This window comes from Leptosomus discolor, chromosome 8, assembly GCF_034619465.1.
Source record: "Leptosomus discolor isolate bLepDis1 chromosome 8, bLepDis1.hap2, whole genome shotgun sequence".
Taxonomy (NCBI): domain Eukaryota; kingdom Metazoa; phylum Chordata; class Aves; order Leptosomiformes; family Leptosomidae; genus Leptosomus; species Leptosomus discolor.
Genome location: NC_141398.1, coordinates 50,129,031 through 50,201,119, shown reverse-complemented (window position 1 = coordinate 50,201,119; position 72,089 = coordinate 50,129,031). Strand labels below are relative to the sequence as shown.

Here is a 72,089-nt window from a genome sequence, read left to right as displayed (position 1 = left end):
GAGTGCATGTGGTTTTGACCTTCTATTTTTCCTCATAGCATTTTGTGTACAGCTTAGATACTATATTTGGTCTAATGCAAACAACTACACTACCACAGAGTATCTGTTACTAATTAATTCTGTATCATTTTTCATTTACCTATTGTGTAAAGCACTGTAAAAAGTTATTTAGTGTATTTCTCACAGTGATCCCAACCTTACTTCAATAAGGTCTCAAATACTCTTGTAATATCAAACACTGCGTTGTTGCCCAGCCCTCTACACAGCTACACATCACGCTTCATAGTTGAGTGTGCTCTGTTTCTGCTGGAGGGCACAGTGGAGCAGGTGGGCAGAGTGGGATAGTTACTGGAAGAGCCTAATGAGATTTTTTCCAAGCTGCCAGCGTGTTCAAAAATAACTGCTTTGAGGATATCAAGTAAGAGGAGGTACAGAAGGAGGCAAAGAAAGGGCTCCACTAACGAAATGCTCAGGATTTGAAAAAAAAGTCACGCTGTCCAGGCTGCTTGCATAGAAGCTCTCTCTTTCTTTACAGGCCTAGACTCTTACTGTTAATTTTTTAATTCAGCGATAATGGAAAGACACTTTTTGTTGAGGTTTGGGTCAGGGGGGCAGGGTGGATTTGTTTCGGGTTTTTTGAACATGAGGACAAATTGCTGCCCATAAAGATATCCAACGGCTAACATATCAATCTTTCTTTTTCACCTTTTTCTTAAAACCAGATTTTACAACGTAATAGGATATCTCAGAATAATAAAAGGGGCCCCTAGTGGAGGGCTAGAGTACTCAGACAGTACAGCAACAAAGTAGCTCACCATTGAAAAGTCTCCATTAGACTCCAAGAATTGGCTCTCTGATAACCATCTTGTTTTCAAATGGTTGGTCTCACAGATCTGCACTCCATATTCCATGCTTCCCAAGATAGCAATAGTTTTCTTCCAAAAATTTCTGCCAATTTATTTCTTCCCTTACCACAAGTCTGTCCATTTCTCCAGTCTCCTCACCATTTCAGCTGGAAATTGCACCATCCTGTTACCACACTAGAACTACTTCAACTCTCGAGTTCAGAACAAATCAGAATTGTGGTCCACAGGGGTCTTTTTAGACTACAATTTTTGTTCACATCCTCTCCACTAGAACAAAAAAAGCGATAGCTGATTTCCATACAAGATCTTAGGTGCTTGCCTAACACATCAGATGATTGGCCCAAAATTTATTAGCACTTATTTGTTATTAGTACTTTGCTCCTTGCCACTGCTACTGAGTCACGAATATTATCAGGTGGTGAAAACACATCTCATTTGCTAGGCTAGCATTAGGCTTAGTCTCACATCTAAAATATACCTGGGATCACAAACTCAGCATCCCCTTCATGTCATTCAGAAAGCTCCCTGTCAGATCCTAGAGCACACCTATCAGATTGGAGCTTGAAGAAGGCCCATTTGAAGGCAGATGAGTATGGTACTGCTCGTGACCCTTCTATCCCAACAGTCCAGTGCACTGACAACTTATCTGCAGTGTAAGACATCTGGCATATGTACCATACCCTGTGTGAGGGCCTGAACTACATATGCCTTTTTAGGCATAAGCTCTATTACGTTTCACTGGGCATTCACAATATGATGCTCAAAGTGCAAGAAACAGAGAATGAACCCTTAGCCAATGGTTGCAGCACTCAGCTGTGTGAAGAACAGCAAATGGAACAACTCCAGCAAAAGAAACTGGCAGTGGCAGCCTATCCTTGACAAGCTAGCTGGGAGGGCACTGCTGAGCACGTCACCCTTGCCAAATCATCCACCCCTTTGATCCGGTGAAGGCCTCATTGTCTAATGCAGGGTTACAGGGTTTGTAGCACAGGAAGTGTAGAATGAGGCTGTCTTAGTCTGTGGTTGTGCAGAGGACCTCTCAGCTGCTGCACATAGAGGTCACAGTGCTGTACAGCACACATCCCTGCACCATGCATTGTAGCAGCCCTTCAGGAATGCCCTAAATCAGAGCTGCTACGCAGAACATATGGACCATAACTGCAGCATATCATGTGCAACAGTCCCCAATTACAGCTAAAAGGACAGAGTAATTTATTCCAAGATTGTGAATATAGTGAATTAGGCTCAATTCACATGAGATAAACTGATTCCTGGATCTGAACTTTTATCCAGAAGTATTCAAACTCTTCCTGTTCTGCCTATGTACAAGTTCACTAGTCATGCCATGCCACGCAAAATCACCTGATAGTTAAATATCTAGGATATAGATTACCAGACTGGGTCCTGTCCTCCCAAAATGTTGTCATTTGTCCTCTTCGTCTCTGTTCCGCTAGCTGCTTTTTGGCCCAGAATAGAAGTGAACAGAAATTGAAAACACAGATAGTTCAAGAATTTTCAGTGAGAAACCAGTCCTATGTGCAGTATACACATGTTTATGGGCACCAGAGTGACCTTTATTATCCTTGGAGGCATAGGAGAAACTGAGTTTTTATTCTCTTCAAGTGCCTGCCTCCCTGATTCATGTTACCTTTTCACCCCAGTTCACGTTCTTGCAAGGAGCACGCAAAAAGCAAAGAAACAACCATGTACAACTAGGGGCAGTGCCCTGTTTTACAAGACAAAGCAGAGGGCTGTAGGCATTCTTCAGAAATTGAAAAGCTAGCAAAAAAAGGGTGTGTTGGGGTATATGAATTTTACCTTCATAATTACCCTATTATTTAAAGCTAATGAATAATTACTACAGCAACCTTGCTGTCATACAGTATACACCTACTCACTCACAGCTCAAGATGAAACCAGAGAATCACATTTGGAGCCAAATCCTCCAAATGCATCTTACTGAGTTTAATGCTTAGTTTGCCAGCATCTCATGGCATTAAGCACCATTTATTGAATCAGATCCTTCACTGGCATTCATTGGTCTCAAAATAGCTTCAAGTTAATCACATCTAGGGCTTTTTATACTTCAAAATTCTTAGCAATAACTCTTCCATTCATGTTTACCTTCACCTACCAATTCTTTATTAGAATTTCTTCTAGCATTTAAAACTTTTCACATGCTGAACTTTCCTTCAGAAATGCTATTGACAAGGGAAACATTAAACCAAAAAACTTTGATTAGTACATGTGACCCACAATAACTGAGAAATCCAAAAGTGAAAGTAAATTCAAGCAAAAAATGAGCTGAAAATTTTTGCAACTTTTACAACACTAAACCTTTGAAAAATTAAGACACTGAAGGTCTATATTCTCCTCCGCAAATCTTGCAATAGGGCCAGTACTAGAAGAGCTAAAATTGCTCTCCTATAAGCAAACTTTATGGGCATTTGCCTTTTAAGCAAAGCAGATTTTCTGACTACTGTGCGCTCCTGTATGAGAATCATATTTAAAACAATGCTTGAAACAAACAAAAAAAAAGATAGAAAATAGTAAATGTGCTTTCTCCATACCATCCCCGCTTCAAGGGAAATACAGGAGAGAGGTTGATTCTGGTGAAGAGTGGTGCAAAAGCAGGTGAAATCCCACTAGGTTACCAGGAAGGAATAAATACTTTTCTACGCTAATGGAAAGCAGGTAGACTTTATTCAGCTACATTATCGACAATGAAACCACAGTTTCATACACAAAGGAAACAGAAACAGGCCTGCTTTAGGCAACTGTGGAGGTTTTTTTGGGGAGAGGACAGTTGGTGTTTTGTTTGGGATTTTTTTGTTTTAAAGACATCCTTGGAAGAGGGCAGGAAAAGAATGTAAGCTGTCTCAGAGCAAAGCACTGACATTAGCTCACTTCTGAGCAGAGGGAAAAGAATGTATGCAATGTCTCTTTTCCCTCTCCTCCTAATTTTCTCACCAGTCCATGGTACATGCAGCCAGAAGAGAGGAATAGGCCAGCCCTTCTCTCGCCATCCCAGGAGGAGATGCACAGAAGCATCATAAGTATCAGAACCCAGTGCATAGACTCAAATTCACTTCCCCTACAAAGAGACTTCTATGGTTCCTGTCATCACAGTTGCAGAGTTCTTGCAAAATATGCCTATTTGTGCATTATCACTCAAGATAATCAGGGTGATCTATTTGTTATTACCACTAAAATTGAAACACAGTTATTAATTAGGGCTACCTATACTGTAAAAGAATTTAAGACTAATTTCTAATGCCCATCACTTAAAAACTCTGTTCAGAACTCACCTCTCTTCTCCATATCAACACTGTTTTGACGATACTTCTCAGACAGAGTTGCAGTCTGCTGGTACAGTGTAAAAGCAAAATTATCAGCTATATATACACTGTACCAACATAAAGCAGAGATAGTTAAAAGGTATGAGATTATATAGTCTTCTCTGTCAATCTCAGAAGTATTATGTTTGGTATTTTCTAATGTAACAAGCTCTTACAGTGCAGGTGCACAAAACAGCCATTACTGACATCACATCAGCCTGCATCACCTACAGGTGGTAATTTCCAAGGTGATTTGCTCATTTTCAGCAATCTTTCCAGAATCACCTCGGCACAGATGTCATACTCCCCACAGGAAAAGAATGGCATAATATGATCCCCATTTTAACACTGAGAAAGAGAGCTGAGCAGATTTCCAGTGACCAGATAGAGAACGAACAGAAATCAGGCAAAGTTCCTGGACTCCATTACTACCATCACAGCAATTCCCCTCAACAGACAGCTACACGCAGGTCCAAACCTCCTCAGTTTTATTCTCTAACAAGGTAAAGTACAGGCTAAATGCACATAAACATTTGCCATCTTTGGAACTAAATCACTGAGCATGATTTGCTTTGGATATTGAATTTATTGGTTCTCATACAACCTCAGTCATACAAAAACTGTACCTCAGAAAGCATTTCCTACCTGAAAGGTAAACTTAATATTATTTTAAGCACCAGAAATACGTTTGACAATACATATGCTGAGGATGGCAGACAGATGCTAGCATGGAGATAGGCAAGAAGTCAGCCTAAGCTGAACAACTTCACATGAAATTAGCACAAAACCAAGAAAGCTGCAAGGTAGTCACGGGATGCTGGTATAGTCAGGCTTTCTGGGTCACAGAACAGAACTTCATTCTTTTGACCACAGCAGAACACACACACCACCAGAAAACACACAGGAGGTCAGGTCAGGATGCTTTCTCAGGGGAACACCATGGGGCAAATTTGTCACTCAAAGCTGTTCCACTCTTCAGACAGCAAACATAGTAAATAAGTCACTATTAGGGTGGGCGCTGTTCTGCTCTTGGCCCCCTTTTTGGGCTGCTACTCCCTCTAGTCCAGGCATTATACAGATGGGAAACAGGTTCATGTAAGAGCCTGTCACACCACAGGGCTTCTCTGCTGGGTTCTGAGCTACCTCTTCCCTGGGAACTGTTGAAAAAAAATCCTTGTTGCTCTACAAGAGCATAGCAGAGTAACACAAGAAAGTTCCCAACAGTTGTCCTACTGTGGCCATTAAGAGAAGAAAAGAAGAAAAGAGAAAAAAAAGAAAAAAACACTGAACATGAGTTTATCATGGCTTTCGTCCCTTCAGGGCTTTTCACCTTCTCCTCCTCTCCTCATCAGGAAGAGGATGGAAAGCACAAATAAGAGAATAATGAATGTAACACAAACTCAACAGGAGAGTCCTTTCCACTTAAAGGGATGGAAGAGGAGGAAGGAAAAGACAGCCTGGAGGTGGAAAGAGCAGTCTGAGAACTTGTTTGCAGGGGAACAAAGGCTAACTACACAGGGAGAGTCAGAGCACAGACATCACTGACTGTCAAACGCCTCTTGGGGTGCTGTCTCAGGAGTAAAGCAGCACGGGTGTTTGTCACCTTAGAACATGCACCTGGCCACCTTGCTCCCATTTGCTTTTGGGATTGACATACTTCTGCATGTGTGCTTCTCAGTGTTAGTTGACTTATACTAGCTCTCCTGAGAGACCCTGTGGAGACATGGGGAAAGAGGGGCAAAGAAAGGCCAATCAACTGAAGCTAGTGACTGTGCATCTCCAGCACTGGTTCTCAATTCATTTACAAGGAGGAAAAAAAAAAAAAATAGACAGTTGAATAGGACAAACATTGCTGATTCTTTCCTATTAAATGAATCCAACTCTCATTACTTCTACACCTGATTTATAACAGTGACAAGCAGGGTAAATGCAAGTGCACTCTAGTTAATTTTAGTTTTCTGAAACCACATAAAAATAAAGCAAAATTTGGAATTGGAATATTATCCATGTTGAAACAAAGCTTTATAACACCTTCTGAGACAGCCATAAAACTGTTGCTGCATATCGAAACAATGAAAAGACAGCCCAGTGTGTGTTAATGTGGCAGCTTTACAGTACATTACACCTCTTAGATTTATAAGAACTGAATTTCCCAGTTGTTCTACCTACCCGCAGGCACCATTGCCATGGATATAAGTCATTCACCCACTCACTGTATGCAAAATGTTAGATACTGAGTGCCCAGGAGCAGACCGATTACTCACAAAACCAAAAGGACCATGAACAGCTACCCTGTGGGGAAACACCCAGGTTCAAAGTTATCATTTTCTTCCCTTAGAAATACACTTCTTTTCAGAAATGCAGAAGCTCTGACAAACCACAGAAACAGAAAGGGTGAAGCAGCCAGTATTTCAGTTGATAATATATCCTAGCACAATAACTGAACACCAAAAAGGATGGATATTAGAGCCTCTATGAAGAGTTTCAGAATGCCACACTTAGTGAAAGGTGCCTGTAACAAGCTTTATATTTGTACAGTAAGCAAACTCATTATTCAATATCCTCAATTGTATACACTAGATCTCGTGGATTAGGATCTTTCGTGAAGCCTTTGTGACATGCTTCTTCCCAGCTCTATTTCTCCCTATCATTAGTTCTCGTTTCCATGGGAGCTCTCCAGGCATTAGCCTTACAAAAGTCACCTGAATTACTGAGGAAAAGGGAATAAAATACCTGCAGGAATTTAACAGCTGTGCCCAGAGGTTTCAACCATTGTATACATTATTTTCATATGATGCCCAGTTTCCACTCATTTGGTCCACATAGGGCTATCCTGTTGATCTATTGTGTCTCTCGGGAGCCACTTTCTTGGTCTGCTGAGTTTTTGATTTCCTGACAGGAACTTCTATTTACTTCCTAGCAGTGAAGCAGAAAATGTCTCATGATTTAATGAGTCTATAGGTAAAAATAATTTTAAAACACATGCCATCCTCAGAGATCAAGTGGACTTGCCACAATTTCAGATCCTGTATGGTTTACTAAGCAGAGAATAATATATGTAACAAAAGACATTCAATAAACCAGAAGAATGCTATTTAAATGATTTGTGGATGGTCAGTCAGGGAACATTTAATGCACATCTGATGATGAAGAATTACTTAATACATGTCTAGAAACGGATAGAAGTAGATATATAAAAAGACTACTGGGAAGTCATTCACCACCGCAAGTCCTCAACACCAGATAGTTGTTGGATGCTCTATGAATCATAAGCTTGGTGGCAGCAGAATTTTAGATGATCGGAAGGCCACATTACAAAAAAAAAATCTTTTTGAGTAGTGCCTCTATGAGAAGCTTCAGAAAAAAGCTACAGCAAATCTGTAATGAAGATTTTAGCACCCTCTCCCCATAGAGTAACTAGGAAGCCAACTTCTGACTCACCTGCTCCATCAGAGCTTCAGGCTGTAGTCTCAGAAGCACCTGCGCTTCTAAAAGCCAAAAGGAATTCAGATGACCTAGGTAAGTATGTGACAGGGATGGCAGAAAGTAGCATGCCCTGCAATAAAGGAAGATCTTGAATATCAGACTATTCCTAGAGCACAGGCTAATTCTTGTGCTACTATCTGAGAAAGTAGAGAGACATGAAAAGAAAAAAAAAAAAAGGGGGGGGGGGGGGGGGGGCAGGGGGAAACTGTAGCCAGAGATGCAGAGAGGAATTATTTTACTTGGGTATGATGGCAGGCTCCAGTGGAGCATTGGTCCAGGACTCAGTTCAGCTACTTTTTAGCTTTTTAGGGTGAGAGAAAATGGCATGGGTGATGTGCTGTTTTTTGATCAAGTAGTCCTGGTACTGGTATGGTCAACAAGTACGATCTAAAATTGATGAAAAGGAATTTCCAAAGCTTCAGTCAAGATACAAACACTTTCATTTACAAAGCCCTAGAAAGAAAAGGGCTCCACCAATTCCCCAATCTACAGAGCCTAAATACTTAACAAAAACATAGTCTTGCAGATTATTCCTTTTTAAATGGGAACAATCTACTTTTCTAATTAGCAAATATAGACAACCCTTCCATCTCCTACTTTCTTTTTTTTTTTCTCCCTCCTCCAATCTCATCTTCTACCTCTCTGAAACTGAGAAAGACTTCTCGCTCTGCTGGGGATAAAGCAGACACGACATCAGTGAAACTGAAAACTATTTCATACTTGCTTGACAAGAACAGTAGCTCATATCAGGAGTACCTGGAACAATAGAGGCCATGAGCTAGAGTGCTAGGTATGAGACTTAAAGAGAACTCAATCTGACCCTCTGTTCTATGAGTCGTCTTCTACAAACTTGCCTGGTCAACCTCCCCTGTAACACCACCTACCCCACAGGGCTCTTGTAAAGCAGCTGTGGTAAAGACTGTGAGGCATGCTGAGGACAACGGAATAGATGCCAGCAAGGAACTGCTCTTCTCCCTGTGCACTGTGTTTCTTTCCCTGCAAGTTAACAGGGATTGGAGCAAAGCCTTTTGTAATGAACATAACAAAAGATGATGAGTTGGCCTCAAAGCAGTAATAAAAAAAATTTAAGAACTCTTATAATAAAAAACAGATTCATATAACTGGGTTTTATTATTTCCCACAGTTTTATTTTAATATATGACTCAGGGTGTGGAGACAAAGGTGTGACTCAGAGCAGTAATGGGACTTTAAAAGCTTGTGCCACAGGGGTGGGCTAGGCCCTCTGGTTGCCATTTACAGGAAGCCCCTAGTCAAACAAAACTACTACCCAGGTCTACGTACACTTTGTCCACATAAAGCAAAATGTGCATGAGGCATGGTGGGTACATTGGGAGGAACAGACAGGAGATGTGTATGAAGATCGAAAATGCTATGACTGGAGAATAGCAGAAGTAAAAGCGCTAGCCTTTAGATGCTGTCAAACATTGGTAGTACTTAAAAACAGGTACCAGAAAGAACACCTAGATATGTGTTTGGTCTTAGTCCTTGCTGAGTATTTAACCATGCCCTTTAGACTTCAGGAGGTTGAGCACCCTGAAATCCATGCACCACATGGTGCCATCAGCAATCAGTGCTGTGTAAGCAAAGAGAAATAGGTAAAGCAGATGTATTTAGCCATGGCAGCATGCAGGTGTTCATCCAACACACTTGGCTTTGGCCTTCTGCACACACCTGCAATTGCTCCATTGAGAATCACTAGCATTTCAGAAAACTATGCTTGCTCCCTTTACTTCAAGAGGTCATCTTAGGAGTTGTCAGTGAAGAGAAGCAGATGTTGTTTGTGAATCAGAGGAGTATACCAAGCCTCACAAGGAAGTGCAGCATTCAGCCATAGCCAAGTTCAACAAGATTCTTTGATTTGTCACTGGCTTCCCCAAAGCCCCAAAGATTTGCTTTGAGCTCAGCTTGAATGGCCAACAACTCAGGTAGAAAAACACCAATTTGTCTGAGCTGTCAGCAGCTCCCTGAGCTATTCCTGAAACGCTACAGGACTTGACTCAATAATTTGAGACTTTCCAGCTGAAAATATTCCATGTGCCACAGGCTGACTGTTTTTCCAGTTCAACAAAGCACTTAAGAACATTTCATTAAGAGCACTTGCTGAACAGTCTGCTGTCCTGCAGTTCCACAGGTGATACAAGGTCTAGACTATCACTATTTTCGATACTACACGCCATGTAGTGCTGGACTTCTGCACCTTAGTGCTTTAGAACTGGCTGCAGTTAGGCACTTAGCTCTTTTAAGAAAGATTTCCCAAGAAAACAAGGGTTTGCAGTCACACTATAGATATGTCTGCCTGCCCACATCTTCCAAGTTTGAAAGGAGGATCAAGATGGTCAAGAGGCATCTAAGCCTCAGTGGCTTCTTTCTGCCTCCTTTCAGTAATCTGCCCAATGTCCTTTCTCAACCCTCTGCATAGTACTGAAAGTCGGCAGAGAGAAGACACTGAAGTTAGGGTGAGCTACAGGACATGATGGCATCCTGCAGCAACAGTTGTGGCGTGAACACACAGAACACTACTGGAAGAGAGATCAGTGAGATTACAGGTAAAGAATAAGATCTAGATTCTGGTCCTCCTCTCTGTTAGAGACATAGCCTTTCACTGGCTTACAAACTCCCTTTGCATTTCCTTACTGTGATGTGCAGACAGCAAGTGAATACCAACACCTGGCTTAAACTGCATCTTTCCAAGAGGTTGATGTGTTTACATGAAGGATGATTCGCCAAATGCACAGAGAACAGCCCAGCTGCTTTCCAACATAATCTCCTTACTCTACTGGCAAGTAGTTCCAGAAAGAAGAAACATGCTGCCTTGGAGAATCTTCTGCTTCTACTTGCATTTGTGCAGGCTGCTCCCTGTTTGGACTGAGGGCCCTGTGCACTCTCGATAACCCTACAGAGAGGTGCAGCCAGAAAATCTCACCACACCCACCCACCTCCTGAATTTTGTCAGGCAACACCTGAAGAGCCTAATCCCTTTGTAGGGAAAAGGGCAAGCAGGAGAAAAATCTGATGTTATCAACAAAAATGTTTAGTATGATGCACTGTGCAGCAAATACCTACCCCTGTGATGATACTGTCAAAGCTTAACATAAAGAAAAGGCATCCTGTCCCTCTTCCACTTGAAAAAGCCCACCAGTCATAATACCAAAGGACAACATGATACATAAGACTACAAGTCTCCAGGCAGACTGCAACAGGAAGGAAATATCTGTTTTAGAAATAGGTGACCAAGTCCAGAAAGGTAAGAAATTTGTGAAAGATCACATTAAGCGCCAGTGTCTGAGCATCCTTCACTGATCCCTGGGCTGGGGCACATAGCAAATGTGTTCTGAATGGGCTCACTGGCCCTACCCACACCATCCCTGCTCCCATGCAGCTTTTCTTTAAACACAAATTGTTTTGACTGGGAACCATCCAACATTGGCAGGTCATAAATGGCCATCCAGTAATGAAAGAGAACCACCAATAGTGCTGCAGTTCTGTTACAATCCATATTCTTCCAGCAGTGCGAGGAAAGAAACGTTTGGTAGTGCTAGTCTAGTGCATTTAAGTGGGACAGGTGTATAGCACTATCCACACCTCCCTCTTGCTCTGCCTTGTGCGTGAGCAAAGCTCAAAAGCAACCCAGTCCTTTCTGTCTGAGCGCACCTGTACCCTGCAGCAACCAGAAAGGAGGGGTGGGTGGATGACCCGATGTACTTGCGAGAGCCTGTCATCTCTGTCTCAGCAAATTTTGGGGCTTGAGTTTGTCATTAGTGGGGAAGCCAAGCCCAGATTTTAACCTCCTTGCAGCTCTGTTTTCCCTGTTTACCAGAGAAAATGATTTAATAAAAATTATTCCAGCGGGTTTACAGTGTAGTTTCTGTGAACTCTTTTAATAGGTAAGTACTGGAGGGGATGTGTATGAACTCTAAGCACAACACACTTAAACCAAGTATACGTTTCTGTCTGTAAGACAGCTCTTCATCTTGCATATAGATGAGCTCCCAGAAAACAGGATAATCTATTGTATTTGTGGCTTTCTGTGCAAATATTCACCAACACATTAAGCAAAGAGCATGATGCATGTTCCAGCTTTGTTATTCTTCCTAAAAACAATAATATTGTACAGACAAGTGTTGTCATTTCCTTACTATGCCATGATACAATAGATATGCCAGCTTACTAACAGGAAAGGGGAAATAAAGCTTTTTAGTATTTCAAAGACTGTTAGACAACTTGATATGCCAAACTAGCTTCCCCATTCCCTGAAGTACACAATAAAATAAGGTTCTACAATGGAGTCTCCACCCCAAGCTACTCACAGCACCCCTGCGAAGCACATCATGTGGCTCCGTTGGACACCTTCAGGCACAGCAATCCCATTTGTGCTGCACAGGCAGGGAATACACCTTTTCAGGAAGATACACTACCTAGCAGCAGAAACATGTCAGCTTCTTATAGCACTCGAATCAGCCATAGGACCACATCTTGTCTCTGCCAGGGAAAGCCAACAAGCTAATCTAAGGCCTCTCACCCAGGGCATACAGTTCACAGGATATTTAGAAAGCCGTTCCTTTCTGTTTCTCAGCTGTTAGTTAACAGCTTCCAGCTGAGACCCAACAACTGGCTGTGTAAGCACTTCTAGTCAGTTCTAGGGCAAAGTCAAACAAGTCAGTTCAAACCACTGCCAGGTGGCTCAGCTAACTTGTTTTATTTTGTCCTGGAAGACTCAGGAGTGCTCACAGGTCAGGAAGAGTTGAGAGGGAGCTCCAAAATTCTGGATGAATGGTACTAACTGGCATCCCAAGCATTAGTGCCTTTGAAGAGAAAACCAAGACAGGTTAGGTTAAACACCACTGACTTTGTCTTGACACAATCAATTATCAGGGAGACAGTATTCAAAAAGGCAGGAGGCAGCAGTCTGCTCTATCATGTCTCACCGGTAAATCTTTGGACCAGCAGCCTGGAGATTTCCTCTGGCAGCTGACTTACCCCCTACAAGCAGAGAGCTGCTCTGCCCCACCATCTTGAGTGCAGGTCCACAGCACGCTGACACAGTCATGCCTTAGGCCCCCAGTGAAAGCAGGGTCCAGGCTCCATTCCCCAAATCACTGCAGGACCCTACAGAGCACTCAGCGGATGCCAACTGCGGCCACTTGGTGCTATCAAAATGAAGCAGTAGGTATGATTTCAGGCAACTTAAACAGAATCAGAAACAGAATTCCAGAGCTAATGCAATTAGAACTAATGTTACTTGAAGTGTTTCAACCAGACTAGAACTTTTCTATGACCTATGGATCATGGTGACAATGGCTGGTCTGATCCAAGAACAACTTCCATCCCTTCATCTAAATTACTGGGCCATACTCAGACTGGAAGAACAGATGGCAGAATGATCCCCAGTCCTCTGTTCTTCCTGTTTTCTTCTTCATGCAACAGACACGGATACACAAGTATGTTGCACAGCCAACATTGGAACGTGTTCCAGCCACCCTCGCAGAGATGCCTCACTCTTTTGATGGCATACTATATAAAACCGCGCTTTGAAAATATATGCTGCAGGATTACCAGGGGTTTTTTTTAATGACAACGTGAACCTAAACCCACTTCAGCAAGACTTTTACTACTACAGTAATTTTAACCTTAAGCTTAGATGCCAAACTTTGAGAAACAAGTACTTAAAATAATCGGCACAGGAAGCAACTGTGATCACTTTTACTTTAGAATACCGAGTTACAGATCCAGAGTGCCATCTACTGGGCTTCTCAGAGGATGACAAGAGTGCACAGAAAGGAGGGACAATTTGAGTCGTAGTTTTCGTGTCCAATAGGGAACTTGTTTCAGTAGATAAAGGGTAAGTGGTAGATACGAACTAATTTCCTTTAAACGAAAGCTTTTAACTCTGCCCAACGTGTTATGTTCATAAGCAAGATCATACGAAATAAGAGCCAAGTGACAATTGTGGTGTTACTTGTGTAACTGGTTTAAACAAACAAACCAACCAACCAACCTATCCCTCTCAAGGTAATTATTCACAATGTACTGACAAACCGGAATGAAATTGCAAGGTGGGTCCCCTGGACTTTATGCAGGGACACATATTATTAATTTTCAGTGATGAAACAGAGACTAAGAATTCATCGGTGCACTGAGCTGAGTGCAATTGCAAATGCAGAAGTGAGGAATAAAATTCAGGATGATCTCAGCTGACTGGTGAAATGGTGTAAAGTCAGGATGCCAATATTCAGCTGAACAAGTGGTGCAAAGAAGAAAGAAGGGATCTAGCACACAGATGCAGAATAGGGAAGGACAGACTTAGCAGCAATGCAGAGGGAAAAGGACCTGGTGGTAGTTTTCCTCTGAGAACGATGTGAACCAGGCTATGGTGAAACTCAAGCTAAAAGCCTAAGTCAGTAGCACAACCATGTCTCACACACACACAAAAAAAAAGTCCCAAGCTGGCAGAAATGTCACTTGTAAGAGATAGAGGTGACTGTGACTATTCCAGCCGTTAGCAGTTGTGAAGCATTAAGTTTAATATTGTCCAATTTAAGACACCATCTTCAGAAATTTAATCCAGTCCTGATGACAGCAATAAGAACAGGGTTTAGGAAGCGTATCCTTTGAGGAAAAAAATGAAGAAATCAGGGGCGTTTGCAATCTATAAAAGAGGAGACTAAAAGAAGTGTTCTAGCAAACTGATACACCAAAGCATAGTACGGAAAAAAATAAGAGACACTTTCTCAGTGACCACTGAGGAAGAAAAGATAGAATTATGTTAATCACAACAAAGAAAATTTAGACTGGTGATTTAAGAAAAGCTTTTTAGCTGTTACAGTGGTGAAATGTTGAAATACTACAGTGTTGTCAGAGATCTTAAAAAAAAAAAATGCATAAAACAAATGCTTGTTCTAAATTGATCATCCTTTCAGGTCCCTTTCACCACTGCATTTCAGTGTACCCTGACAACACACCAACTGTAACAGTGCTTAATTGAAACTAGGTTCTTTCAACAACCCTGGCTCTAGACACCTCATTCATTAACAATCTACAAATAGCTCTTTAGATAATCTACTTAGACTCATCTGCTTATAAGCTGTCAGGAAATATCTTTGAAGGAGTGATGCAGTTTGAACATACAATGACACACTTCATATAGGTGGAAATTTAGAAGTAGAGTTTTTACATAGTTATCTAAGTGTCCAACAGTTCATACCTGATGAATAATTTACTTAAAAGACAGCAAACATTCCAGTCACCAGAATCTACGGATAAATAGCTGCTGCTCAAAGGGAGTTGTAAGTGCAGTAGAGTATCTGGCCCTCAGTTGTCTGTACATTGCCAAAATATTGCCATTTATAGAGACTGTGGAGGGAGTTATTAATACCGCTGTGTACAAGGCCCACATTCCTCCTAGAGGAGCTCAAAACACAGTGATACTGCCTGAAGAATCTCCTGAGCTTTCTAAATCATGGGATTAAAGTTCCCAGATTTTGCAAAGGACCACAAAAGAGTGGCATCCATATGTTGGGTTGGTGTCTGGTGGGGTTTTGGTAGCAGCAGAGAGGGCTACAGAGGTGGCTGCTGGAAGAGGCTTCTAGAAGCTCCCCCAGCTCAAATTCAGACCCGCCTCTGGCCAAGGTCAGGCCAATCAGCACCTCTGGGAATAACTCTATTTAAGAGTGGAAAAAGCTGTTGGGCAGGTTCTTTGTTTGTGAGAGGAGCAGAGGAGGGGGATGTGAGAGAACCAGCCCTGAGGACACCCAGGTCAGGGAGGAAGGAGAGGGGGAGGTGTGCCAGAGCAGAGATTCCCCTGCGGCTCATGGAGGGACGGCGGGCTGACCCCCTGCAGCCCATGGACACCAGCGGTGGCCCAGACATTGGCCTGCGGCCCATGGAGGACCCCAGGCCGGAGCAGGTGGCTGTGCCCGGAGAAGGCCATGACTCCGAGGCAGCCCGTGCTGGAGTAGCCCATCGCTGGGAGGGCTGCAGCCCACGGGAGGGACCCGCACTGGGGTGGTTCATGAAGAGCTGCAGCCTCATGGGAAGGACTCACGTTGGAGAAGTTTGTGAACGACTGTCTCCTGTGAGAGGGACCCCACGCTGGAGCAGGGGAGGGCTGCGAGGGCCCTTCTCCCTGAGGAGGAAGGAGCAGCAGAGACAACTCTTGACAAACTGACCACAACCCCCATTCCCTGCCCCCTGTAGTCTGTAGGAGGTAGCAGAGCTGAGCCTGGGAAGAAGGGAGGGGTGGGGGGGAAGGTGTTTTTGAGCCCTGGTTGTATTTCTCATTATCCTTGGTGGTGGTGGTTGTTTATTAAATTGATATTGTTTTCCCCAAGTTGAGTGTATCTTTTCCCATGACCATAACTGATGAGTGTGCCTTCACTGTCCTTTGTGTCAACCCTCAAGCCTTCTGGCTATATTTTCTCCTCCCCATCCCTCAGGGGACAGGCTAGGGGTGAGCATGGGGGTGTGTGGTGCTTTGTTGCCAGCTGGGTGGGCTCAAACCATGACAATCAGTCAGCCTTACCTACTAAGGCTCTTCCCAATGCCCAACAAATACAATACATTGCAGAATTTAGAGTGAATACTTCATTGTCAGAAATAACTCCGATCAGGGTGCTTCACAGAAGACCTGATTCTCAGCCTGATTTTCCAATTATCTCATCTAGGTCCCCATTCAGCAAGCCTGGAATACTCTTAAGGCTCAGCCTACTCAGAAGCCACTGTTGTAAGCCTGAAGATCATGTATTTGCTACATCCAGCTCTCGGTTATATTCCTGCCCCTTACTGACATAAAAGAGAGTCTTCGCAAAAGCTTGAAACAAGAAGAAGAGACAATCAAATGTTTTATTATAAACACAGACTTCTCACTGCCTTACTGCATGCCACAGGACATTTTTGGTTAAAGATGGTTGCTAGATTTCCATGTATAGCCCTGCATTCCCAGCACCCACGCTAACCCTTAGAGATAGTGAAGAACAACTCCACTTACATAAAAGGGCATTGTGTATAAATAATGTTTGATGTGAATAAAATTTGTAATAATCAAGGAGGATGATAGAAACATAAGCAACAAATTATTAAGATTATATTTAATCATAGGAATTACTCTTACCTGGTTCAGATGTTCAGCTAATTTGCACAAGCTAATTAGCCTCTTTGGCCTATTCCAGAACTGTTCCACACTTGGAGGAACCTCTTTCCTGTTGCCATTATTGCAAAGAAGAGTAGCTACCTAAAAAAAGGCACTCTCAACAATTTCCTCCTTTGTTGGACTAGAGTAAAAGATCCTGCCTTCCTTTTTCAAATGTACACCCCCCATTTTCTTGTTTAGGTACTGGGGAGTCACATACTAATGTAACTTCCTCTACTACAGCTTTCTGAAGACACAGAGGTACAACATCATGTTACTAGAAATACAAAGAACACCTTTTTTTCCACCTTTATCATATCAAAACTGAGCATGATAGAGCAAGGTGATGGAGAATGGGATGCTTCCAACACAGAACTGATCCATCTGCACCTGGCTACATTTAGGGTTGCCTGTTGGGACTCATTTACATTAAAGTTGAAAGGCTTCATATGGTTCCCTCCCACTGATGTCACCTCCCAGTAAATGTGCCTTCTTCCTGCTTGTATTCTTGCTCTTAATCCTAATGCCCTACCAGTTTCTGTCCTACTACAGAAATATGACAAACCACAGAGCAACAGCAACCCTATTGCAGTGGGGGCCCACAGTACCAAGTCAACCACCAGCTGTGCAGCTGGCCAAATCTGTCTAACATGGGCTTGGCGCAGGGCACATCCGTAAGGACAGTTCAGACCAGAGTCTCCCATATTTTCTATTGACATAACAGGCTTTCCAAAGACACTATTCAACAGGGCAAACCTTACTCTCAAGTTTATTAGCAATTAAGAATCACTTTACAACCCCATTACTCCCCAAATTTCCTTTTGCTAAACTAGTCAGGCCACTGCTTTATATAAAGATACACTACAAGATAGTTTATCCTTCCAAGTAACTATTTCCCAGCTGTTGTTTATGGTGACCCCACTAAATTCAAAGTTGAATGATGTTTTAACAACTATGGCATGTTTTGGTTCTGTATGGTTAGTTATCTTTTAAGACAACGGAAATTTGTTTAGATGGATACAAAAATGGAGTGACTGGAAAGAACATCTACTATCATAGAGAGTATATTTCTTTAACCTTGCTCTCTTCCCATACACTTCACACACATTAAAGACCACATTAATTTGAAAAGTCAGTTGCAGCTTCCCTTTGTAAATGGCATATTAAATTTCCTTTATTATTTCTTCCCAAAATACAAAAAAACCCACCAAACTTCATTGTTTGCTTCTCTTTTATTTAGAGCATTAGTAGCAATGAATGAAATAACTGGTTCCAGCAACTTTAATGATTTCTGTACATTTCTGAACATGGAGAAAATGGGGACAAAAATAGCAACAAAAGGGAACACATGCAAGCTTCATTGCATCCTCTCTGTGCAGTTGCTATGCAGCAATTGCCTTCCTACAAAGAACTTTGGCTTTTTTGCTTACTAACATTTCGTCATTCAAGTAGATACAGTATGTTCAGATCCAAAATAATTTAAAAGAAGTCTTTGCTCTGAAAGCTGTCTCAGATAACTACTAATTAGAATGTACATGCCCTCTGACTTGCTCATTTTGGAACTATATTAACAATAGGACATAATATACAATCTAACTAAGCAGCCAACACCACCACAAAAAAAGTCCTCTCTTCACCCTCATGCAAAAAACACAGTGAAGCAGGCAGGCACTCAGCCTAAAAAAAAAAAAAAAAAAAAAAAAGAGCATTTTTTGGCAGTTAATGTGGGCAACCTTTGTCACCACTGTCTTTTCCAACAGGTTTCTGGCCCACTGCTGTTTTACACTCCTGTGTTTCGCTATGGATGTGGGCATATAGAAAGCTAATGTTGTAAACAGCCACCTGCTTACTCCTTCAGCAATAGTAAAACACTTAAAACTTTGAAAAGGGAAGTCATTTATTATGCATACAGTGGGAAAAAAATCAGTAAATCAGTGTTCTTTATATGGATTTAAGTAAAGAATTTATCCTCTTACCAAGGACAAATGAGAAAAATTAAGTACTCTACAGGGGTCCAGGACTACAATCCTAAATTAAATTACCAGCACATATTTCCTGGCTGTGTCGCCTCGGCCATAACCGTTATCCCATACACCATGTACTCAGCCTCATGTGGCAGGAAGAGACTGTGCTGCTGCTGCACAGCCACCACCCTCCTCCATCACCAACACAGCTGCACCCAACCCCATTTATTACCCACACTACCTGGTGACTAGGCTAAACTGCTTACAAGCTTACTGCCTGCACTCGGAAGTACATTCTGGTAGAGATAACTCAAATAAGCCCCTACCAAAATCATGCAATGCATCTTGAGAAAAAGGCAACCATATAGCTTTCTCTTCATGTTCCAGGGCAAGGGTACAGGTGCCTTCAAGGGACATTTGTAAAATCCCTACTTGGGTAGGCACCCAAGGGGTTGAGTGTTCCCCATCAGAGGCCTCTATTGTGCCCCAGGGAAGCACAGCTGCCCAGCTGCACAGGCTGCCTATTCCTTCTGGGAACAGCCCCACACAAAGCAAGGTCATGGATGCTGCCCTCAAAGATGAAAGTCACAAAACTCTAAGATGTAATAGACAATATCCTAGCCTTGCTGAGCCGGGATGTGCCAGTTCATTATGTTTCTGCTGCAAGAAGTTTTCTTAGGATGAAGCTGAGATTCAACCCAACGGTTCTCCTGCACCAGCTCTGTTCTTTTAGCCTTATTGAAAATGCACCCAACCTGAAACTGGGTAGGAAGACACAATGCTCTTAAGGTTCCTCTGCTTTTCTCAGTTTTAATGGTTTGTGGGCCACCTCTCCTAAGGAGAGTTTTCTGGTGCTTTTCTGTTAGGTTTTTCCTTTCTTATTGCCAGTAAAATGCTTGAAAACATAACGGTAAAGTCACCCAGTTGTGCCTGGTGGCTTTCAGCAAGGAAGAACAATTACAGAACAAAGCATTTATATCAGCAGGCAAAGTGTACACACGTATGAATACTTTGCATTTTCCCTTGCAAAGCCCCCTAAACTGGCCAGAACGTTTAAAAAATAATAATCCTGCAGCTACTGCACAGTTGAGTTGAAGAAGATTATTAGAGTTAATTGAATTCTACTATTTGTTTTCATCATCCCACAGCCAGCATGCACTGTTCCTCGCTAATCAGCATAAGAGGGCTGACTGGGATTTTTATCTTCCACACAATTCCACAAAGATTATACACATATTTCAGAGCAAGCCAACATTTCTACCACAGCAAAAGAAACCAAGTGCAGTGTTATCCTTCTAAGTGGTCATTCATTTAACAGATTCCATGGTTGTTCTGTAAAGGTTAATCGATCCTAAGCTTCATTAGGCTCTTAGGATTCTGCAATACAGTTAGTAACACAGTTAGCAACACCATTCATTCCCAGATTTCTTCATTTTTGTACTTTTTTGATGAAGTTTAATCTATTTTTTTAGCTTTTACAAAAGAAACACTGTCATAGAGAACTTTCACAGGATAAAACATAATATTCATGTAAGACTAGCACATAGAGGCTTTCAGAGGCACTAGAGATTACTTGAGTTGCTACCAGTGGAAAACAGCTCTGAAGCAACCATTAAAACCACCTAGAAGAAACACCTAAAACACCAGGTTACTTCTTAACATCTGAAACTTCATTTCTAGTCTTCACATTTCCCTGTCTTTAAAAGAACAGTAGTACTGTTTACATAGTTCAGAAAGTAATTCTTCTTGTAAAATGCTTCCTTATGAAAAGTACATAGTAATTCAATAAAAGAACATTTTAGAAGTAGTTAGTGAGACAGCTTGTTTAGAAACAACAATTCCACAGAGTGATAGAACAATTTAGGAGAACAAGTCTCAGCCTCTGAAAATCAATAAGCCTTTCTGTAACAGTGGCAGTAAAAAAACAGCTTTATAAAGTAAAATCACTTACAATTATCAGCTTTGTAAGAGTAGTCCATGATTTCCTCAAACGACCCACCAGTTTTCAGGGCATACTTTTCATTCTGAAGTCAAACAAAATAAGACTGTCACCACAAAAACTTCCTACTCTTTTTCACTGATGTGAAGGACCAGACCTTTCTTCTCCTATTGATACCACCTCACCACATCCAATTTCCATTACCACGTTGGTTACCCCACTAACGCGCACTATCTCCTTCCCACACCTCCCAGATACCACATAATCTTCTTATGAAAATTTTCTAACCTCTGCACTTTAAGAACAGGTCACCCACATGGGGATCCTCTCTGAATGCAGAGCTGCTCTTAGGAAGATGTTCATCTTGACTTACAAATAAGGAATAAACCAGGGATTTCCATCAATAAACGTTTGGCTGTTACAGCTTGAGGGAAGAGCCCAGGTTCCCAAGCTACAATCTAACTTTCTGATTTCATCTGAGAGCAGAGATTATCCATTGACACTCCTACAAAGGCAGTTTGTTCACAGAGCAAAAGATTCATGAATTACTACATGATATTATTTCCTTACATTTACTTTGGTATTCCTACACTCTTGCTGCAACAAGTATCCCAACATTTACGCTCCACCCTCTATGCGATGAAATATTTATTATTTCCTGAAGCCTGCCAACAGACGACTCCTGCTGCAGCTTATCGACAGCCCTGCTGACTGCCCAGCCGGGCACCTGGGAGGGCTGGTGGGGGGCTGCCCTCAGCTGCAGGCTCCTCAGCACCAACGACTGCAAAGGGAGACAGCGAACACATGGGCTGGGGGGGGAGGCGGGTAACTCCTTTCAGAGCGGTTTGAAACAAAGTGGGAAGGAGGAGAAAAGAATCTAAGAAGAAAAATAAAGGCAGAAACCAAGCAGTCAGCATTTGGGCATTATTTTGTTGATTTTAACTACGCTTGCTCGGCCACACACTGGCAATACTGATTACGAGCAATAAAATGCTTTTTCCTTTAAGTTATTGCACTACCACAACTAACACAGCACTAACACGGTCGGCAGACCACCACTGAGAAGACTGGTTGGTCATCAAAGTCATCCAAAATGAGCTGTGGGCACGCAGGCTACCTGGGCGTTGGGGCAGACCCTGCTGCCTGACAAACTAAGTGACCAAACCTGTCACTTGATGCTTGGCACTTACCGAACTGCGCTAACTTTGAGGTTACTGCGGCTGGTTCCCCCCGCTCCTCCGGGGACGGTTTGCAGGTTTCTCAGAGGTGGCTGTCACGCCCGGCACACGCACCTCGTGCGACACGCAGCCCTCTCGGGCACTGCCACCCTCAGAGGGACCTTGGGGGGCCGAGGGACCCTTCGCCCGCTCCCCGCAGGTGCCTCGCCTCAGAGAGGCGTCGACAGCCCCCGCCACCTTCCCGCCGCCGCCGCGCGCCCCCCAGCCCCGACACCCCTTCCCAGCCCCCCGGCCGGGGGCGGCGCATGCGCGCGGCGGCGGCAGCGGGGCAGAGCGGCGCGGGCAGCGATGGCCGGCGGGGAGCAGCGCGGCGCGCCCGGCGGCCCCGAGCGGGTGGCGCTGAAGAAGGAGATCGGGCTGGTCAGCGCCTGTGCCATCATCATCGGTAAGGGCCCGCGCCGCCGCGGGCAGCGCTGGCAGCCCGTCCCGCTCGGCTGAGCCCCGCGCTGGGGCGGGGGCTCGGGGCCGACCGGCGCGGCGGGCGGCGGCGGTGCGGCGAGGCACGGCTCCCGCGGGCAGGTGTAGCGGGGCGCCGGCTGCTCACCCGTTACCGGTCCCGGGAAGGTTACCGGGCGATGTTGCATGGGACAGCGCGTCTCGGCCAGTGGTGAGCTGAGTGGAGGGAGAGAGCGGCGATCGAGACGCCGTTTCGTTATCGCCTATAATGCACGGTCCCTCTTGAGGTACCAACAAAATATGAGTAAAAGTCCCCTCTACCCCAGTCGATCAGCTGACTGCAAAATCGTGAGGTTTTCTAAAGCGTTGTCCCAATGGTCTTTTGAGCTGTTAAGGCTTAAGCAATGCTTATTTCTAAGGCTAAAACAGAAGTTAGTTCTTTTATCTGAGATTGGGCTTCTTCAAAACGAAGGTGGCAGCTTGCGCTTTCAGAAAGCCAACGAATTTCTGAATTTGGTGGGGGAGTTGGACTAGATGATCTCCAGAGGTGCCTTCCAACTCCTACCATTCCGTGATTCTGTGAATATCCCAGGACCTGCGATAGCTGTGCAGGAGTTGGCAGCAGCGCCGTCACAGCGATGCGCTCTCCCGCTTCCCGTGCCTGCTGAGCGCTGGCAGAGCCACTGCCGGACGGTGCCTTTTCCGAGAAACCTTCTGGTTTACGTTTCAGAGCTGCCAGCCAGTGTGGCTGAGCCTGCTTCTCCCATAATAGAGTCAAAACTGAGAAACCGGGACAGGCTGTGCTCAGCACCTTCCCTCAGCATGCTCTATCGCTGCGGCGTTTTGACTAGAGAAGTGGGAGAAAACCTAGGCAAGGAGCAGTTTCCCAGCCAAATACAAGCAGCCTGGACAGACGCAGTGAGCCTCAAAACCCCATGGGAAGACCCAGCCGCTACCTTCTCCACCATGAGCTGTTGGAAAGACTCTCAGTGACAGCTGGGGCAAGGTCTGTGGCAGCACGGGGAGATGGCAGTGGGCACGACAGGAGGTGCCATGTCCATGGGAATACGCTGTGCAGTAGCAGAATTGGCTGGGACACACTGTTATGTCTATGTGAATGGTGTCCCCAAGCTTGAGGAAGAGGACTTTACTGCATACTTCCTATGGGTTACCATACTATCCTACTGCAATTTTGTGCTGTTAGCCCTGTATCCCTTTATGCCCCATTATGGTGGATAGGGTCTTGCAAAAAAAAAAAAAAAAAGAGAGAGAGAGAAATTTTAATGCCATTGAACAGGAATCTCTTGCATTGAGTGAGGCTGTCATATAAAAGGAAAATATTTCATTCCGTTCCCATAGTGAAATTCTAAAATCTATTGGACAGCTACAACTGCAGGTGTTGGGAAGATGTGTTCAAGGTATGCAGACATACCTTTACATTGAATCCCTTGGCATATTGAAGGGAGGAAATCAAGTTTCTGGATCTCCATGGAGTGCAGATGACCTTGCCTAAGTATGGGGTACTGTGGGTGTTCAATGAGGCACAGTGCTTATTGGCAGGCACTTGTAGGGTTAGGTATCTCCTGAGTTGCTGCTGGCCATAGGGAAAATTTATGGCATCTATGTCATTTGTTAAGCCTGGTATTAGATAATTGTATCTCAAGACTGCTACCCTGCTCTTCTCAATCCCTTCCCAATCAACCTTTCATCAGCTTGACTCATTTGCAGCGTGTTGCAAGCAGAATACATGTATATAACTCTTGTACAAAATACATCTTGTGAAACAGCCTGTCATCTAATCAAAGACATTGAGTAGGGAAAAATATTTACATTTATGATAAGGTCTAGTACTGTCAAGCAGTTTAAGTATTGGAGAAGGTTATCTGCACTACCGAATAAAGCCTAAAAATTCTGCTGCAAATTACCGCGTATTTTGATAAAAGAAGTTTGAAAATCAACCCTAGGATCCCATTTTTGGGTTTGATTTGTTTATGTGCAGGTGTATGAAATTACATCAGGTATCACAAAGTCTTCAGTAACAAAGTGTCATATAGTGAGAGGGTACTATAGCTTTGCAGCTGTCACTACGTGAAACATGACAGCCTATAATCAGAGGACACTGTAGATTACACCAGGCAGTCTTGCAAGACTTTACTGGAGTTAAATAATAGGAATCTTATTTAAGACTCATTCAGCAAAAAAATAAACTACTTGGTCTGAATTAGTATTAGGGAACCAGTTAGCTCACAAATTTTCTATATGATAAAATTTAACATAGGAGGAAGACTGCCTTCCAAATGACTGAATGGGGAAAAAAATGGGTGCAGGCAGTGTCATAGCTTTTTGAACTGATGACAGACCAGGACTGTTATGTCATCCATCATAATGGATTTCCTATTTGGGGGAGCGAAACCGTTTTCTCTTCAAGGGTTTAGATATCAAACTTTGATGTGTCCCATGGCAAAGTTATACTGCTTGAGAATACCAAGAAAAAAGAAATCAGCTTTGAAAAAAACCTCTTCTTGCTCTGCATGGAGCTGAAAGAAGATTATGCTCTCTGTTTTTCTTTAAATGTTCTTGTAGGTTATCTTTATTCAAATAGTATATAAAAGTGCTGCAGATACAGAAAATCTAAGAGGATATTTTTGCATTATCAAATAGAAGTTTGATGCTGTGATCTGCTAGCATTACACCAAATGTTCTGGTTTAGCTGACTGCTCTACAATTCTAATCAGCTGCAGGATGGATATAGAGAATTATAATCTTCTACTAATTAGAAACAGGAAGAGGAAACACGAGGAAGTGTTTGGAAAATACTAAATATGAGCCTATAATATGTGATTAATAAGCTCATGGTTGCCTTCTATACACTAATTCTGCTTGTTTAGGATAAAGCAATATATGACTTGCAATTGGAAGGGGAAAAAAAATCAGATTGTGTTCTGAGTGCTCCTTAGCACAATGAAATGAGGTGAAAGAGAAGCCTTGGAGGTGGGAGCACTGTTATCTGGTATATTTGAGAGTATTCCAATAATGTCAGAGTCTCTCAGTATTTCATAGTCCATTAGGACCCTGTGAAATTTCACAATTGCATCTGAAGAAATAAAAACTACCTCTAGATGCAGGTACCTCACTTTAAGCTGGTACACCAGCTTAAACTTACAGACTTCTGGCTGTTAGAGCTAAGGAGGCGCTGAGCTTGCCCTGCGAACATGGGGCATGGACTGGTTTTGGGAGCAGTGACTGTTACAGGAGGGCAGAGGCATCCTGCCAGCTGCCCTGTAGCTCCTGTAGCCTGTGCTAATTCCCTGCAAAACAGGTGTTCCTTTTCAATTTTCTTTCCTTGTTTTGATTTATACGACAATTTTCTTACTACTTTTACAACGGAGATATTTGTCAACATAATAAATTGCCGTGCCATCTTAATACACTCACAAAACTCGTGCTTTCGAATTTTTAACTTTTCTTTATACATGTTTGAAAGACTTTGCCATAAGAAATACCAGTTCACCTAACAGAAAATATTCAGAAAAAGTAGCAGAAAAACAGATTAGGAATATAATATGCTTGTCCTTTATCTGCCCCATAGAACAGTCTCCTGATTTCTCGCAGCAGCCTAGCTTTCTCATGACACTTAAGACTACCCTTCATTACTTCATTATTTATATTTTAATTTGCATACAAACAAGCCTAATTAGAGAAGAAAGCTGTTTCCAAAGGTTGTTTCATGTTGAGACAGAATATACCTCTTTGCAGTATCCTAATGCAATGCAGGTACTAAATAAAAAACCTTTTTGTTTTAATGCTACAAAGAGACGGATACTTAATGATTGTAAAGCTGAACACAGTGTTTAGTAGTAGTAACAAATCTTTCTGGCAATTCATCTCTGCCACAGAATTTTGGAAAGTGCCTGAGACTTGCTGTAGGAGTACCCAAACTGCTCTGTCTCAAATGTGGTTATGTACAATGAAAACAAATCTCTCACGGGCTCCAGCTATTAATAATCTTCTAATGTACTCAACTACACTGCAAATTAAGCTTGCCAATACTCAGATGAAGTGATACAGTTTAAGAAGTAGTAACGTATGTGCTTTATTATCTACTAGATAATAACTTGGATACTATATAATTACTTGAAACCCGAATTAGTGTTTATTTAGCAGACACAGAAATCTATGCCATATTTAATTCAACAGTTATTTTATGCACCTTCTACATAGCTGGCCTCATATCTGATTTGAAGAACTATATGTGTAAATTAAGATAATGGCACATGTATCTTTTCTATGAGCACAGGCATGTGAACTATACAGAGAAACTCTTATTCAGTGACTTCAATGAGAGTTTTGCCTGTGTAGATGAAAAACTAAGAAGCTCCATGACTTGGCTCTGTGTAGTTTCTACCACACTCCACTGTTCTTCAGAAAAGCATAAGAATTAGAAACAGCAGCCTGATTAACATCTGATACCAGCCTGGTTCTTTTGGTCTGAATAACAAATTCACCATTCTTACATTAGAAATATACATTTAACGGTATACACAAATTGCATGTATAAGACATTTAATAAGAGATGTTTGACTGTTTAATACAGATCAAGTAGCTTAATATAAAACAAACAATTAAACATATCTTAAAAGTTTTGTTTATGCAGCTTGTAAAACTGCATGGAAGTAGCCATAGGGTCATACTCACGTTATGGTGAAATCTGTTGTATACACATGAATGATTTTATGTCAGGCTGTATAAGACCCATTAGAAGACTTAAAATTGAGCCACAATAAAATATGTCGGCTAAAATTAAATACGCCTCCTTATTTTGCTGAGCACAGGCAGTCAAGTTATCTGCATCAGCTGGCTTGGTGTTGCTTAAAAAATGCTTGCAGTGGTTATTCTACTCACATACAAGCTTGGTATAAGATCTCTTATAAACTGGTTCCCAGTTCAAGTCCAATGATAATATCAAAGCTACATTCAGCTTTGAGTGAGCAATATGTTCAGTTATTGCTACTTCTGGAAGTACCTTTCTGGAATCTATCCATCCACATAGCCCAGAAAACAGCACACACATGCTTTCTTCCCATAGCTGATGTCAGTCAGGCACCTTATGGATGGTCTTAGCAGAACTCATACAAGCTGAAAAGCTGCCTAACATTGGAGATGCTTTCTTATGTCAGGGTTGTCCTAGTATGTAGTCCAAGTTACTGTCCACATCATGATAATCCATCAAGGGAATGACCAAGTAAGTTTCTTGGTTGTCATTATATCTGCCTGGGATTGTACTTATTTACTAAAAATTGCATATTCATCTACAGGGAAGACTTCATTTGCATAAATATCCAAGGGCAGTGCTCCAAGATAACACCAAGTTCAGAGGTATAATTGCACTGGGTGTGGTTTTTCCTCCTTGCCATTAATAGAAAACTATTTACTAGTCTTCCTGCATGTCAGTTCACTCTCTTCTTGCTGCCATGTCTCATACCATTCTAACATACCCTAAATCCTGCAGACAGTCTTTATAGACAGAAACTTAGTACAGGATTCAGTAAGCTGCTAGCTTAACACTGGGGAAGGAGAACACATGGAACTTGGAATAGCCTTCATACTCATCTTCTTCATAACATGCAAGAACTTAGTGGAAATGTATAGGCATTAATACCAGCTGCTTGATGTATCCTCTGCAATCATGTTTCATATGCCACCATTGCTTAAGGAGAGTGGTTATTGGTCATTGAATCAACTGGCACCCATCAGATCCATCTCTTTATCAAGTAACATATCAAATCATTAGGAGATCATTCCTAGTCAGGCCCAATGGACATCACTGGACTAGTACCCAAGTTACAGGACTGCAGCAGAAGGAAAGATGTATAAGAAAAACAGAAGAAAAACACCCACATCTCTAGGAGATTTCCTCTGATTTCCATGATCCTGGGTCACAGAAAACAGTGGTGTTGCAGCAAGTATCTTCTCCCCCTCTGAATCTGTGTGAAAGCATTTCACTTTTATAGCTAGCTGAAGTTTCAGGACACACTTTTGTTTGCTGACTTGTGAGAGAAATACAGATTACTTCAGTCGTTCTCTCTCTCAAAAAAAAAAAAAAAAAAAAGGTGTTTCTAAAAAGAAAGAGTCTTCCTTATCTCTGTTACACACCCTGCTAACTAATATTTTGAGCATTCAGATCCGTGTGGCACTTGGTGACATAACACACAAAGTATTTACACATACATGACTTTTTTTCAGGACAATAGTTCAGGATCTAGTTCTGGGCTATAGAAAAATGTAATTCAACGTCTTGTCCTCTTACAAATACAAATTATGGTTAAAGGCAACAGTCAATTTTTGTTCAAGATAAATGGCCCATCTTCTTTACTAGTGAGAAACCACGAAGACCCTTTTGAGGCACTTGTGAAGATTTTTCCATACTATCCAGAGGCTTAGGCTCAGATTCAAAACTACTGAAAATTACACGCAGGTTCCATACGTACATTAAAGCTGATAGGTGTCGGTAATTTGGTATGATACCCAGTATGAAAAAGAGGCGCATACTACTGAGAAAGATCATTTTGAAAGAAACAAACGTATGGATGCCCATCCAAAATGCATCATGCAGGTTACAGTTATGGCATGTTACGTTTTAGGGGTGATACTGTGTTCTCATGTTCTTCAAGGCTGTTCCAACATACAGTTATCCATCAGAATCGTTTGGAGTAGCCTTTCACCTGAGTTTAGGGAGCTGAAAACAAGCTGCAGTTTCACTTGCAAGTAAAAACCATGGCAAAGTTCAAACTAAGCTTGGTAAAAATCCAAGGAGATTCTGCAGCTTCTCTGGGCTAGCAGCTTACCTCTGAGACTGAGTTAACAGAGGGAGGTGAAAAGGAGCTCTAATCAGAAATTCCTGACAGAAAAAAAGAAAAAAAAAAAAAAAAAAGACAAGGAAAAAAAAAAAGGAAAAAAGGAAAGGAAAAAAAAAAAAGGAAAAAGGAAGAAAAGAAAAAAGGGAAAAGGGAAAATGTACAGCATGAAGAGCAAGAGCCAAAACGGCAGCAAAAATCCAAAGTAAAAAATGTCAACATGAACAAATCCTTCCTGTATGATCTTCAGGAACAGCAGTAGGGCATAATGAGGATCTTTTGCAAAAAAACTTGCCTTATACTTAAAGTCAGTGATACTTGAGCAAAACTTGTAACATTTGTAACACAATTCTGCTTCCAGGTGATTAACTGTCAGGTATTCATTGACTGGTGGTTTTGTTTTGGGTGGTTTTAGTGTGGGTGGTATTTGCTAATTACTTTTCTTCGTATCTTCTAAAAAAGTGGAAAATTCTCATTGGGACCCTGAAAGAAGGCTGAAGTGATGGGCTTTCTGCAATGGATGTCAGTAGTTAGTATACTCTGCAACAGAAACTCTCCTTCTTCCTTGATAGATGAAAAAACAAAGGTAGCATCCTTTGGTAGTGTCTTACTCCTGATCTGGCAGTACAGTGCCTGCTTTCAGTGGTGCCATAAATCTCCACTCGTGTTCCCTTTTCCTGTGCCTTGCAGCTCATTTCCTTCTAGCATAATGTAGCCTTTTCTGTTGAGAAAGTCTGTTCTGCTTTGGCAGGCTCACAACAAGCAGAAATGGTTTGGTAGAGGTTTAGCTTTTTTGTGTTCGGAGCTTTTTGTGTGCCAAACTTTTCCTTTCAAGACCCCGTTTTTTGTTGGGCTGTGGGGGGAGTTTCTACTAGCTGCCACACTTTTTTGTCATCTTGATTACAGCATGATAAAATGAGAAGGCATTTGTCAGTACCACAGTGCCCCAAATATAAAACATCCTAACAGTGTGATTTTTTCTGCTGGGCCTGAAAAACCCAGAAGTCTCCCAAGGAGTTCTTTAGCAGGTGTTCCACGGCAAAGAGCAGGGAGCCAGCAATCCAGCGTGGACTGAGCATCTCAGCATCCTATTTCATTTTTAGATGCCTGTATCCCTCTCTGTAGAGTGAGAAAGCATAGAGAATACGCAAGCCCTGTTCTCCTGCAGAGGAAAGCCATATATAATAGTAAATACATTTCTTCACTTGCCAGCCTCCACAAAATCTCTTTGTGCAGTATTAGTTTATTCTTCTGATGTGTTCTTCTGGCACTGGCCCCTGCAAGTCAGGGCTGAAAAGCAAGATTAGAGGACTGGTTGTCTACAAATTGTTCCCATCCTCAGGAACTTTTAGATTCTGTTTTTCTGATTTCAGGGTAATAAATGGCCCAATCTAGTGTTAGGGTGAACTGATTCAATTTTTGCTTCTGAACATGGTTCATCATCTGTTTCAGACAATAGCAACAAATTCCACTGGATCTCAGAGAAAGAAAAATGGAGAGGAATATACTGGTGATTTTTAAGCCTGAGGAATTTCTGTATTATTGACTAATGGAATAACCCCCATGGCTGATTTGCTGTAATTCATTTAACACTTTATTTAGAAGAGTATCAAATCTTATGGAAAAATAAAATCTTTCTGCATCCAAAAATTAAGTTGAAATTTTTTATCTGATCCTTAAATACTGTTGTAATCACACTTCAAACATGGGGCTTCAAGATCAATAGTATAAAACACTGGATTAAAAATCAGTGAAACTTCAGAAAGGTTACTTCTGACTCCAAGAAATAGGTCAGTGATCTGGATGAGTGGCAGTTTTTTTGCTGTGAAAAACAATAGCTCTTTCATCAGTTACATGAAGCCGCATAAACTGGATCAGGCCAAACATCTTAATATAATGTACCACAAAAATTACATTTGAACAATGTAAGAACCTCATTTAGAGTCACAAAAGCCAGAAAAAAATCAAGTTAAGGAAGAATCTCATTCTATTGAATACTCTGGGTCAGAGAACTAAAATCCACAATATTGTATGATCTATGACAATGAATGTCACAAGGCTACCCATCACAAAACTGCTAGTTCACCTGTAACACTAGACAACTCACAATGTGTTAATTATGCTACATTAATTCTGGGTTTGATAATCACATAGGGATGAGCAGTCAGGCTAGAAAAAGTTGCTCTCTAAGGACAGAGATGCGTTCAGACAGTGGAGGACAGAAGTTGAGCTCTGAATATTGAAAAACCTTTTCTATAACTTAAGCAATTTTGCAAAAAGGTCATTGCACTTGAATACTTGTGTGTGACATAATAAGCTACAGGTCTGACAAGCAAAAGCATCACTAGCTGTCTAGTCTCTTGTAGTTTCCTAAGTGCCTTCCATGTCTTTGCTGTTACATTGTGCAACCACCATGAGACAAGGAGAAAAAACTTAAGCGTGTGTATATATGACGGGTTTTTATTAGTCCCATATTGTTCTGTGAGATTGCTCCTGCTTGGGCCCTGCAAGAAAAGTTGATGAGTCCAGAAGAGTGTTCCTTGCCTCCCTGCCAACCCATGCCTTGGAAAGGATCAATATGTGCTTCTCCATAAACTGGAAGATAATGACTGCCAAGGAATATGAGGACTTACAGCTTTAAGCTGTGTGCTTTTATATCACAAAAATTCATCCTTTTGTACAAAACACCCAAGGGATCAGTTTTTCTTAGGGAGTTGCAAGGAATGGACCGAGAAGAATGAAAATGAGGGGTTGAGTTCCTTCTCTGGATTATTTCAACATTCTTTAGCAGCTCTCCTGAGAGCTTAATAGAACAGGGTTTGCTTGCTTGTTTTTGGGGAGGTCATCTTAGACCATATTGCATTTCCATTTCCCCATGACCTTTTTTTTTTCTCTGCCCAGATTGTGTCCTGTTTTGATAGCAGACATTTCTTTGGTAGTTGGGGTTTCAAGCCTTGTTTTATCACTAATTTAAAACAATGCAAACAATTCTGATGTCCATGAAAGGGAGATGAAACCATTTCAGAAACAGAATTCTACGACTCCATAAACACAAAAGTTTCATCATTTCTGACACTCTTAAATGCAGTCTAAAAACTTGAAAAGCCATACACTTTGGAAATATAAATAATCAGCTCTGGTTTTAAGTGTCTTGAAAATAGTAATAGCATTAGTTAGTGCAAGAGAGCAGAAAGTATCCAAGCTTGTTAAGCTTCCAAACACTGTACTTAGACTCAAGTAAATTAAAAAATAGCTGAATCAGTATTTAAAGAATAAGGGAAAGAAGTATTTGATTCGGGGTGGTGTCCTCACATGCCTACCCTTCAGCTTGGACGAGATTTCTATTTGTATGATAGAATTAAAATATTTGTAATTTAAAAAAGCTGACAAACTACATTTTTGTACTACTGCTAGTAGATCTTGTTGCAATAAAGCCATTTCTTACGGTAAACTTTGCCAGAGACCAGTAGGACACAACGTCTACATGTTTGTTGGTTGTGGACACGGCCAGTTCCCTAGCAACGCACTAAGATTTAAGCGGGCTATTACAAAAGGTACCCAAATCCTGTACATGTTATGACTGTGTACAGAAGCAATAGTTCCCCTTCATGTGCTCGGGTTCCTGACGGAAGATTAAAGACCCTTTTCTTAACAGGTCCCAAGTCCCTCAAATCTTACAGAAGTCAATGAGAGCAGAGAACTTCACTGCCTCATAGGACCAGACCCTAAATTAAATTAAAGCAACTAGGTAAGAAGCACATTAGTCTGTGATTAACCACATAACAGAATGAGGCTGGCAGTTGTACCACAGGGAGGTTGAGTGAGAATGGACTGTACTGTGTTCAGGCTGCACAGCACAGCAGAGATGGTGGGGACAAGTGTAATCTGTTCTCATTAACTGAAGTTATAGGGGGCCAGTTTCCCACACTCCTTTTAGTACAGATTTAATAACAAAAACACTTGTCATTGACCAAACACGGTCAGGGCACAGAAGATTCTCAGGCAGCCCGGCTGCCCTTTGCAGCGGGTAGGGATTGTCCTCTCAATTTCAGAGACAGGGAAAGCAGCACGGAAAGGCCAAGAGGGGCAAGTTCACTTCCAGCGACCAACTCGCAGGACCTCCCTGAAGACAGGTATCTGAAAACACTGTCTATTGAAATCTCTACCTTTCCCTTTGTGGCCTTCTGAGGTAGTCCAAGGATTTCTCAGCTGAGATTTGGCTGCTCAAAAGTACAAGAACTGAAAAATCCCCAAACCAATGATGAAATTTCTGTAAAGTGGCGTTTATAAAGAACCTACTTCAAGAAGACATCTATTGTTTAGATAACTGAGAAAGAAGGAAAACAAGACAAATCAAACATCTCCTCTGTGGCAGAAGTGGAATAGAAAGTGTACCATAACTAAGGCCTTATACATTGACGTGGCAGGGATATTCAGGTCTGCATTAATCTGTGTTTTTGCAGGATTAGCTAATTTAACTCCATGTTTTTGTGTACTCAAGACATTCTGTAAACAAGTGTTTCCATCCAGGGGGAAGGAGTGACATTTTTTGGATGAAATTTTTATACAGCTGGTCAACTGCTTAGGCAAACTTGATATATAAAGACATCAGTGAGCGACATGAAGTCTACTAATTCTGAAGATACTTAATTTCAAGAGATAGTTGTGGTATTTGCTAATACAGGATTCATGTACACAAGAAACATTTATATAGTAATATCACTAACTCTTGAGATCGCATTACGACATCTGGCATTTTCCTTAAATTCCCAGATCATAGATATTTAAGTTTCGAGAAAAACTGCCATTTTTTTGGAAATAAAGTTTCTAGTTCTTGTTGGCAAAATTATCTAAATGTATTCTTTAAAAATAAATTAAAAAAATTAAAATAAATAAAGTCAAGATACAAGTCAGCACCAATTTCTAAATCCATGAGGACAGCAACACAGCATTGTAAGTGATGCCTGCAGAAGCATATATGAAGCTGCTAAGTATTTGTAAATCTCATTTAAAATCAGGTTGAGATTGTTAAAGTGCACTTGAAACTACATGCGAGCTTTAAATCAAATATTGTGCAATAGTTGTTCACACCCCATGAAGCATAAATACCCTTTTTTTGCTTTTAAATTCCACCTCAGTTCTTTGACCATAGTGAAACATAAGCATCTTTGTATTCTTCACTAAAACAGAGAGAGAGACATGTGGAGATGTAATGATACCATGCTGATAGAGGTAAAACTAACTATAATATACCACAATTTGCTAACAGGGATTTACAACCAGAAGAATGTAAACTTGAGAGCCTGAATGATTTCAGATCAAGGAGCTGTGAAACCTGCAAGAGCAGCAAAGTTTGCTGAAGAGCTCATGTCTTGTTCTCGTCTGCATCCAAAATAAGGTTTATGTAAGATTCCAGGCAGTGGCGGTAGAGTTTATAGGAGATTCTTAATCAATCTTTCTTCCCAATAACATAACCTGAGCTATAACACAACAGTTGATGTATTTGGTTGGCTTGTTACTGCTATTTTCACATTGCTTTGTTTTAAATATGTATTGCCTGGAATTTCAATTCAGGAAGGTGCTATCAGTATTTAACTCCTTTACTGCTCAGGACAATATCAAAGACTACACTTTAAGGTAAAGTTTAACATGTTTAAATTCGCATGATACCCCTTCAGGTATTAAGGATCAAGTGATGTCTAGTTTAGAGATGCTCTTCTTAATGGATCCCAGGTTATAATGTCACAGGTTTGCAGAAGCTACATAAGCATGGTCAAAAAATTGACGAATTGGCCCAAGTACTTTTTCAGGGCTCATCTTTGTGGGATCAGAGCAGGAGGTGTAAAACCCGGTAATTTGAGAGAAAAACAGAGATGAGAGTGGGAATTAAGTTTTGCCTTATTTACAGTTGAGCAAAGCAGTTCAAGCTGTGTCTTTTCTCCAGACCTGCTGATTCCTGTCCCCTTGTGTCTCTTTACTGCTGCGGACCCCTGGGGCAAACACAGCTCACGTACTGGTAGCCACAGCTGAGGGTTGAAAGGGCACCAATGCACACAAGCAAAGTTTTTAGTTCTCAAGGAATAACATTTTTCCCAGCAAAAAGCTGCGGATTGATGCTGTGCAAGGTAAGCAGGGAGGTGCAGCAGTGGCTGGGGAGCAGGGTGGGGGTCAGGGGGAAGGTGCCAGCTTCCAGGCTGGTTTCTTCCCACTAGAGCCTAGACTCGTCTAAGAAAAAAGATCCTTCTGTGCACTTGTAGTAGTGTACCGTGTGACTTGAAATTGCATACTGCCATTCTATTGCATCTTTCATTAGGCAAATGATGCTACTTCCAAAAGGACTGACAGCTTTCAGGAATGAACAGGAAGAGCCTTTCCCACTGGACAACAGTTGCTGATAAAGTTTCCAGACTATTCGAGTAATCTGTTGACTGTGGTCAGCCACAATGAGCAAGAACAGAGATAGGGGAAGGGAAAAAAACCAAAAAAACCCAAAAAACCCACAACAAAAAACCCCACCAAATTGACCAAATTGTACTTCAAAGGTGGTGTGAGGGTCCCTGCCATTGGAATGAGTAGGGCTGAAGAATCTGGGCTGGCAAAAAGATGAATCTGGCATACTGTCCTTGTCTGACCCACAGCATTCCTCAACACAGCTGAACTCTTTGGCTGTCATTAAAGCTAGGTTGGGGAGCTTTAGAGTAGCATTTTGTAATTGCTTTTCTTCTTGATAAATACTGAAAATCATTGCAGGTGCAGAGGGCACATGAGAGCCATCCCAGAGGCACAGCTGTCACTTGTGGGATTTCTCTGCCAAGGGACAAACATTAAGTCAGCTGCATGGGCTGGCATCTGCTTCTTAAGCCGCTGCGGGGGGGGATCTTGCTCCACTATCAGTTGCTTTCCTTAATTCAGCATTTATCTGGTAGTAATCAGTCACAGTGCTCTAGAGAAGACCCCCACCTCCTCCAGTGTGCATGCAGGGCAGGGCATTAGGAACATTTGTACATCAGGGGATTTGATGACACGCTTCTGCTCTTTGCAGGTGAAATTCCAAGTCAGGATATTGAGGTCCAGAGAGCACAGAAAACAGACGTCGGACAGATAACAAGGGCTAATACAACGTAAAGCTGCATTATTTATAGAGAGCAATGTGCAGTGCTGCACTTTCTTACCAGAGCAACCCAGGGTTTAGGAACATTAGAGGGGTTTCATCTACATCCCTCTTAGAGCACCACAGTAGGTTTGGCATTCAGTTTCTCTCTGGCAATTAGTGGAAAGGTTGAAGCCTTCCCTAACACCACAGGAGAGCTTGGCTTCAAGGGTCACAGTGCTGAAGTCCCACAGTCAAGGGGGTAGTTTGAGGCCCTGTTCCCCGCAGCCCCCAGTGCTGCTGTCAGTGGTGATGCAGCGGCACCCACCAAAAAGAACTGCTCCACAGCTCTCTATTGGGATCCCCTCATCTTCACCTGACAGCACTGCCCTGCCATAAACCCTACTCGAGGTACCTGGTGCCAGGGAAGAAAGCAGAAAAGGAAGGTGCAATATGAAGCTCAGCAAAGGTGGCTGGTAGTAATCCCCACCTGGACACACAGCCTTACTACTACCTATGCTGCTTTCAGTGTGGCAGCATGCTAGACCTCGCTCAGTGTTACTCCTTTGAGAAAATCACAAGGAAAATACCTCCTAGTCCTTAGAAGAAGTTTTTTCCCAGTGTTTCTGCCTTATCTGTGGTATTCATTGCAGCATATAGAGAAGGGCACGGGAGGCTGAGGTTTGCTCTCTGTGGTAATGAAATGCAGCCCACATACCCCAACACTGGCAAGAGAAAAGGAGAACAAGTCAGAAGTTAAGGAAGTAGAGAAATCAGACCAAGTACAAGAGTCAGAACAGAGGAGCAGGAAATAAAGTAGTGGACTGTGTGCCTGAAAAGAGCAGACAGAGCCTGCAGCTGGTGAAAGGATTAGCAGAATAAAAGGGAGTTTTCAATTTAGAGCAACAACAAAAATGCTATCATACAAGCTTTTACTTCTCCTTTGATATGAACACATTGCAGCAGCGTTACTCAAATAAAACAGAATAAAACCATGCACTAGTAGACATCTGACTTCTTTATTATTTCACATGCTCCAAAGAGGCCTGATTCCCCCCACATCTCCTCGCCACCTATCTACCTTAGTGCAGGTCTCTTATTGTCCTCTGTACACGTCATCTAAGTGATCAGACTCCAGTGTGGGAAGGCATTACACAGGTGGGACCAGCACTGACTGAAAGGGACAGCCATGCCTCCTTCCAGTTGCTCATCTGGGCCCTGCAATTCTGAACACACAGATTTGTAAATTAATCTGTCATACCCAGTGTATGCCCATGTGCATACTTGGGAGAGCTCTTGAATGATGCCTGCAAGCCAGAGAATCAGATCAGGGTTTCCAGTGCCGGTTTTGGTTAAGGGAGCATTTGCATTTTACTCGAAGTACTATGTTGGTAATGTATCTTTTGCAGTGAGGTCTCTACAGTACAGATGTGCCCTTCCTACAAGTACAGTCAGCACCTGCCAATGTAACTTCCTTTGAATGTATTCAGGTGGCAGATTATTTTGTGAGAGTCACATTACCGAAACAGAGGCTTTAAAGCTTTCTTGATGAAGTTTCTCTTCGTTAGCCTTCTTCTGTAGAAGAAAAGCAATTGAGAAATTACAACTAATTTTACAAAGAAGAGAGAAAAGAGCATCCCCTTTTAGAAAGGCAGACATTTTAAACCACCACATTTTCTGGTTTTCAACTACTGGGTATGTTGGCAGAGGTTGGGCTACTAACAGTCTGAGCATGGTGAGCCTCATACGGTTTAGCTGAAGGGCCAGGCTTCAGCTAAACAGTGAAGTACTGCAGTCCCATAAACACACCTTGCAGGTTTTGCAAGTACTGCTTTTCCTCTAAGGCTGCTTTCCACTGCTAGCGGAAAGTGATTCCAAACTGTCATTATTACACGGTTTATACACCTTAAGCCAGAGCCAAATGTGCACCTTACTACTTTTAAAGAACTTTTCGAATGGCCTCAGCTATAGTGAAGGTCCTGGGAAGACTGAGGTTAGCAATTCTCACAGATTTCCTTTGATTGCTCTTCTCTAGGTTGTGAATTTTTCATCTAATGGCAGCAGAGCTGCCTAACACAGCCCAAAATCACCACCATGCAGCCTTCACATACAAGTAGTATCCACTTGCTAGTTCTGCTCATCAGGGTTCTTTGCAATTTAATCAGTCTTACGTTTTCTTAAAATATCAAAGACAACAAGAAAACAGAGGTTCTTCTCTCTCAAGGGAAAAATACATGCCATCGTCTTGCAAACAGGTTGATTACAGTAACACTGGGGGAAACAACAAACCAAAAATGTGACAGCCACAATAATACTCCCTAAAATTGAGGTTAAAGCTGATATTCCATCCTCACTGCAGCTCCCTGAGTTAGCCAGATAAAAGACGCTTTTAATCCCTGATGTTTCCCAGCTGATGGCACTGCTTGATTTTGCCTTTTCCCTGCCGTTTGTGAGCTCGGTCCAGCAGCGGGGACCGGCCCAGGCCATGGCGGTGGCCGTGGTGGTGGCCATGGCTGGGCGAGGCCCGGCCCGGCCAGCAGAGGGCGGGCGGGTGGGGCGGGGGGGCGGGGCTGCCGGCCATCTGGCCCCACGTGCCAGAGGAAAGGGGAAGGGGCGGACACCCGAGCGTGTTTCTTTGGGGTTTTACGCTCGGTAAAGGATTGTTGTTTGTTGGGTTTTCTTAAGTGAAACAGTTCTGCGGGAAACTCGAGCCTGGCTTATTAAATACTCTAGTCAGTAAAAGGCAAGCACCCTCCTTTTGAGGAGGATGCGGTTTATTTTAATCTATAGCTACTAAATTTTAATAGCTAAATATTACGATGATTGACAAATCTCCATAGTACCTTATGCTATAGCAAAATCTAACCCTAGTACTAAAACAGACTATTGCTCCCTCTGTAAGACCACATCAGCCATTATTAGTGAAGTTATGCCTGAAATATTTCATTTCCTTTACTCAGTTTTCTGTTCTGCCTATGCCTTCATTGTTACAAAAACTTGGTTCTTTAAGTCCTCAAGGTCTACACCTGTATTTTAGTGCTCAAAAGGCAAATATCTTCTTTATCAGTCTATGACAAGTTAAAGAAAATACTTTTGTCAGTATTGTAAGTAGCCTGATTTTTAAAATCTTTAAAGTTGGGTGTAGCATAATCAGATTATAAATTCTTAACCCACTAAAATCCACTTGGAATGCTGGAATTGCACTTTATAATGACTGGTCATGTTCTTACTTGCTAGGAATTTTAACATAAATATTTGAACTAAAGTCAGATTATAAGATCATTTAATTTTGTTAAATACCAATCCCTGTAGACATTAAATTGTCGCCGTTATTTTTATAGCCATTTTTCTTTTGCAAGCGCATTAGCAGAGGAGCTATAATTCATTTTCCACTAGTAGAGTAGTTACATTTTTTACTCGCATATGGAGTTGAATGGCTATTATTTTAATGCCAGGTTCTATAGATTCTTTTATTCTCCACCCATTCTTTATTAAGAGTTTTCTGAATGCTATTTACAACGAAATTCAAGGCCATTACACGAAATATCTAAAACACTGCCACATAGTCTAAATTGATACCTGACTAGAGGTTAAGAAAAAGCACTTGGAGTGTTTGCTGGTTTTAATTCAGCAGAGTCCCTGTAGCCTAGTAATTTTTTAGGCCTGACTGCTTTGTTGATTCAGAACTTCATTTACCCTTTTTATTTTAATTGGGGGCGGCACTTTTAATCTCTTGTATTAAATGCTACACTTCAGTTAATAAGCTGGAGAGGAGCAGGGCAAAGGCTGAGCAGCACCTTGCACCCGTCCATCCCATTAAGTGCTGTGGCACAACTTCAGTGCATGGCAGCCATCATGCTCCCAGCACTGCCGGCACGTGGGTCAGAGCCCAAGGTCAGCAAGGGCAAAGAGTGGCAAGTTTATTTACTGTAAATAAATAAAGCCATTGAGACTGCCTGTGCTGCCACAAGATTTCTGGTTAGCACCAAAATTATGAGCTACACATTTTACTTCTTGGCTGATTTTGTAGGTGTGTCGTGCCATGAGTTCACAAACATACTGTGACAATCAAAACTGGTCATTAATGTCCTCAATTAGAAGTGCTTAACTCCTGAGAGCCAGTTAGTAACTGACAGTTAGCTGGGCTGGAGGCTGCTTAGTTTAGCAGTTTTCTGTTCAATAAATATATAAATAAATATCCACAATGAGTGGATAGCCACGTCATTATTGAAATAATCCACCTCATTTAATTTGGATTTAAACAATTAGTAAAGCACAATTCTTTTGACTAAGCTTTTGTTGTTGTTGTTAAACAGTAAGCTCAAATTTTTACAATATTTCATACGCAAATAAGATATATTTATTTATTAACTCCCAGGCAGGATGTAAAGCTTCAGCATTTGTTTGTAAGATACCTTTTTTTAAACAATGACACAGCCTGTCATCCTGTTGGCCTGAACAATGTCTACTTAGATGTGGGAGACCTGAGAGGGTGGGTAGACTTTTGATTATTCTTCTGTTCACAGCTGTCAGTGAAAACTGTCTGTATCTGCTGTTGAGGATACAATATACAAATATATCAAAAGAAAGCTGTGACTGAAACCAGGTTGGTCTCAAACTTTTAATTTAAAAAAAAAAAAAAACAAACAGAAACAAAAAAAACCCCAAACCTCGTTTTCTACAGCTTCATAAAAAAGCAACAGGTAATGGCTTACATTCCTCACACTGGCACAGAGAAAGGATGCTGGTCTTGGCCTTCATAGCCAAGATACCCAGACACAGACTGTCTGTTACAACTGTGGCAATGAAACACCCAATACACATTTGGGGATATAATCCTTGATGATGCTGACTGATGTGTTTGACTACTGCCATACTAATTCCTACCCTGATTGAATAAGCATGGGACGCACCTCTGCAATGATGCTGAAGGAAGCAGGACACCCGGGTAGCGCAGGCTTTCCCTATGCCAGCGCTACCTGCCAGAGGCTGCCTTTGAACATCGCATCTCCCCACTGCATTACCTGCAGCGTGCCGCCGAGTGCTGCATGACCCCCCTTGAGCTTTGGATTACCATTTCCCGAGGACAATAAACAGCACTCGATGAAAGCAGGAGTCTGGCAGAGTTTATGCTCATGGACCATACATAGTTTTTCAGGAACATTGCTCGCTGTAATACTTCACTGAACACCTAGTCATGAAGCAGTTTACCTGACTGTGGCAAAAAAAAAAAAAAAAAAAAGTGCAGAATTTCTTTGTTAATATTTCACTTTATAGGGGAAAGAGCTGCTTAGACGAATTTCCAGTCCGTATTACAGACCCATTCAGAATTTCAGATGTACAACAGATCTTTAAAGAAATGCACAAGCACGAGTGATATTTTTCTTTGCTAACCACACAGGAAATTGCTTAGTTTTATCAGAAATATGGTCTCTAAATACAGTCATTAAGGCCATTCCTAAAGAACTGCTGAATACTTTCAACAGGCTGCACGATCCATTATTTTTAGAGTCCGTGTGGATTGTGTGCTGCAGATAAATAAAAGATGCCCTAAGGACTTTGTATGCTAAGTGAGTACGCAAAGTATTATCAGGTCCCTTCATTTTCTGGTGAGCATGGTGATACTTAGCATTTTCTTTCAAAGTGCAGTTCTTTAAGTGTTTTAATGAGAATTCAGCTTTGTTTAAAAGATGAGTTTCAACTCCCATAGTTCCATTGAAAAACATCAAAATCTGACCCCAAATGCACTCTCATAGTTCAAAAGCCAGAGATGTTTCAGTAAAGCCCCATGCCCTAATTTTCAGGTTGGTACCATGATTCCTGAATGGTTTAGCTCTACATGAGGCGCTGACCTACAATAAAAACTGCACACTGCATGTGTGAGTGACTGGTCTGGGAAACCCATCCCAGGGACAGGTCTTAGCATCAAAATTACGTACACAAAAGATCCCAAATGTAAGTAGATAAAGGACTGGAAATTTAAAACGATGGCGGTTTTGGCATTCTGTTTGGCAAAAACCTGGTGTGGGACCCACTTCCACTAAGTTGGTGGAGATGGAGCAGGGCTAATAGGAGAGACTGCTCACTTCACACAGAGTTCACTGCCATGTTACAATAGCTGGGTTGGGTTTGTCCGACCTCTAGCGGGCTTGGTGCCACCAGCAAGTGCACTGGGTCGCAGCCACGCTGGCCATTTGGGCTGTGAGTGCAGCTCACAGAGGACAGGCTGAGCTCCTGAGTCTTGGATAAAGCTCCCCGGCAGAAGGTTACAGTATTGCATACAAAGTGCAGCCGGCGAAAGATTTGTTCAGTATTGAAAAAGCATAAATTCCTGTATCATAGGATTTTTTTTCTTTTATTATCTGCATCCAATTGTCTCACCATAGTCAGTTGCCACTATATGCACTCTTTCCCATACACAGCACAATATTTTGTTATATCTAGGTGTTTGTTGCCTCTTTTTTCCCCCCATTCACAGTAATGCTTGAAGCGTTAGTATTCCGTGAGCACGTCAGCTTCTGTTTAAAAACTATGTTCCTAACCCTCATGAGTTGTTTTAGAAAATTGTCAAAATCTGAACCATGAAGCCTTAAAAAAAAAAAAACCTACAAAACATAGAAGACAAGTAAAATAGCCTGGAATATGTCACTTCTAATACTTTATCAGTGTCATGAAGGGGGAGGGGGGGGGGGAATGGGATGGGTTTTGAGTTTTTTTGGACAAAGTTCCACATCCTAGGAAAATATGAAATGGTAAAAAAGAAAAAGAAAAAAGAAGGAAGACATGGCTGTGTCTTTTCACCTCTCCAGTCAAGTAACACAACCAGCAGCGCTGCACAGCTGAGCAAGAGCACCCCAAAGTCTTAATGAATGTGTGCAACTAGCAATGAAGGAGCATATCACACAAGGTGTCTCTGGCAGTCCTGCCAGGGTCATCTTTTCACACCAATGAGCAGCTCCTGAGCAATTTTATGGGCCAATTTCTCCAAGTTAAGAACAAAAATGCTTTTTTTTTTTTAACATCAAGCAGGCATAGCTGTGAGGTCTACCTTTCTCCCCATCGCAAAACCTTGTTATTATGAATAAGTAAAAAAATAAATTCACAGAATTTGTCAAGTTCAAGGCTCTCAAATATCTGTTTTACAAACTCTCAACTGACTAGAGCAGAAAGAAGATTTCGTTCCAGAGGTCAGTATTTTTGCAGGATGTCTTTTCAAGGCTCGTTGGTGCTACACAATACAATGCTGGGTTGAGGACACCTTCTGTTCTGCAGAAAACTAATACTTGTTTAAGTTTAGGAATACGAGACAGATGAGCAAGTGAGTTGTTATTATTATTATTATTATTATTATTATTATTATTATTATTATTAAGAGAAATGTTTTCACATGCCAAGGAAGCAGGCTTGGGCCAGCAGACAGACAAACTCAAGGTCATCGTCCCACTCTCCCCCTTTGACACACTTCACCTGCCCTGTTTCATGTGGCTCTATCTCTCTCCATCCTCCACTTCTATGGATGGTATAACGCATTTAGCATCGGCGGTGGGCTTGGGGCACACGGCACCACAACATAAGTAAGGATTTACCTTGCCCAAGCAATTGTGCTGTGTGAATGCATCAGCACCTCCTGGAGGTGGCAAGAACATCACCCACGTGGGAAGCTTGTAATCTAGCACGTTTAGATGAGGTGCTGTTTACTATATTACTTAGTACTGATTTGTTGGGATTGGTCAAACAGCTTCCAGTAACTGGCTCATACCTCCCAGGCAGGGTTAAGGCTGTATTGTTACCAACAAGAAAAAAAAAAAAAATATATATATATATACACATACATAGTTCTAGACAGCCTATTCTGTATTATATTTGTAAGATATGTCCATGGCATGAACATAAGAAATTCAAACATTAGTTTCCTTTTGGTTCAAAGAAGTAGTTTTGTAGCAAAAAACTCTAGTAGAGGCCATGAAGGAGCAGAGACAGTGGCTGTTTTACAAGAAGTAATTCATTTTTTCCATATCTTCACATCTTAGAAGAAAAAATAAATGCAGCGAGTATGAGGAGTACCAACACCAGTGAAGCTGAAACAATTTATCCCCGACATGGTGAGCACAGTAATGACAATCTCCCTGAACAGCACAGCCAATTTCTTTCTTGCTTCAGGGTGGCTCACCAAATTCCCTCCAGTTCCTGCTGACCGAGGCTTGCTTTGAAATACCTATTAGTAGGTAAAGCATCTGCTTTACTTGCTAAGTCTTCTGGCCTAAGAACTTCTGCTAAGGAACACGAGACCTCCTGAAAACCCGCTTCTCATCAGGTGCTTTCTGACATCTCATCTTCTTGGAGCATTTCGGTATCATCGCCATACCTGTTTGTAAACATGTCGTATGCCAAGTGAAGTGAAGGTACTTCCCAGGCACATTTACCACATTCATGGCAGGTTTCCATAAGAACATTTTGTTTTCAGAAGGGCCGTAGCACTTTCACTCCCGCCGAGGTGGCTTTCGCACATGCTGCAAGAATTACATACTAGGAAATCCACAATGAGTTTGGAAGAGAATTTTGCCTTATCATATATTCATTCATGAAGGACATTAGATTTTTTTAAAATATGATCAACTGCTTAAAAAAAAAAAAAATCCTGTGTATGTTCATATGAAAGGACCATCCATAAGCTGCCTGTTCCTTCTTGTCCTGCTCCTTCAGGTAGCTGCACCCAGAAAGCATTGTCCATAAACAAAAAGAGTACTGGCTATTTCCAGCTCAATACAGACTTGCACATGAGGAGGACTGCTCTGGCAGTCTTGCTGTAACAGGAAGGTGTCACTCTAAGCCTTGCTGTGCCACGGACACCTCCTCCCTGCAGCAGTCTGGGTTTGAGTAACAGCCCCACTGCCAATGCCCCTCGCTGCCCATCACCCAGGCTGCCGGGGATGAGCAACATCCTTTCTCAGAGATGGGAACCTGAAGCACAGAGAGATTCAGGGCTTTGACAATGCAAAGTGCAAGCACGTGAAAATCACAGACTATCTGTCTACGCATTTAGACTGCATTTTATCACTGCTGTGCCAGACGGCTGCCGCCACCTTATCTCTGCGGTTACACCTCACCAGGACTCGTCTCTCTCTTCCCTGGGTCCATCATAGCATGGCCTGATCACACTGCTTCCCGCGGTGCTGCTGCCACTTCTCTCCCTGTTTCCCTACCCTTCCCAGCCCACCAGCAGGCCTGCCCATCACACCGAAGCAGCTGAGCAGGTACAGAAAGCCAGGTGTGCAGTCAGCTCTCACCCCCTCAACAGCGTGAAAGCCACAGTGGTGCCCAGGGGTCACCCCATCAGCCCCACACAGCACAGGTCTATAGCGTGGTGTCTCTGCAATGTTGCGCATCAGCTTGGAGATTTTCTGGATTTCTTGTCTGTTGCCAGTTTGGGAGATGCCATGCTGTGTTTGGATTTTATCCGTTCTCCATGTACTGACACAATAAAAAGCTGACACAAAGCGTGTGGGTGGAAGCTCACACAGAGAGCTTGCTGAAGGATGGGTATTTGCATCTGCTTTTTGCTGCCAAAAATAGCAGCAAACTTGAGCTAAGGTGAAAGAGAGCACCGAGCAGGAGGAGACTGCGTGAGAGGAGCTGGGGGACTCATTTATGGGCTATTCCGTCTTTGGGCAATTCCTGTTTGTTCCGTACTGCCAGAAAGGAATATTGTCCCATCTCAAAAAGGCAATTAAAACCTACAGAACTATTGTGGTAAAAAGCAGTATGTCTGAAGTTCAGCATGCTTCTCAAAATACCACTGGCTCTTTCCAAAATTGCAGTATTTTCAGGTACATTGACCTGTGAAAAATAGAGACACGTAAGTATCTATGCTGGCAGGTAGCAGTTAATTTTTAAGGATCCTTTAGAACTTAAGGCCTTCCTCCATATGTGTGAGTATAACTGTTATAACTGCAGCACACAGCAGCACCAAAGACTGTCAAGACAGTTTTTTAAACTCCTAAGGCAGGTATTTCCTTTTCAGCTTAAATTCAAGATTTGTTACAGTTCTTGAACAGGGCACAAGCAGTCTTCCAGAAAAGCTTGTTTGTTTTAAATATGTTGCAATGCTTCAGCCAGCAGGAGAAACTATCACCAAAAAGCCCCATAAATTTTATCAAGTATTATGTATGCTTAGCAATACATTAACTTCTCATATATCTTCTTGAAAGATTTCACCACTCCACTCCAACCATGTAACTTCCCAGTAGGGAAGACCCAGAACAAATCTATTAGAGCTATGAATAATATTGTGTGTCTCATTTGCAACAAAACCCATTCTTCAGCTGCCATGATTAATGCTGTAGCAGTGCTTAGGGCTCCCTGTGCTAGTTCAGCTAAGGGATAGCTATATTTAATTTTACTGTTATTCTATTATGATCTAGCTTTGATAACATCTACATCCCTCATCTGATTTTTTTTTTTAAAAAAAAACCATAGAAAGTGCTTCTGGTCCTGGTGGCTTTCCATCCCAGCTGCATCAGAAGGTCACAGGTGGGAGATGCCTCAGTCATTCCCAGGGACTCCCTCCACAACTTAAGATTTTAACACTGCCAAGATTTTCCTGAGCTCTATCCTTGATCTCCTCCACCACCATTTAAACAATTTATTTCTGGGTTAACCTTATCTGTGCATTAAAAAAGCAGCCCATGCACACAGAAAAAAAATTTATTCCTTACAAGTATTGTCTGTATATTTGCAGACTTGTCTTCTCTTGTTCAGCTCCTCTTCAGGGTAAACTCCCATCCCTCATATCATATTTTACAGCCTCTGGACTGGGAGCTGCAGAGCCCAACCTGGCCACCAGCTCCAGAGGTGAAGGAGGGAGGAGCGTGGGCAGGCAGGGCTGGCTGTTCCCTTTCCCTTGCTCCCACCCATCTTACACTTTCCCATTTTTCTGTACATGAGCCATGATGCTGAAGTGGCATCCCTGCACCCAGGGCCCTTCTTTGGGGTGAAGGGAAGGGATTTCCACAGCTGTCCCCCATGCCAAAAGAAGCATTTAAAATAGCCTTCGAGCCAACCTGTAATCGGTTTCCTTGCACTTGCAGCTCCTTCCTGGCTACACCCCACACACACACACACACCCCCCCGCTGCCTGGCACTTCGCCACTTTTTAAGCGAGACCCCTCAGGGTGGTCCCAGCCCTTGCACAGCACTGCACCCATCTGCAGACGACAGTGTCAGATGTAGCGGGCGGGTCACCCGTGTCACTGGTACAGAGGCACCCCATGGGTCGTGCTCCAAAAAACAAAAGTGTCCTCTGCAGGGGAGCACTGAAGAACAGGTTGAGCACTGGCCGCAGAGCCAGACCAGACAGCTACAGAAGTTGCTTGCTGAGCCCTTTAACAATACCCTAACAAATCTTTTTTCTTTTTATGTGGCTTTCAGGGACAATATAAGACTTAATAATGTTGCTTTAAAGGCATTATCAAAATCTAGGTGCTATTCAGTATATTTCCTAAAATGGCAGCTGTGACTCTCAACTTTCATCTAAAAAGAAAATTACTCTGAGCTGCTCATGCCCATGGAAGGACTTTTACACAGGCGAACATGGCCAGCCACAAAGCCTACAAATTATAATGAAAAGTTGAAAAAAGATTTTTTTCAACATGATGCCTTTTAAAACCGATTTTGCAACTTGTGGGGGGCCTGCATCTGTTTCTTTAATCTGTACCAATATTTCCTTGCTGCCGTGCTTGCATAGCTTTACTTGAAGCCGCCACATTGCAGATTGAGCTGCCTGGGTGTACTTCATGACGTGGTTCAGTTGCAGTATTGAAAAGCCAGCTTTTACACCTGACACAGCCCTTGTATGTTAGCAGTGCCCTTTCACAAGCTGACATACCAGCAAACAGGAAAGGCACAGTACACGTCCCACCACCTCATCCCAAGAATTTATCTTTTTTTTATTGCATTACATATTATTGTATTTATTTAGATTCTCTGGTTTGCCATTACAGTGCTATACTAACACTTTAATATTCAGGGAGTTGCTTCACCTGTGGCAAGACCCTCATGCCACAAGCAGCCCATTGCTCCAAGAAGCTCAAAACCATCTGGGCAATCCAGCAGGGATTTGGCAGCAGCAGGGCTGTCCCCACAGCCTCTGACCCTCCCACTCTTGGCAGGAAGCTGCCACCTGCTTATGAGTTGCCAGGGTTGTGTATTTTCTACCTTAATTTCATTTCAAACCACAGTTGTGTGCTACAGACACACAACTACGTACAAGCACAACCAGGGCAGATGAGCTGGATGAGCAGCAATTCCAGAAGCCGCTTTAAGAAATGCGAGGACAGAATTGAAGCCAAACACAGCAAAATTTGGCATAACTGGATATGTTTAGGGAGCTTGCTATACACTGTGAACTGAAAAGCATTTATAAAGCAGAGGGGAGGAAGAGAGATTAGATTTGATGACATAATAGGTTCAAAGGCTGCAGGGTAGCTGGTTAGGTATCTGTCAATACCTCGGTAATGAGCGGTACCTAATATTTTATTTTTGTCTCTACTCTAAGAAATGCTGTCAAAAGCATAGGCTGAAACTCAGCTCTGTCAGTGAGGATTTTACCACTAACTCATAAAAGAAGAAAGCCCTTAGCAGAGGCCTACAACAGCAGGGTCTTCACATCCTTTTGGAAAGAGTGCTATTTAGGTATTGCTCAAAAAGTCCCAAGCCTGACAAGAACCTCTTCTTCCAAACCATGAGCAGCTACGAGGCACATCTTGCAGAGTGGTTCCCACTGGCCTGGGAGGGCAACCATGCCCCGGCCCCACACAAACAAACAGCATCTCTGATACCCAGCACTCCCTTTCTATGCCCAGTACTACAGTGGCTCACATACTAATCAAACAAAATTAGTAGGACAAAGTCCACATAGTCCAGTATTTTGGTCACCCCACAGTATCCCTTTAAAAAAAATCTATGGGTGATGACTAGGCAGCACAGGTATTGCAAATATAAAACATTAATTAATTTCTAATATTTGAGATTTTGAGATGACTTTTCAAGCATAACCTTAAACCCGCCCTGGTGGCAAGAGCACCCCTTGCCCCTACATTATAGATAATGCTACAGGGTGTGGTTTTTTGACCTCTCAGCCCCCCTGAAAATGGGCATTTTCTTGTTTAGATTCCACTCAGGAAGAGATGAAAATCTTCATTATAAAGATGCTTCTAACTCCTTTCAATAAATTAGTTGGGCATGATGAGTGACAGCAGGCAGTTGTGCAAGCTGTCTGAGTTCGTGCCACAAAACCACTAGTTGCAAACACAGATGTTCACCTGAGTCTTACCAGGCTTCAGCAGAGCTGAGCACACACTTACCGTCCTCGATTGCTGATAAACAGCAGAGCCTTCCTCAGGGCATAATCAGGTAAAATACAGTCATGCAAAATCTGGATGAGGAGGGTTTGAGGGGGCGTTCTTGTTTGGTTGGGTGGGGGCTGTGGGTTTGTTTGCCTTTTTTTTTTTTAATTAAAAAAAAGAAAATAAAAGTGCATTTCTTGCTTTCTTTTACCTCACAGCAAACCTTTTGTCCTTTCCAGGTAATATCATTGGTTCTGGGATCTTTATTTCGCCAAAAGGAGTTTTGGAGCACACCGGCTCGGTGGGACTCGCTCTCATTATTTGGGTGCTTGGAGGCGGGGTGGCTGCCCTTGGCTCGCTATGTTATGCTGAACTGGGAGTCACTATCCCCAAATCAGGAGGGGATTATTCCTACGTCACAGAGATTTTTGGTGGGTTAGCTGGGTAAGTACCCTATGTCTATAAAGTAATTTGAAAACATATTTATATTAAGAATTTTGCATGGAAGAGACATCTGACTTGGAAGAGACAGGGAGCATTTGTCAATAAAATGCTTTTGCAAACTCATTCTTTCTGTTCTTTAGAGATACCAAATCGCCCCTATGCAGAGCTCCTGGTGCTGTCTTCCAAGGGAAGGCGACAGATGCTTTCACTTCCCTCTATGACTCAATAAAGTCTGTGACAGGAAAGAACGATGCTGTAAATGATCCTGTGTCTAAGTGACATTCCTGTGTACCAGTCTTGAATGATCAGTACCTCATATTGAGGAGCTTCACGCATCAGGGAAGCCAGGCTGGAGTGAGTTACCATAAACCAAACCTGCTTGCAGTGCTGCTTCACTTACTGCAACTGTACAAAATAACAAGTGTTGTAAATACAAAGAGGGGGGAAATGCTAACTCAAGGAATGATTTCTTTTTAAAAATACCACTAACAGAGTAGTGTGGCTAAGGAAGGGACAAGTGAGAAGACGTTATCGTTTGTATTTGGCTGTATATTTTTTGTGTATTCAACAAAAAAAAATTAGACCATCAGCCTGTACTCACAGCTCACTACAGAAGCACCAAAACTTTCTGGCCAGCTCACTCATTTGCAAAAGGCCATGTCACATGTTGGTGCTTTATTTGTGAAACTAAGCATCGTAACTGCAAACTAGAGAAAGAAAAAGGAAAAAAATAAAAGAATAATCTTAATTGAGATGGAAAACAAGCTTGTAACAGTTGAACTGACTGCTGAGCTAGAGTAAATCAGCACAGGCCTAACATGGGCAGGCTGTCACCCCATCCCATGGGCTGTCCCCTTGCTCCTGCCTGCCTTGGCTCAGTGCCACCTGGGCACAGCCAGCATCTGAAAACACGCTAGGTGAAAAGGTAGTTTCCTGATGCTTGTCAGACTTAAGCCATCACCTTATATTAGTTCTCATGAAAGTCCATGTTTCTGCAGTCAGAGGAATTGCTCCTCTGAACACTGTCCCACTTTGCATAGAAAATTACACTGGCATTGCAGCATGGATTGAGGTAACAACAGCATTGGCTTGATTAACCAGAATCTCAACTTGTCTTCACTGAAGTTTATTCTCTCACTGGGGGCAGGAGCTGCACAGCAAAGCTCCTGCTCCCCCTGGGACACTGCAGGCAGTCAGCAGCCTGCCCCATCGCCTGCTCCCAGGAACGAGATCTGCAGGTGAGGACCATGAAAACGAAATAGCATAAAACTGCACAAGCGGTCACAAGTGCTATCCTGGGAATATTGCTCTGAGGGAGGCCAGAAGCTATCACAGTTTCACAAAACCAAGAGAGTTATACTTTCTAGGGGAGAAAAAGAAAGTAATTAGAAATAAAGTACAACTAAACCTGGCTTTGGTTGTTCCTCAGCTTACTCTGTGCCGTCTTCAGAGAGTTTGCATGGTAGCAGAAAGCACCAGGTTATGCAATTGCTGCAACAAACCACATGCCTGTTGACTGATCACTTCCCAGCATTTACGTGGCGACAGAGCAATGCTCTTGCCTCCCAAAGCAGGGAGCTCTCTGCTGTGGCAGCAGCTTGTTTGGTGTCCAGGCTTGCGATGCACAAGCAGTATCAAAAAAGCACAACCTTGTCACAGGAAGGGAAACAGTGCTCCCGTTCTAGCTTTGCAAAGAGACTTTACCTTTTCTCCCAAGAAAATAAACCATGTCATAAGCATGACAAAGGGTTGCCTTAGGCAAGAAGCCTTCAGGTAGGTTTTGGTGTAAAAAGGCAGGGCTCACTCGTGTTTTTCAGTAAAGCTGGGCTGGGATTGCACCCTGCTGCACTGTGCTGAGCCACAGCCTAAAGCCTGCAGCTTTGGGGAGCTCTCACTAGCACCTTAAGTTTTCCACTTTGGAAGTGCCCGTTCCCCTGCTGGCACTTGCACATGGGGCTCTGAGCTGAAAAGGGCCCTTCGGGAGCCTGCACTATGCCTCCCCGAGGGAAAGAACACTGCTTCTCCAAAAGTTAAATTTTCTCTTCTGATTTAATCCTTCTACAGCAAAGAATATTAAACTCAGCACACAAAGCTTTAGCACATCTGCCAAAGATTTTCCCAATGGCTGATCTGGATGGTTTCGTCTGTTCACGCGAAGAGGTTTGTTATAGGAGCACGTGCAGTACCCACCCAGACCACGACATTTCCTCTTCACTTCTGTTCTCTTGTCCCTGCCCCCCAAGATCCTCCCCATTTATTATGTTTTCCAGCATAGATATAAGGAACAAAGAACTACTATTTGATCATAACAGCCGTTGGAGTACTACATGCCCCAGCTTCTGTGTCTGGCAGTATTCACAGTTGGTTGCATAAATTTAAAAAAAAAAAAATAAAATCATAATCATAGTGATGCTAGCTGTGATGTAAGAAGGTGAATGGAATAAAAGAGAGAGAGGCAGGACAGGGCCATCTCCTGAGCTGGCAGAAGCTCTGGCTGAAGAGTAGCAGCCCTGCTCCGAGTCCAGCTAAAGGACGATGTGTGAAATGCTGCTGAAAGCAGTCATGATGGCAAAACTCAGCTGGAGGTGACCCTGCAGAAGAGGCACTCCCCAGAAGCTCTGGCCAGGGGAGAAGGAAGAAGCAAGGGAGGGCTCCTGTTGCACTGGGCTCTGGTCTGGTACAAGAGAGCAGACTACCCGCTTTCATCTTCATTTAGAAGTCGTCTTGGTTTTAAATAGCATTTGTGTATGAGCACAGTAACTGCTGAGAATGTGTCACATCCAGTGCTGCCGGCGCCATCTGAGCACAGTTCATCTCACGTGCATGTGGGCTTGCATGTCTGTACAGGTCATAAAAAGAACATTACCCAAAATAGTAAATAATAGTCTTAATATGTATTCTTGCAGAAGACAATTAATAAATTCAGCTTTATGAAAAACCCACTACTGCATTTCTGATAAACAGGACTTCTTCTGAATGCTCAGCAATAACATTGCAACTAACACAGATGCTTCACTAGCAGTGACTGATGACTGGATGTACAGCCTTACTAAAAATCAATAGTATTGAAGAGAGCAGAGAGCTCTAAGCCAAAGCTTTGATAAGTGTCACTCCAAACCGAAAGTAAAACATGCTTCAGATACGCTTCTATATTTCCTTTTTGTAGTTGTTGCAAAAATCTAAAGTCTCCAAAGGCAATAATTCTTTCAGCAATGTAGGATAGTATTGATAATATTCAATACTCCTCTGAGGAGTACAGGCACATCCCAAATAAGTGTTTGAGAAACAATTTCACCAAGTCCACTAGACTACTAGAGACCCAGATCAAACCACGCACTTAATTTCTTTCTACAGATGAGGAAATTAGTATGCAGATATATCTGCAAAAAATTCAGTTTTGGTCCAGGGATGACTGGCCTTTCCACATAAATGCCACACCTTCCCAAAAGCATCATGTCCCACCACAGACTGTCACTTATTCCCGTGTGTTTCTAAAATGGAGGGAGGGGAAATCTAATTAGAGACATTATCTAATGCACATGTACGTTGATGGGAGGATAGCCATTAACTTCAATGGACTCTGGATCAGACTCAACAACAAAAAACACAGCAGAGGCTATCCAGCTAGCAGCTGTTGATGCTCATTATGCACAACCATGATTTGCTCAGAATACAAGCAGGGAGGTTATTTTACCAGCCCTTTTGCCATCAGCACGTGCAGGAGCTCAGATTTCCCATGCAAACTCCAATGCTGGGGGCAGGGGATCACAAGAGCAGCTACATCTTCCTTTTTCTCTACATTGACCTGTCTCGAGCCTGTTTCCAAAGGCCTGATCACTTCTTAGTCAGCAATGAGAAGATTTAACTTCTCAGGTTCTTGCAGTGCTGCAAATTACTGAATAATTGTGAAAGCCTATCAGATAGGGTTCAGCTCCTGATACTCTCAGTGCCACAATGCAGCCCTCAGGGCAGTAATTCCCCCACTGTCCATTTTGCTATTTCAAGAGCCAGGCAAAGTAACTCCAGGTGTGCCATGATGACATGTCCCTGCTTCAAGCTGGACTTTGAGCTTCCAGCACTGGTTATGCTCCCCCTGCATGACTGCCCAGGGCAGAAAGCGCAGCCCCAGCCCTTCAGCTTGAAACCTCTATTTGTCAAATTGTGTGCACCGTGATAGCAAGGATACCTGAAACTCAGTTATGTCTGCAGGAAATTTCAGCCCCGTGTCACTTAAATTAATTATAGCTGATCTGGAACACTTGTTCTTTGCTAAGGAAATGGTACTCTTAACTCTTCCTACACAACAGATGATAAAAATTGGTGCTTTAAAAGCAAAGACTTCCTAGAAGACCAAAGAGTGTTGGGTAATCATATTGAGATTAACTCCTGCCTGCCAGCCACAGCAAATGCCACATCCCCATGACCAGCTTAACTCAAGAACAACCATCCCCAGCCGGCTGGGCCTCCGGCTTCTGATCCTGTCCCAGCAGCTGCCGACAGCACTGGGAGAGCAAGGCAAGCGCTCAGCAGTGCAGCCCCAACCCCAACAGCTAGATGTTCAGGGATGTGAATGTGATCTGAGTGACCAGTGTGGATACCTTTTCCTCAGATCCATGCTTTGGTTAAAACTTACTTGGAAAAACCAAGATAAAAGTGGGCCTGTATCTTAGGCAATCTTCCTTCTTATTTTAATGCCATCTCTTGTTTGAGCTTCCCATTTGACAGTGCAACTTTGTCACCCTCTGCTAAAATTCTGTATTTTCTTTAATTGGTGTTATCAGTCCTGCATGCATTTCAATTCAGCATGAAAAAAATTGACTGTCAGGAATCTATTGAATTATTAATGTTCCCATTAAACTGGATTCTACCCAATACCAACAGTAATGCACTTCATGTTACAACATAGAAGCCAGGGCCAATTTTGCCTGAAATACTGTTTTCAGAATCATTCTCCCCACTGAACATTTTTAGGAGAACACAGTTCTTGGCCTACAGAAATGGTATGGGCTAAGACAAACACAATAGGGAATTGCTGATGGCCTCTGCCTACCAACCCCCATGGCCCTGTGGGTGCAGCTCTGCCTGAGCCCTGCCAGCAGTGCTGCCAGGCACACGAAGCTGGAGCTCTGCAGGGGCAATGAGAACTGAACTTAACCTCATGGAGCACTGCCAGCATCTTAACCCCATCAGCAAATCATTACTGCAGTCTTTAAGTCATGTTTAGTCTTCAGTGGGGACCAGCTGGGTTAACTCCCCCAACAAGCAGGGTCTGCAGAGCTACCCCAAGCCAGGTACACCACCCACAGCACTGAATAGCACAAAGCAATTACTGGAGAAAACAGCTCTGAACCATGATACAAACATTAGAAATTTAAAAAAAAAAAAAAAAAAGACTCACACAACAAAATAAAGAGAAAGGAAAAAAAAAACCCTGAGTTTTAAAAACAAGAGTGCCATTTGGGAAGGTAACCAGCGTTTGCATCATACCAGTTTACCAAGTTAACTCTCTGGTTGTTAGTAAGAAAAAGGAAGCATCATATTGCCTCATACTTCTCAGAAACAACAAAGCAAAGTGAAGGATGGAACTGAGACACTCACCACCTCAACCCAAGAAGCACCCAGCAAACAGCACTTCTTCCCTTCGGGTTAAAGGCACCAAGAGGGATTCCCCCAGCTATGCCAGATTTAAGGGGCTGACAGCAGGCAGCATGCTGGGAGGGAGTAGCCTTTAAAAGAGCAACCCATGTAATCTAGAAATTATACTGTCTTATTTTGAAATATCATTTCCAATCCTCATTTGTGCTGGGCATCCCTGAACATTACATTTGTGCATGCATATGAATGAACTAATGTGTATGTATCTGTGTGTACACACATGGCAAGGATTTCACTTTCTTGCAATGACTACTTGTCATGACAAAAATAATAATACTTCAGATATTTTAAAACACTATCCAGATCCACTGCTGCTTTCATAAGATACATATTTTTTTTCCTTTTCCCAGAGTGAGAAACCAAAATATCTCACACTTTATATTTGCAAGGGTACTTCGTTCAGTGCAATCCCCTTCAGCCGCAGCTGGAGGCAGACAACCAGTCCGGCTGGATCCCAGCTGAGTGATCGCAGAATACTGCAGTGCTAAGCTGCCCCGACCCAGGTCACAGAGCCAACCTGAGCAGTGACAAGAAACTCCTCGATGACTGTCGGGGAGTTGGTGGCAGCACCAAGGGTGCAGCTTGGGGCCCTGCCAAAACCCTTCAGAGATGTCTTAAATGTAGGGACTGCTGTCTGCCGCGGTAACACATCAGCCCAACTGACAGAGCTGCTTTCGCTTTGACATACAGAGCTAAATCAAAGCGTGCCCACTGGGCATAATCCTCACTCTTCCATACATCTCTAAACTGTGCTTTGCTTAAAGATGTTTAATTTAAAATCCAGATTGTGCTGGGAAAATGGGAAAAGGGATGAGAAGAGGCACAACTAGGTGACTGTTAGGTGTGACCAGGACAAAGGTGCTCAGTCTTGATGCCTCAGGAGCCATCCCAAAGCACTGCACAGCCAAGCATGCATCGCCTCCTCCAGCACACCCACAGCACTGCTTTCTTGTGGTTTTTTTCTTGCCTTTTCAGGTTTCTGCTGCTGTGGAGCGCAGTGCTTATCATGTACCCGACTAGTCTGGCCGTCATTGCACTGACCTTCTCAAACTACGTCCTGCAGCCTGTCTTCCCTAACTGTATCCCCCCCTATAATGCCTCCAGGATCCTCTCCATGGTGTGTTTACGTGAGTATTTGCTTCTCATGCACACACAAAAGTTGACTCGGTTTTACATGAGACCACTCAAGGGGCTGCTCCAGCTGGGCTGGCGTCACGGCCGCAACCCAAAAGGCAAGCGGAGAGGTCCCAGGACAAGGCACTGTGACCAGTGTGGGATATTCAGGCCCAGGCCCTTACTGCTTGCCCACAGCAAGCACAGTGGGCTGGAGTGGGGCACAACGGCACTCCAGTCCCTGAGGGTCCCGGGGAAAGTGGCAGCAGGTGAGCTTGTGGGATGGAGCAGTGCTGTGCTCCCTGCAGAGCCATAGGTGCCCAGCACGGGTGACCCACCGGCATGGGTTACCCACCACCATTTGAGCCCTTCCTAGTCTTCTTTTGCATTCACAAATGTGAGCATGTAGGAAACACAGCACGGCACCAGCTCTGCATTAATTACTTATGGAGCCAGCAAAAGCAAAGCAGAGCTATGGGAACCGAAGACATTCACTGTTTCCATGAGGAGGCAGCAATCCCTGCACGTTGAGCACAACTCAGACACTTACCAGAGCTGAGGGGAGCCCCGGCAGCACCTGAGGGGGAAAGGCTGCTGGCTGCCAGGCATGCCCCTGCAGCTGGGAGTCTCCTAGGGAAAGGCAACAATCCTCCTCACCCTCACTCCCTGCCACTCTGGAGCTCCCCACGGGAACTTGCAGATCAGTCTGTGTTTTTCAATGCTTTGAATGCGTGTTCTTAATAAACATAATTTCATTTCACTGAATTCAGTCTTTTGCTCTCCAGTCCTCCTGACCTGGGTGAACAGCTCCAGCGTTCGATGGGCCACGCGCATTCAGGATATATTTACAGCAGGAAAACTCTTAGCCCTGGCCCTTATCATTATTGTGGGCTTCATACAGATCTTTAAAGGTACTCTGTGAGACAGCTCTAACACGGGTATGGTACTGTCAATTTTTCCCACTTACTGCACTGTTTCCTCCTTACAAAACAGCCCAAAGGAATGCTGAGTTTAGCTGATCTGCGGGGCTGTGTACTCACACAGCCATGGAAAGGATGGCACAAAAGAGAAATCAGCTGTATCCCCTTAAACAGTCCCTTTCCAGCCCACCTTGTTGGTTTTGATAGAATAAAGGAGGGCAGCTGAGGATGTTTTGGAGTAGCTACTGAAATTTTTTAATCTGTTATATGTTTCTTAAATTTCAAGTGCTCTGATTGTAAAATGAATAAGCGATGCCTTGCCCAGGGCAGGAAGACACCTGCTTCATTTTGGGCACTACTCCAATTTCCTACAAAAAGTCACTTATAAGATTAAAAATGTGAAAAGAATGTCTCACTGGTTCACCAACTTAATGGAAAGCAGAAAACACAAAAGGCTCACAATGTTTTTATCATGCATATGACTAGTCATATAAAGGGAGATGAATTTACATTTACAGAGAGCAGAAAACTTGTTTTTCAGTGGTGATAATCCCACAATCTTGACAAGTCTTCCAGCCCCATAAACATTTTATTTTTCTGTATTTCTACTGATCACACAAAATTCTTGTAAAAGAAAAATGCATTCAGAACAGGCAGGAATCTACCCTGCCAAGGAGCTGTCCTCAGACAGTGCAGGCTGGCAAAGGGCCCCATGAATAATGACGGTGACACCAGTGCCACAGCACAAATGGCGGTGAAGGACGCCCGTACGTACAGCCCGAGCACGTCCCCAGGACACCATCCCACAGAAAGCATTGCAAGTGCGATGCCAGCCCATGGTGACATGAAGAGCATGAAGTCCCAAATCCAATAAGGAATAAAGAATAAAATAAAGAATAAAAAGCAAAAGTTTACCTGTTTTCCGGTGTCTCTGGTAGGTAGGGGTGGCTTAACCTTTTGCTTGCACTCTCTGTGCAGGAAACTACGAAGAGCTGACGCCAAGCAACGCATTCAATTTTTGGATGACTCCATCCGTGGGGCATTTAGCATTAGCTTTTCTTCAAGGGTCATTTGCGTTCAGTGGCTGGAACTTCTTGAACTATGTAACAGAAGAACTGGTTGATCCCCGCAGGCAAGTGTCCATATCCATGCCATCCACATTTTCTTGAGGTGCTGAAACATTGGAGCCATCTGGTAATATTATTCATTTAATAAGGCTGCAGCAATGTCCTTCCATGTCTATGGGACCAGTCTTTCTAAAGGAGAGTGAGATTTTTTGTTTAGGACAGATAGCAGGCGAGTTAAAGAAATAGTGAAATTGAAAATATATTGCACAAGGCATCAACTGAACCAAACCAGTAGACAAAGCAGTATCATTATGGTGCTATTCAATCATACAGTGCTTCTACAACAGAAATTAACCATTGATGAGATACCACACAAGTATCTACAGGGAGAATCACTTCTATTAGAAAAATGTTGAATAATGCTGGAAGTCACTTTGCTTTTTCACCCAAAGAAGATCTTCCACAGACACCTGAAAGAGAAGATTATAAAGTTGTTGTGCAGTGAAGGCAGCGCTCCCTGCCCCAGCGTGGCTGTGGGCACCTGCCCACCGGGGCGACCAACATCGGGTTGCTGCTGGTCCTGGGTATGGGAAGGGGCTTGGAAATGATTTATCATGAGCAGGCTGGGAAAGCTGGAGGGAAAGCAAATTTTAGTTTAGTAAAGCAAAGCTCAAACGTTTCAACATTTCGGAGCTGATGAAGCGGAATGACAAATGCCAAGAGCAGCTCTTGGAGCGTTAGTTATTTCTGGGCATCCAGTGCACACAGCAATTAAACAAGGAGAAATTTAAGCTGTTACTCAGCCTGGATGGGAATGAATTAAAGCTGCAGCCTTACAAGCAATTCTGCACACACCTTCACACTAGCAAGTGGCAAAGTGCATGTCCAGAGATCTTGGCAGGAACAAAGAAAGTGTGGTAATGTGTTCCCTCAATAAAACACCAATATTCTACTGGACCACCACAATTTCAAGGATGAATAATGAAAAGGTATTACTTAAATAAGGCAAATATGGCTTCAGTTGAGAAATAAAGAAAAAAAGGAGTGAATGGCCTTTTATTATTATTATTTTTGCAGCATCTGAGGCAAACTAAAATATGAAAAAATAATTGGATAACGAAAAACATTTCCCATTTTTACTAAATCTATTCAAAATCACAAAAATTAAATATGTTTTTAAAAAACTTTTTTCCAAATCTGACACACAGAGAAAAATGCATTATTGCATTAGATACTGAACAGTTCAGGTATCCACCTGTAAGGAGGTGTGTGGATCAGAGGTCAAGTACATCTGTACCGATGTAAGCTGCCATGGTGTTGTATGACCAGACCAGGTTTATGGCACGGGACAGGCCAAGGCAGCCACCTGAAACACAGGATCCCCTTGCTTTTCAGAGCAGGTGAAGGTAATGCAAAACAAGGATTTTATTCTGCTGCTGTGCCTGTACATAGGGCTTCTGAGACACAGCTATTTCGTTTTTCAGCAACGCGCTGCCTCAGTCCCAATCAACAGCCCAAAGGCAGCACGTGATATTTTTGTCCCAGGGAGTTCCTCTGCAGACATGGCATTTCATAGCATCCTTAGCCTTCTCCAACCTGCAGTCAGTCAAAAAGCTGACGGAAGCGCTGCTCCCCTCCAGAGACAGACGATGTACCCACCCAGCTGGGTGACCTCCCCCGGGCCGTACACGGTTGTTGTGGTCTAGCTGTGCATGACTGTAATTTCTTATCTACCCTCCTAATTCTTTTATTAGGAACCTACCTCGTGCCATATTCATATCCATCCCATTGGTGACATTTGTGTATACGTTCACCAACATTGCATATTTCACTGCCATGTCACCCCAAGAGCTCTTGTCCTCCAACGCTGTGGCGGTAGTAAGTAAACCATTCCCTGGATGTCTAAAATACACTTTGATTTCAGTTCTGTGCTTTGCACTGTATTTCAGTTTCTCTGCCTTCTGTTGCTTTAGACATTTGGTGAAAAGTTACTGGGCTATTTTTCCTGGGTTATGCCAGTCTCAGTGGCCCTATCTACATTTGGAGGAATAAATGGATACCTTTTTACCTCATCAAGGTTAGATGGAGTACAATTTTATGAACATTATCTAATTTGGGGAGGGGCTGTTTTAATTTCATTTGCTAAAGAAATGCTAGCTAGACGTTTTGGATGTTGTAGATCATGAGGTCATTGTTGGGCTTGTTGGACACATTCAGTTATGAATTGCTCTGTTTTGAATCAGCAAATGTAATACTGACTCACAGAATCTCTTGCAAAATAATCGTTACAAGCTACTGAAAGTGTCTGCAGATGTGGAATAACTCACAGTAAGAGCCAAACACAGCTTTAGCATGGAACCAAAGTAATTTTACATCAATAGTTCCAGTAGCTACAAGCTAAACTGCTTCGCTCAAAGAGCAATTTTAGGGCCTGATGTTGTTCCCGGTTACAGACATTTTCATTCCCATGCTGGAAAAGCTCTTTTCAGACAAGATGCTTTGCATGCACACTGATGACAGTGGGTCCAGAATCTGTAAAGTCTGTTATATTGTAGTTTATAAAGTGTATTTATATTAATTGACCTCCCCAAACTTAATTTAAAAGTTATAAATTTTTTTTTGAGGAAATGACTCGAGTCTCAAGTACCTTGGGAAAGTTATTTATCTCAGCACTTTCATGAGTATAATGAGATGCAACAAATCTGAGTGCATATGTAATGGGTTATGCACTTAAAAGTGAAATCTTAAGACATGTTAAACCTTATCCAAACCCCTTTTGACACTGGAAATGTTATCTGTGAGGGGTTTTGTGCCTTGGTTATGTATGACTGATCACTACACAACCTTCACGGTATTGCCCTGAGTAAAGAGGCAACGCTGGCCAGCAGACAGCGACTGGACAGATTGCAGTCCTCCTCCTCAGAGGTGATTTGGCATCTCAGAGCAGGTCATTTCACAGATGGCATTAGCCGTTGAAGTCCTCGTATACTGAAGGGTCTAGTTTAAATAACTTAGGTCAGGTTACTTAGGCAGTCGCTAGTCGTCTCCCCAGTTGCCGGCCAGCACCCACAGGCTGCAGCTCCCTTCCACAGCAGATGTATGTGGGAGGTTGAGACTAGAGACATTATATGGCTGGATATCGAAGAGGCTGTTGTACACCCAGTGGATTCAGCGTTACTATTCTTATTTCCAGGTTATGTTTCTCTGGTGCTCGAGAAGGTCATTTGCCAAGTTTGCTTGCCATGATCCACGTCAAGCACTGCACACCCATCCCTGCCCTGCTCGTCTGCGTAAGTTTTACTGTCCCTGCTTTTAGAAATACTGAATCATGGAAAGAAGAGCTGGAAAAATCCCTGAGAGGCTGTTTTACCCCAGAGGAAGAGAAGTGAGTCAGCCTGGAGTGCTGCTGGTGGGTGTTAGCTGAGCAGCTCCCATGGCCCCAGAGAGGAGCAGCCTTCAGCCCCGGAAATAATCCCTCCTACTCCCAAACACGCTTGACGTCTAGAGGGTTTCCCTCACACCTAACTTGAGCTGCAATTTAAGCCCATTAGCACTTGTGCTTCCCACAGCAGAGATAGAGACTGGCTTTTGAAACAGAGATATTTCATTTAAGAAAAGTCAAGCTATTTTGACCGGGTTTGCCTGCTTTCCACAAACATTTGGAAATGTCCATGGTCACTGCTAATCCCACTTGGGCAGGGCTGGTTTAGATTCCACCACCAAAGCCAGAGACATGGCAGATCCTAGGGAGAGGACAAAGTGCTTCTAAAGTTACTTACTTTCAACAAGGAAGGTAGCCTGTGAGGGATGATCAGACAGTACTCTGAGGACCAGTGCTATTTCTTTTCTGTGGGACAAAAAATGAAGTAGGGACAAGGATTACAGTGACCCTGAATAACACATTTGGTGAATGGTACATCAGGCAGACAAGAGGTCACCTGCAAAGATCAGAAACCAACTGGTCAAGTGTTGGGAGGGTTTGGGGCTGGTCAGGTTGCTCGTGTGCTCTCATGGGAAGATTTCTCTCACTTTTTATACTGCATAAATTTCCATGATACTAATTACTTACAGAAGTTATTGTTTGAAACAAAGAGCTTCATACACATTTACCAATACTGAAGCTAGAGTATGTGATGGCATTTACTGTAGCATAGAAGACATTAAAGAGGAAAATGGCTCCCAGTGCTGCTGTCCTGGCTGCATGGCCAGAGCAAGGGAATTCGCTGAAGGGCATTTGCTCAAAATCTCACCTGCATCAACTGCTGCCAACTGCAGATTTGCCACTGATATCAAAACAGCAAGGATTTGACCCCAGATGCACTAGGAAGGTGCACATTTATGTGTCTCCTGGCTCTAAGAGCAATTCTGGCACAATACATCCAGACCAAATTTTACCAAATAAGCCTCCTACACATTCCACTTTTATGACAAAATACACGTCTAGCTGAGGCTTCATGGCACTCCCGGCACTTAGTCCCTCATCACAAACATCTCGCATGTTGCCCATGCAGGGTTTTGGGGTGAACTTCCTACAGCCTGCCCTGCCCCGGGCAGCCAGAGACCCCTGGCCCCACCATGGGTTCCCACCGGCCAGTTTTGTTCTGCTGGTGCGATAAAGCAGAACTCCTTTGTCCTTAAAACTACATCAGCTGAAATAACACGCTGAGTTTCAGAGGCTGTTTCACTGTGAAACAGCCCCAACACGAGCAGGCTGCCTGAGCCAAGCTGGCTGATCCACCAGGTGTATGCCAGCCCCCCCACTCTGCTCAAACCATTCCCTTTGAATTACAGTGCAAACCACAGAACCAATGCTGCGTATCAATTCATCATTTGAAGGTGTTTTAATGCAGCTCAGGGTATATCAAATGCTGCTAGGAAATATTAATTTCTTAACAAATAGAAATATAAAAATAATATAGTGTAGGCAGCTACAGTAGCAAACTGGGTCAGACTTTAGGCAAACCTAATTAATATATCAGGTTCCTTTTTCTCTTCCAGTGAATCACACCTAGCTCTTTGCATGGAGAAAGGTTTCTTTGTACATGGAGAAAGGCCTTTTTAACATCACCAGCAAGACTGTATTTTTACTAATCCTTTCAAAAAATCAAGGGGCCAAGCTAAGTGTAAAATAAACAGACTGGGGTTTTTTTGCAAGACTGTGGGGAGCGGCCGGCTCTCCCACCTGCTGTGCAACTGCGACCAGGCTATTGAGGGGAGCAGCACGCCCCTCTGCAGCCTCGTACCACTTGGGGATCACACCCACGCCATCAGCAGATCTGACACATCAGAGTCACCTACGCACGAAATCTCCGAGCAGCATCGCTGCATAACCCGTTAGTGGCAGAGGAGGGTTGTATGTGCGTAGAACACTGTGCGCCTGTCAGAGGAAAGCAGGAACATGTTACATGATACCAATACTGAACACTGTCCTGTTTTAAATCCATTTTGTGGTTAGACTGATTTAGGTGTTGAAATCCCCCTGCCAAGCCTGCAAGGCTTTGAACAGAGCAATGGAGGAACCAAATGGTCACTTGATTCAGTGGTGCTTAATTCCTGGTGCCGGTGGTGCAGAAGCCCTCCCTCCTGAGAGGACTCTGCTATGGAAACAGCCAATTAAGAAGAAGGGACATAAGCAAAAAAAGAGAGCCCGGAGTAACACAGACCAAAATCCTGAGCACTTTCTGGAGGGATCTGGATATTTAGTTTCCCTCAGGCTCTGGCCACCAGCAGACAACATTCACAGGACCAGTACGTGGTGCAGTCAGGGGCTCAGCTCGGCTCCTGGGATACCAACAGGCAGGGGTGCAGGACTCAAGGAGCAACCTCCTGGCCCCCGATCCAGCTCTCCTGACTTTGCAGAGTTATGCAAAAATACAGTACAAGCAGGCAAGCATAGGCATGAAAATTTCCACCATCCATCTGCCAGTTTCTAAACACAAGTAATGCTCAAAAGATTGATGATGCTGGTCATCTGCAGCATGAGCCATGGGTCAGTGGGGGGAAAGGGCAGAGCTCTTATAATATATAGGGCACCTGCAACAACATAGTGCACTGTCCACTGCATGTTAGCCTGCAAGAAATCCTTTCATCAGAAGTACTCACCATAGGGTTTAATAGCTTTTAAAACTTGCAACAGAATTAGGTGGAGCGGGGCAATGGAGAGCTCTGCCAGCCTTCCCAGCCCTGCCTGCCTGGACACGGGCAGTGGAGCCACCTCTGCAGCACCCCGGGGTATTCATAAACAAACCTACTGGTCTCTGGCTTCAGCATGCCCAGATAGCCCTAAATTGCCATTCAGCCCCAGCCTTGGTGGCACAGCTCAGGGATAACGTACCGAACCGCAGGAGGCAGCAGGTGCCCAGCGGGGGCCATAAACAAAAGGAGTTTAACTGCTTTGATGGGTCTTTGCTTGGTTTTGTTGATTTTAAGCTACCTTTTCTAGTAATGACTCAAGTAAGGCTATGCTTCTCTCTTTGCAGTGTTTGGCCACTCTTATCATCATGCTTGTTGGAGACACATACACACTAATCAACTACGTGTCATTTATTAACTACCTCTGCTATGGAGTGACAATTATAGGCCTGATCGTGTTACGCTGGAAGAAACCCAAAATCTTCAGACCTATCAAGGTGACAACATTAAAGCTAAATCTCTTGGTTGGAATAGCGATGCAAAGGGTGGTACGGGCACACCAAACCCTCCATCCTCCTCTTTTGAAGAACTGTTTATTTTTTGGTGTGGTGGTAACGTTTTAAGGTCCCAAACCATGTCCAAAAACACCATTAGCGTAAAAATGGGATACACAGGCAGACCCCTTGTGAACTTGCTGGGGTGGGCAGAGAGGACAACAGTGGTGGGGGGAAGAGGGGCACAACTCACTGGGAGACCTGAAGCCGCAGCACTGCCTGCAGCCTCCCACAGCCCACCGCCACTGGTCAGCCACTGCTGTTCCTCTGCACGGTCGTGCTCTGCTCTGCTCTCTCCTGGTAGGTGAACCTCCTCATCCCCATCACTTACCTGGCGTTTTGGGCATTTCTGCTGATCTTCAGCTTGTACTCCGAGCCGGTCGTCTGTGGAGTTGGACTCATTATCATTTTAACTGGAGTGCCAGTGTTTTTCCTTGGAGTCTACTGGAGAAATAAACCAAAGTGTGTAAATAGACTAATAGGTAAGCCAGTGCTGCAGTGCCTCACTGTGCTCCTGGGGCCTCTGGTTGTGCACGGGTCTGGAGGGATCTGCTTAACTTCTGACACATCGGCACTAAAACAGCAAGGGAGCTGCCTGCACGAGCCCAACCACCGCTCTCGGTCACAGGCAACTCCTGGGCACAAAGTGGCAAGATGGCACTTGCCTTTGGGCAACTGCTTTGCTCGCTCCTGGGCATGTTTGCCTCCTTTTCATACCCGTGTGCAACTCCATCCACTCAGCTTGCTCACAGCAGCCTGTCCCAGAGCAGATACATTGGAGTGTAACTTTAAGCACATGAAGGCTAAATGAGCTGTCATGAAAGGACTAATAACTGGCCAAGGGCTTTGCCTCCCCTTGCTCTGCTTTCCTCCTGCTGTGCCACCAGCACGTCCTGCTGCACAAGCCCTGCATGGCATGATGAATTATTTCATACTCAAAAGATAAGAAAGCCTTACATTATCACTAACATAAAATTAAAACTGCACAGAAGTCTTTTACGTTTTGGTGGTGTTTGGCTTTTAATTTTTTTGCTCCAGGTGAGAACGTTCAAACAAGCACACTGCAGCCCCTTGCTCTGACCAGAGGGTTTCCACCAGCTGCAGCGGGGCTCCGCTGCTGGCAGCTTCCCGAGACCAGTGGTCCCCACCGCTGCCACAGGGCCGACGTGCTGCCAGGAGGGCTGGCAGCCATCCCCACCCAGCCCTGCCAGCCCACCCTGTGCAGTGCCAGGCAGCTCTGCAAGGGGCTGGGGAAGGGCTGTGGGTGGGCATCCCTGAAGTTGCCCCATCTTAACCTGCCCCTGCTCCACAAACTGTTTTATCGCTGAGCTGGAGATGAAAAGGGTTGGAGGAGGCGGTGGGCTGTGCAGCAGGGTCAAGAGGCCCGAGCTGGGAAGATGCACTTTCATTCACACATCGCATCGCCCCAGCATCGTGCTTTCATTTAGAAGCGCTCAAGCATCCCCGTTAACCACCCGCACGTTTGCTCTTCGCAGAATCCATGACGTGCTGGGGACAGAAGCTGTGTTTTGTGGTCTACCCTCAGGGGGGAGTTGCCGAGGAGGAGGAGGCATCCTCGGCCCGCTCTTGGAGACCGGCGAGTGAGACAGCCGTGAGGAAATAACAACGCGGCCTCCGAGGCTGAAGTGGCTTCTTGTTTACATGCTGATTTTTGCAAAAAGTTTTTCTGGAAAAAAGAAAAATGTTTTTAGAGCTCCAATAGTGAAGCCCATAAAATGAGCTACACCCATTATGGCATCTGTAGCTTTTAGTTTTTCCCTAAAAAAAAAAAAGAAAAAGAAAGAAAAAAAAGAAAATAAATAAAATATAAAATAAGGCGCTGGTTGTTTTCTTCTGGCAGCATACTTGCTCAGCGGGCGAAAGCAGCACAGATACAGCTCTGGAATACTGATTTTAGCTGCCATGAGGGTCCATCACAGACATACAAATTTAGGCATTTCAAAAGTAGGGCAGCTCCCAATGCAAAATCAAAGTGAAGAAATCAAGAGAAAGCAAGGAGACCTTGGGACACCCATGCCAGCAAGAAAATTCCTGTTGCTGTCCCTGGGTGAGGGTGAATCCCCACGTAACATGAGGTATTACATGAAGTTACAAATGGAAGGATCATCCCTCCACGTACCTGCAAGAGCACAGTGTGTCTGTCCCAGCACTGAGCATCGGCGCGGCCAGCTCCGCCGGGGCAGGGTCATCATGCTGAACAGGCACCAGCCTGGCCAGGCCTTAGAGTAAAGGGTACAAAATTCAACAGTCTGCTTGACTGTTCAGACATCATTTGGTGACATTGGAAAAAAAAAATACAGAAGTAGTGATAAAAAACTGAAGTATCTCAATGCTGAAGCATTTTTGCAAAGGCAGAGCTGGGTTCCTGTATCCTGGATGGGGATGGAGCTCATTGAACCACTCGGGAACTCTTGCGGGAAGCTCAGCATGATCCAGGTGCTGACAGGGGAGGACAGAGATGTGGAGGGGTTTGCAGCAGGCTCAGCAGTGGGAACTTGAGGGAAAGAGGCTGATGAAGCCCGGCGTTTCTCCTTGTTACTGAAGGGTCAGGTGATGTCACATTGCTTCAGAGGCAAATTCCCCATTTCAACCATGCTCAGCCAAGTAACAAGGCAAAATCATTCTCACATCAGATGCTCTTTAGAAGGTGTTTTGCATATTTTATTTGTGGCAAACACTAGGAAAAAAAATCCAGTTCATGTACTTAATTAATATGGAGAGGTTTGCTGCTGTAGCAATATGGCCACTTTCACACCAAAGAATCTTTTCAAAATGTGAAATGCAAGAACAGCTCTGAGCAATACTATTCTTTTGCAACTTTTGAAAACAAAAACTGTCACGTTCAGTAGCCTTGGTAACAATCATGTGAATTTAATTTTAAAAGTATCTTTCTGTGTGTTACAGGCCCTGGTATAAAAATTAAGGATTCATTATCTCTTAGTGTGTCAAGTACCACACGCTCTACCAAGATTTAAGAACAGACTCAAAATAAGGAGCAAGCTCAAGGAACCTGTCTTTCCAACACAATGCGTTATTCAGAAGTATTTTTATTTTTAAATATCTACCCATCTCTCTCCAAGCTTTCAGATGGCAGACACTAAAAAGAAACACAACTTACACTATTCTCTTTGTATAAAGCTGTTAATCATAAAAGACTGAAATACATATTTGGCTAACGAAAAAGGTGTGGTTTTGTGTGTACGTATGCACACATGTAAAAACAGATTCCACATTTTAAATAACGTTATGAATATAAAAAGTTTGCTAATGAAAATCATATAAATTCAGCTTGCCTTTTTTTTCTTTTTAATTCACAGCACACCTCCCCTATTTACACCGGGTAAGCAGCACCCGAACACTTAACCTGGGTCAGAGGCTCTTTGGCTGAGTCTTATTTTCCATAGTTCAAAATCCACTTTCTGTGGTATAATTTACAACAGATTAGTTTTTTCAATAACTTTATTATCTAGTGGGCAAATTAAATGTATTATAGCACCAGCAATAACGATTGCTTTCAGAACTGCTAAGTTTTGGTGTGGTTTTATTTTTGTTTGTTAGATAACTAAGGTATGGAAATCAGCCAGCACAGAAACTTTGCAGTTCCTGAGAAAGCAAGTCTGTATGGTAATGAGAAAGGTAGTAGTAGTAGTAATAATAATGGTGATGATGATAATAATAATAATAATAAGTTGTAACTGCTACCAAGGCTTACCTTGGCTATTGTTTAAAGAAATCAAAAGCAAAATTAAAGGACCAATTGCCTCATAGTTGTTAACTGGGTTTGGCTCAGATTTTCCCTGATTGTACTGCCATGCTTTAAAACAATCGACATTTGGCCTTTAATCAGAATGCTGAATTTAGAACAGGATAGTTTAGTAGAGCTCATCTTAAAATTACGTACAAATCCCCAAAAGGTGTTCTACAATGTCTTATTTCGTTTTCAGGAACAGCTTCATCTGTGCTCCCAACATCACGTATATTATTTTTAAAAGGCTTTGCAAAAGTTAGATCCTAATGTGTACAATTTCTAACCGTAGAAACTAATGCACAGAACTAGAAAGACAAATTCATATGCTAATTGAAATTTAGCAGCATGCTAAACCCCGTCCAGGTGTGATTTTTCCAAAAGATGAAGCAGCAGGCCCAAAGGAGAAGTAATCAACTAGCGTTTTAAAGTCCACTGAACAAAAGAAAATTCCTGAGACAGCTCACACTGACACTACAAGCACATCAGGAATATTGTGATGCTTGATACAGAAAAGCAAGTCATTTCCAAAAGAAATTTCCAAAACAAAGCTTTAAAAGAAATGCAATACTATATAAGACTATATAGTATGTGTTATTTTATTTATGTAGCATAAAATATTAGAGGCTGTAATGCAAAAAAATACTCTGTGCTGTTTATTCTTTTAGTGCTAGCAATAATACAGCATTTGGAGAATCTCAGAGGGAAAATGAGATAATGCAAGTATTAACAAGAGTATCACCTGTAAGTCAGCCTTACAGCCTTCAAAGTCAATAAAAGATATATTGGATTATTCTTATCTGCATTATCACAGTATGGAGAAAATCAGCAACAGATCATGACATCACCGTGCTATGCACTGTGCAAAACAGAGACTGGGAAGATGGTCCCTCTCCCAAATAAGACAACGCTCAATAGGAAACAGGAGCTGGGTGGGCACTGATGGGAAGCACACGGAGAATGAGGCAGAGTTGCTGCTGCTGGCCCAGCCACTCTCAAGCATTTTCATCAGCTTGATAAAGGAATTGGTTGTTTTCAGTTCACATTAGTACATAAACCAGAAGAGTTTGCTCTCAGCAGGGTCAAGGTAAGAGCCTCTTATCAGGTCAGAGCTTTCATCCAACTCAGAAAGGATTGGTGAGTCACTGTGCATTTAATATTACATTTGAGTTGGAAGCATCTTTACAAAAATGTATCTAAAAATATGCAGAAAAGATCTCATTAGTCATGCTCAATCACTTCTGAAAGTGCAACCCTGACTCAGCCTTTGACCACGGGACTAGAGCTGGTGGCTCCAGACGAGCACCACCATCACCTGGTGAGGACCTGCGGTGGGGTGGGCAGCCCTGGCCAAAGCCCGCTGTTCCCTTTCTGTGACAAGCTAACGCTGTGAAAGCAACGTGCCTCTCCACACTGAAGAGCTGAAGCTAAATAAAATGACTCATCTTTGAGGGGAAAACAAACAGGCAACCAAACAAGCCGCAGCAAACATGCTGTCCCATACTTAATTTTCAGAGGCCTTTGTCAAAGTATTTCTCATTTTTCACTCTCCTATTTGTGAATTCTTGAAAACAACACCCATTTGCCTTCCAGCCCCTTCATACTAAGCACCGAATGACAAGAGGTTAGGAATCATTCAGCTGCTGAGGAGTTTTAAGAGAGATATTGAAGTACTTGTCATAAATGAAAATGTAAAAAACAGAATCAAGGGTAAACCTCGTTGGAATTTGTCATTTTCGAAAGCTTTAGAGTTTACACGGGTGTGCCCTGTCTCGGGAGGATGCACCCACCGGGGTCACTATCTCTGTCCCCAGCTGTGAATACAAGCAAAGCCTCTTTCGTTTAAACCTCCCCTCCTTGTTCCGTGACACTTCTCACTGGTGCTCTAACTTCAGTGAGAAACTTCTGCACTTGGACACAAAAAGGAAAATCCAAGCAAAAGGATTAGAAAGTGGCCAAGAGATGCTCAGAGGCCAAAAATAAATTTGCCTTAAAAGTCCAAATGTAAGAGATAGTGATAGGAGGGAGGAAGACCTAGACAGCATACATAACAACGAAGAAGGAGTTAAACGTAAACCTCTACCGCTCATATCAGCCTTGGTCACCATTTAATGCCTGTAGCCAAGAACACAAGAGCCAGAATCTGAAAAGGGGAGAACGTTCTATTGAACAGTTTGCTAGGATAAGACTGACAAGAGACAGATGAGGTTTGCTACCTAGCCATTTGTACTGGATTTTAAATCCTAATGCCTGCCTGGAAGATTAAAATTCAGTTTCCTGTGAAGACCAAAAATCCTAAATAAGTAAAAGCAGTTCTGCTCCACCTCAGAGAAAAGTCTGATTAAAAAATACGTAGTTCCCTCAAGGCTTTTGAAGGTAGCTCCTTGGTTTGTCGAAAAACGACATATCTACTGCGCTGGAGAGGCTGTCAACAAATTGCTGCAAGTGCACAGGTACCATTTATTACATCGTTTCTGTTTCATGGGCTGTGTTCATTTTGGCCTTACTTACACCAGGATACTGTTTGTAGTATTACTGCTTGTGCCACTATCATCGCAACTGAATCAGCACTTCAATGCAAAGCAAATACTCTTTCTACTAGGTTAGGAGGTTATTATCCCTCTGCATCAAGCTGTGTCCTCCCATCCTTCATGGCTACGGATAAATCTGGATGACCATAGAATCTGTCCAGTTCTTTTCAATACAGATAAATATTTCCAAGCCTGTAGAGTAAATCTCTGTCAACACAAAATAACTCAGCCTCCACCTTCTACTGAGA

General features: G+C 43.0%; 1 protein-coding gene across 1 annotated transcript; it reads left to right on the top strand.

The window, feature by feature from the left end:
- The first annotated feature begins 22,243 nt into the window (after nucleotides 1-22,243).
- On the top strand, nucleotides 22,244-67,168 carry SLC7A10 (solute carrier family 7 member 10). Its single transcript, XM_086468908.1, has 11 exons — nucleotides 22,244-22,361; nucleotides 49,899-50,103; nucleotides 56,734-56,885; nucleotides 57,657-57,782; nucleotides 58,770-58,923; nucleotides 60,613-60,736; nucleotides 60,832-60,935; nucleotides 62,052-62,148; nucleotides 65,338-65,487; nucleotides 65,849-66,026; nucleotides 67,041-67,168. The coding sequence occupies exons 1-11, from the start codon at nucleotides 22,265-22,267 to the stop codon at nucleotides 67,166-67,168; spliced, it is 1,515 nt and encodes a 504-aa protein (XP_086325034.1). The 5' UTR covers nucleotides 22,244-22,264.
- The last annotated feature ends 4,921 nt before the right edge of the window (nucleotides 67,169-72,089 follow it).

What these genes read in the sequence shown, in the direction of transcription:
- SLC7A10 (XM_086468908.1), top strand. Translation starts at nt 22,265, where the DNA reads ATGGCCGGCGGGGAGCAGCGCGGCGCGCCCGGCGGCCCCGAGCGGGTG. An exon ending in ATTTTTGGTGGGTTAGCTGG is followed by an intron (nt 50,104 to 56,733) that starts GTAAGTACCCTA and finishes TTGCCTTTTCAG; the next exon opens with GTTTCTGCTGCTGTGGAGCG. An exon ending in CCTCTCCATGGTGTGTTTAC is followed by an intron (nt 56,886 to 57,656) that starts GTGAGTATTTGC and finishes TTTGCTCTCCAG; the next exon opens with TCCTCCTGACCTGGGTGAAC.